Below are 72,089 nucleotides of genomic sequence, written 5' to 3'. Positions count from 1 at the left end.
ACCCAAGGAAGGGGGGAGTGTTTGCTGACAGTCATCATTCATTTGTTTCCCTCTCAACCTTTTTCCCTGACCTCTCAATTCCAATCTTAGGGAATGTACATATAAAGCTTTATACTCACAAAAAACAAAAAAATAAAGAGCAAGAGCAATTAGCAAACGAGTATGCACATTAAAGTCAAAACATTGACTCAGACCTACACATGTCACATCTGGTACAGTGAAACAGAAACCTATGCCATAAAACACCTTTGATCCTCATCACTTGAATGATGGAGGGTAGGTAAGATTAGTACGATAGGAGTGTTTCTGTTTTAGAGTTGAGAGATTAGCGAAGTTCTCTTTTCCCACTGATGTGCCTCCTGGAGGTATTCCTTTTGTTTCCTAGTGTGTACAGGAGCGTATTGCTATTGATAGGATTTGGACCTTCATGGAATCTTTATCTCGACTCACTCTTCAAATCAAGCGCGACCATCAACACAAACAGGTGTTTCTTGTCCATTAGCATTGCCCTTATCTTTTTTGCATCCATGTTTGTCTGCTTTGATTGTGATTGGTAGCATAATATTCAGCGCATTGGCTTAGTATCAAACATTTAATTCAATGCAATCTTTTGTCATAATCACTTGTTTAGGTGTAAAAATCAAGCAGTCCGACTAAGCTAGTTTGACCAAGCTAGGTATTAGAAATCTTCTCTTAATACCATGGGGAATGCCTTCCTAATAAGCAATGGTTACTTAGGTTCTTAATCCGATTTAGGCAGCATTGTATGAAATGTACTAGGGCTTTCTAGTGGGCTTAACACTAGTGACCTTTAGCTTAAGTATTATAAAGGGAGTTTACTAATGTGATGAGCCTGGGGAATGTAACAATGTTATATGACCTCCCAAAGTTACAAAATTAAAATGCTGAAAATGAACAAGCAAAAAATCAAAGTGCCACAATGTAAAATTTTAAGCTGGAAGAGAAATCTCGGCTTGATTTGGTACTTCACTCACATGTATCGCCTATGGTACTAGAGCCCTAGAGGTTCCCAGTGTGGGCGCTTTTCCTTGAAAAGCAAAAAACCCAAGGCATACAAAATAAGCACACACATCAAATTGAATCAATGTGAAAAGACTTTGGGGGGTCAATGAAAAAGTAATCAATCAGGCGATGATTTCATGAGAAATTCCTTTTATGGTAGCTTAACTACAAGGTTTTCTAGATATAGCCTCTAGTCAGCCCTCGAACATGAATACTTGGCTCTCGCGATTAAACAACTTAATTGACCAGAGAAAATTAAGAAGCTTACCCATGGTATTAATATTCGATCTCTAGTGCCTTTCGACCGTCAAATTAGCGACCCCAGACTTGTTTAATTTTTTACCTTTACATCTGTTTATGCATTTGATTACATTGAAATTTAATGTTCATTGCTGAAAAATTGTTTGAAATTCTTTTTCCAATCAATGTGTCTACCTAAAACTGCATATGCTTTTTAAGAGAATGCAATTACTGTGCCAATGTTGTTTGATTTTGCAGTGACTGAAGAAGGCTAAGGACATTCATCTCAAATGCTCTTCCACCTCGACGAACCAGCTTCAACTCAATAGCTTTCGAGGACGGAATCTACATCAGGAAGGGGGGCATGTTAACCCTCACGGCTCACGGACACCCATCACCTACGATGGACGCGTATTATGTATTTGGTAGAGTCAGGTACCGGGCTTGTCGGACCAATAGGAAAAGGGTAAGAGTGATCGTCGATGAGAGGCGCACTTTAACTTGGACATGCTAGGGTTAGTTGGTTAAGCATGGGCGCCCAAGTGTGAATGGGGTGAGCTCCTATAAAAGCCAACTAAACCTAATTTTTACTCATTCTCTCATTTGTGCAATTGAAGAGTGCTCTTGCTCCATCTCCATCTTCTTCTTCTTCACCTCCTTGTGTGTGTGTGTGTGAGAGAGAGAGAGAGAGGGAGAGTGTGTGTGCAATCGAGCATTACGAAGGCACGATGGCGGCGAAGCAGTTGAGCGCGGCACGACTGCAGCTTCTTCTTCATCGCGGCGAGGAATCCACCACGAAGCCGAGCGTAGAGCGGTGAGTGATACACCCTTTGTTCTCTTGAGCTTGCTAGTTTAGGCTTGTTGTGTGCTTGGAGCCGTTTGTGGCTCGCACACGGTGTATTGGCAAGTCCCTTGCTTCGACAGTGCGGCAAGGAGCGCACAGTACTCGAAGAAGATCCTCCGTGGGGGCGCCAAAAGAATGTGAGCGGGATGAAAACACACACAACGCCTCTATAATGACCTGACACACACTCTTGGGATGATACACACACACATTATGGGTCACCACTCGGCTTACACAACCAGTGTGGCCGAGACAGGAAACACACAGACGGAGTGAGAAGAGAGAGATTTCCCACTTGCCCACTCAACACTCACACATACACACTCACACACACACTCTCAATTCAGCTAAAAGGAGGAAATTTTTTGTTGTTTAGACTCAATGAAGCTCAGCCCAACACCAATGGGGCAAATAGTTTACACAGCATTGAGGAAATACACCAGATACAACCACAAAGTTAAGCAGAGGCTTCACTCACCGGAGAAGATTACACAGAAAAATAGCAGAAAATCTGTGAGGAATTTGGCAAAATGGATAGCGCCATTGCGTCCGGAACGCCCAAAAACCCCACCCTACAATGTGATAGTGCTCAAATCCGACCTCGGATGGAGCAGTTTAGGGCCAAAAAATGCTCCAAACCAGCAAAAACACACTTGCGGCTGTTCCTCCTCTCTTCTCCACGTTTTTTCTGGTCTTCTCTCTATTTTTTCAGTTCCCACACTTAGCTTTATTAGTTGGGAACCCTTGGCCTTTTAGATGACCTCAAACGGACCTCGAACAGGCCAAAAACTGACCTCGCAGTGCATAGTTGTCACCTTTTTGCATCATCCGCACACCTGGCACTCAGTTTTTCCTAATAATGCATCCCGCAACCACGTGAAGTGGCCCCAAAAAGTGGTCCGCATGATGACCTTTCTACATAAGTATCACAAGAAAACACCCACGTCGTGTCCATACTTCTCCGCGTGCGAGTATTGACCCCGTTCGACCTCGTGACGCCACTCGATGCCATCTGACGCACCTGCTTACCTCATGTCGTCAGCCCGTGGATAGCTTCCTCGAGAAGTTTTACGTGCTACCAACTCCTTCTTATTGTAGAAAAAACACACTGGTACTGATAATAGTGAAAATCGCTGCACTATGTACACCCTGTCCTACTTGTACACACGTGGGCCCCACGTAACCACCTGGCTATGGAAATTGGGTAATCCTTTATTCGATGCACCATGGAGGTGTATGTACATATGCGCAATCCCTTGCTCAAAAAAACTCGTGACAACGACATCCATTGTGAGCTACCTCCTAAATGAGGTAATGATGACCATGCAATTGAACTTCTTCAAGGAAGTTCACCGCCTAACAAACCTCCTTATAGAGTTTCTCAAGCTCAACACGAGGAGATTATGCGGCAAGTGCATGAGTTAGTTGAGAAGGGCATGGTTAGGCCTAGCTCATCTCCATTTTGCTCACCTGTGCTATTAGTGCAAAAGAAAGACGACACATATCATATGTGTGTCGATTATAGAGCACTAAATATGATCACTATCAAAAATAGGTTTTCCATTCCACGGGTAGAAGACCTATTTGATAAGCTAGAAGGATCGACCTACTTCAGTAGGATTGACCTAAAAAGTAGCTATCATCAAATAAGGATAGTTGATCAAGACATTGTAAAGACCGCATTTCGCACCACATTTGGTCTTTACAAATACATTGTCATGCCTTTTGGCTTGACCAATGCACCGGCCACATTCAACCGCTTGATGGAGAAGTTGTTGAGGCCTCATCGACCCTTCATTGGAGTGTTCTTTGATGATATTATCATCTACTCTAATTCATTAGATGAACACAAGCAACACCTCCAGGTAATATTTCAAGTTTTAAGAGAGAATAAACTTTATGTGAATCGAAAGAAAAGTGAAGTTTTCTTGCAAGAGATCCAGTATTTAGGTCACATTATCTCTCAAGATGGCATCCAAATGGATCCATCAAAGTTAGAGGTAATAAAAGGATGGCCTAAACCAAAGAGTCTTCATGAACTAAGAAGCTCTATAGGTATGTGTGCATACTATAGACGCTTTATAGAAAAGTTCTCACAAATTGCGGGACCATTACATGACCTAACAAAGAAAAGCGTTAGGTATACATGGCCTGCTAAGGAGAACAATGCTTTCGAAAAGCTTATCTCTCAACCTGTGCTTATACTACCGGATCTTTCAAAACCATTTGAGGTCCAATGTGATGCTTGTGGTGATTGCCTTGGAGCTGTTTTGCTTCAAGAAGGGCACGCCATAGGCTACGAAACTCGAAGGCTCGACCCTGTTGAGCAAGCTCTAGGTATATATGAAAAAGAACTCCTTGCAGTTCTACATGCCTTAGACTCATGGAAGCACTATTTATTTGGGACTCCTTTCATTCTGCAAACAGATCACCAAAGTCTTAAGTACTTCATGACGCAGACCAAGCTATCCGACAAACAAATGAGGTGGGCAACTTTCCTTTCGCAATTTCATTTTGATATTGCTCACATTGCTGGCAACCATAATCAAGTAGCAGATGCACTCTCAAGACGGCGGAGTGAATGCGGTTTCCATAGCAACTCACAATGATCTATCTTCAATGATAGATGAGTATGCTATTGATCCCGATTTTAGAGATGTGATTTTAGCCCTTGCATTAGGGAAGAAAGAAGAACCATGTACTTTACAAGATGGTTATCTTCTCTATGGTAATAGACTATGCGTTACTAACTCACTACGTGAGAAAGTAATGTATGAATCTCATGCTACTCCTTATGCAGGGCATAGAGGGATTCAGTCTACCCGAATTGAAACATATTTCTACTGGCCTACCATGAAAGTGAACATACAAGAGTATGTTTCTAAATGTGTGGTATGCCAAAAGAAAAAATTTGATAGAGGGAAGCAACTTGGATTGCTTCAACCCTTGCCAATCCCTAATTCACCATGGGAGAGCATATCCATGGATTTTATCTTTGGATTGCCTAAGTCGATCCATGGAAATACGGGAATATGGATGATAGTAGACAAGTTCAGTAAACAAGCTCATTTTATACCTGTCAAAAATACTATCAAAGCCCATCAAATGGCAACCCTCTTCATTTCACAAATTTTCAAGTACCATGGCTTGACAATGTCCATAGTGTCGGATAGAGATTCTAGAATGACCAGTAATGTTTGGAAGGGTCTCTTTGAGAATTTAGGGACAAGGCTAAACTTCTCTTCGGCCTATCATCCACAAACGGATGGCCAAAGTGAAATAGCTAACCTAACAATTCTCGAGCCACTAAAAGCCTATGTAACGAAAGTAGATCAAAGATCCCAATGGGAAAAGTACTTACCCGTACTGGAGTATGCTTACAATAACACTGTATATACTTCCACAGGACAAGCACCTTTCTAGATAATTGAGGGAAGATCAAAAAGTCCCTTGCTACTTAAGGTACATGGGAAGATCTTCGCTGCAGATGAGTATGGCCGAGACCTACAAGAATATTTTCAAAAGATTAAGGATGCTATCTCTATCTCACAACAAAGGCAAAAGACTGCTGCTGACAAGAGCAGAAGATCCCAAGCCTTTAAAGAAAATGATTAGGTCTTATTAAAATTTCCCAAGGCTCAATTAAGGCACACGACGGGCAAGAATCCTACGGGACACCAAAAGTACTATGCTAAACTAGCAAAAAGGTACTATGGTCCCTTCCAGATTCTTAGGCCAATCAATGAGGTGGCCTATCAACTCAAGTTGGCCAATCATTGGCTCATACACAATGATTTCCATGTGAGCCTATTAAAGCCTTACAAAGGAGAGCCACCTCAAGAACCAACTACTGAAGACCCACCGGAGATCGAGGACCACGAAGAGGTGCTACAGTCCGAGTCCATTCTTCGACATGAATACAAGGTACTAAGAGGCGGTAAGACTTTCCGACAATATCTTATTAAGTTTAAAAATTATCCTTTTGAAGATGCTAGATGGATGCAAGGCATACAATTAAAGGATAACCTAAACCTTGTCAATGCTTACAATGATTCCCACGAGTAAGAAAATGTACAAAATGTTAAAAATGAACAAAGTTTTTGTCTTATAAGACTCTCTTTTTCTTTATTGTGCACAAAAATGAAGTAGTATGCATGCTTAGATCAAGTTTGCAGAGATGACGTCTCCCAAACACCAAGTAGAGCTTGTCACTCTACTATGGAAGATTGATAGAACTAATGTGCAGACATGCTTGTGGCAGCCTCAGGCTCTCAATCGCCAAATGGACTAGTCATCCATTGTGGAATGATGTCGTAGGGTAACATAGGGATCCTCTACCCGCTAAGAAAAGGACTCATGAATATGCTTTATCTTCTCTACCCCATAGTCGAGGACGACTATGATTTCAAGAGAGAGGTAATGTCATAATAATCAATATCTAGTTCTCCTAAATGATTTTCTCATGTTAAACTGATCATTTAATATGGGGAAGTGCCAGGGGAGAAAAAGCTAGAATATTGGTTAAGCTAGCAGACCGGCCACAGTAGGGATCCAAAGGAGGGAAAATAGGGATCCAAAGGGGGGGGGGGGGGGGCATTTGCAAAAGAGCCATGTGCAACAATGGGCTTAAAAGACCCTAAGGTTCATCCCATTAAGACTTTCAAAATGCTAAGGCTCCAAAATTCAAAGGTTGTGTCCAAAGGTCAAGCATGGGGGAATTGGATGCTTTGTGTGTGACTCAAAAGTCTTTATCAATCCCTACATAGGAGGGGGCGAGCCTTGGGAGTAGGGGATGAGAGAGAAACTCACTCACACACACACACACACACACACACACACACACAAGTTCCCTTTACACAAAGGGAATGCTAGATGCCCATAAGGTGTACCCAATTCCTATTGGATGGCCTTGGAGGTGGACCAATGACAATTAGGCTAGAGTAAATCTAGTTTATTTAATTTAAAAACACTTCACAATAGAATCAATGAGAATTAAGCTCTCTAGAAGACTGTTGGACAGTCTCCCAAGGGGTCCAATGAGCATTCAACAGCCCAATGGATTGCCTGATTCCTATTGGCCAGGACGCAAAGGGGTCCAATGAGAGTTTAGTTGAATTATTAAATTACCTAAATCTCTCACAAAAGAGGAAAGGGGGACACATATCAGAAGGCTATCACTTATGCTGCTTAATTGTCATTGGCTAGCCCTGGGGAGGTCCAATGAGACAATAGCATGAGAAAATAGCAAGAGGGGTCGACCAAGAGAGAGAGGGGGCTGATTTTTGCAAGGCAGTATTGAAACACACACTCACACAATCTCATGTGTGAAGTAAAGAAGACTCTCTCTCTTCTCAAGCTTTAATGGAAAGCTTACCACCTACTCCAATCTTGTGAGAAGGAAGGCCTACACCAACAACTCTTGGCATTGTGATGAAAATCCAACCAAGAGCCAAGCTTCAATGCATGCTCATCTTCTCTGGGCCATGCTAATTACTAAGCTAAGCTATGCTAATATGAGTGATTATGTGACAAGATGTACATCTTTCTCGTAAGACTACTCGTTCTTCCTCTCCAATCTACTCTCATACCCCGCTAGCTCTCACCATCGTCAAAGGTGTGTGAGGTCTCGGGTCTGAGACCAGAGACAATTGATGTTGTGTTTGATAAGTGTTTTGCTTAGTGCATGAAGCTTTCATCTTCATTGCACTATCTAGTCTTGAAGGAACACAAAGAATTGTATTGTACAATGTCTCTCTTGATGGGAGAAACCATAATACAAAGCCTTTTGGAGGGGGGACCGGCTCCATGTAAATCCGGTCCTCAACTATTGTCAATAGCTTAATTTCTCTCTTTTTGAAAGTATTGTTCATGATATCTAACTAGGTGTTATGATTTTTGTTGCTCTCTCCACCCAAGCACTCTTGTAATTCTCACTAGTAATCTATTCTAATGAAATGCCCACTATGTTCATGCTAATTTTTGCTACACACAAGTATTTAGGCCATTAAATGTTACATGTGTTTTCATAAATATGCATTGCTTTGGTTTCAAAATTCAGTTTCCTTCGTGGTTGTCAAATTTATTTTTGGCTTACACATTATCTCATATGCAGCTAGCTAGCTATTGTCACCATACATGGTTTCCATGCTAGCATGTTCGCTAGTCAGACATGATTAGGTAAATTATTTTCATCACACATGGATACCAAGTTGAGAGTGCCTACTACCACTTCAATATGGATCACCAAGAAATATGGTAACAACCATTATTTAGGTATATAGCCACCACTTTCAACTTAAAAGCAATCCATACTGGCAGCCACCTCTATGAGCATAGTACCTGTCACTCTCAATTGATAACTTGGTAACTATCTATGATGTTATTCTGGTAGGTATAGTTTTGTCTTGATATAGCAATCACATGTCACCATTAACATAATAGAAACCAAGTTCCACAAGCCAGGCATATCCTCACCAAACTAGCTACCACTCACAACATGTTGGTATGGTAGCTACATTGTAGATTAGATAGCAATATTGTAAACCTCATACCTGTCACTTCCCATTAGGTAGCTACTCCCATTGTGGAGGAAAACCCTACTCAGCATGGAATCTAGCACTCATGATCATGGAATCTATCTCTCCTCCATTCATGCAGATCTGGTAGCTATTGAGGCTACACAAGCTGATCTAGCAGCCACCCAAACCATGAACTACAAGAGATGAAAAAACTACCATCTTTGATAGACACCATCTATGGTAGAAACTAGAGCAAGTAGCTACAAAATTAAACTTCGTGGTACTTGAGCTAAATCTGATACTGATAAGAGATGAACCTATTAGCCTTCAAACTTGAACATGTAAGCTATCATAGTTGAACTTGGTGGCTATCGGAGCTAAATCTAATACTTATAGAAAACTAAACTTGTTAGCTCACCCTTTACCTTCCATTCAGACAATACTTGTTACCTATGGTTGCAGGCTAGCACACTAATATCTAAGCCCAATGATTAAAAATGTTTCTTGAATAATAACAAATTTATTATGCAGGTGGAATTCTTTCTCACCTCAATAGATTCATTTAGAAATTGAAATTCATTAGAGAGCATTGAGAAGTTGAATCCTTATTTTCATGTTCACAAACTTTGAGATTGATACACTTATTGTTGCATCACTCATGTTCAAAATGTGTTTCTTGAGGGAAGTTGTCAACTATGTAAGGCATGCTTGTGAAGGTCGGCACAGGGAAAAGAGTCACAGAAAGGGTGAAAAAAAGTCATCTAACTCAAACTTAGTTAAAGCCAGATTGTGTGAACTTACAATGTGCAGCAAATGTTGTTCCATTCTTGAGGGAAACCATGCTAAAGGGGGCTACTGCCACTTATGCATCTAAGGTACTCGAGTGTTTTGGGAAGTCGAGGATGGTGATGTGGATAGAAGAAATCATTGGGAATATAAGGCTATAGAGACTGCACATTGTTTATATTGACGATAGTCCTTAACAAATGGAAAAGCTCTTAGATGTAGGCAAACCTCATGTTTTTGCAATCCTTGCATGTAGGGTCTTTGGAGGAGGTGTTGAAATTATATGCATGTTCCTAATTGGGAGTATGCTACACTTGAGCCCTCCGATGCTATCAATGGTGATGATGACATTGTCAAATTTTCATATGAAGGACATCATAATGCTTTGAGTGATTCTTTCCATATTGGTTACAATTTTTCTGTTGTCGCTCGTCCTAAAAATGATGAACTTGCCAAGTTCTATGTTCTAAAATGCACAATAAAGAAGAAGAGCACCGACATTGTTGTCCCAGATGTTTGGGGGAATTATTGTCATATTGGCATATATGTTGTGAAGGGTACTTGGTATGCACAAGCAAAAGGAAATCCCTATGATTCAAGCTCTTGTGGTGTGAGAATTAAGCTACCTTGTAATCACACCTTATAAGAGATATTAGATTTCTAATGAAAAGGGTGGGGCATAGTTGAAGATTCTTTCTAGCCCCTAGGGTGTATGAGGCTATTTACAATAGCACTCATTTTGATGTATAACAACTTTGATTCACATCTAAAATCTACCATCATGGAAAAATTATCTCATTCAGCATACATGATTCTTTTGATTATTCATATTTGGTCATTGCTTAGATTATATGTGTTTCTTGTTTCTCAAACATACACAATGTAACACTTTCTAGGGGGCACAAGTTTCAGAAACGTTGTGTACTTCAAAAGTCGACATGTACTTATTACAAGGCACTGTCAAGAAAGCTCCGCATAGATATAGTTTTCATAGTGTCAAAATCAAAAATTGAAGCGGCATAGTTTATTCATAAATCTAGTGTAGCATCACAACTTTGAGAAGTAACGCTGGTCTCGCTGCCTTTTATCAAATCTACTTCCAAGGGTATAGGCTATCAGTTGAACCAAACGATAACCACTCCCTAACCATCTTCTACTTGAAAATACTAGAACTCCTATTGCCATGAGTTTTTTTACTAATATCTGGAAGCAACTACCAGCGAGTAGTAGGAAGACAGAATTCAAATGATGTACTAGAAGCCACCAAATAATATCCTAGAAGCACTAGAATGCTACACAACACTATGCTAGAAAATATCATGTATTAGTGTGAAAGCTACCTCGATGTTGAGCTTGACGCTACCTAGGTATTAAGTGGGAGCTACCTAGGTGGAATGTATCTACCAAGTAATTTATCTCTAGGAAGCTACTAGTTAGTCTGAAAGCTATAAGTATACTACCTATCGGTTATCTAACTAGTGATAGCCGTTTTTTGGCTATCCACATTTTCCATAGTAAGCTACCTCATCCAAGAAAAATAACCTAAGCACTATGTCTATCCTTAATTTTTCATTGTACATAGGCATATGTGTGTTAGGGAACTTTCCCCATATCTCCTTGAAACCCTCAGGTAGCTAACCAATGAGCTAGTTAGACAAAAAAAGAAAATAAAAAAATTTATGATCCATTTGTGTGTAAATTATTTAAAGAGGGCCTAGATATAAAAATATTTTTATTTTGATATTTATTTAAATAGCTATATTTAAGTGTGCATTATTTTTTGCCTAAGTATGCCTATTACATTGGCTCACCGCTTGCATAATTTTTCTTGCCATTGTGCATACCCCCTATTTTATAAATAAATCTATGCATGAAAGCCTCCCTAAAGATTTGCATGAATCCACTCTAAGAAAAATGCACAAAAATATTTTTCACTAAGTCATTCCATTTTTGTTAAATAAGTATTTTTTTCTTGCATTTTCTCTTACTTCAAGTAAATAAAAATGCATTAATAAAAGAAAATGAGGGTCCCCTAACATGATTTCTCTATATTTTTTAAATCTTCTATTTTTTATTTTTTGAATTTTATATTTTAAATGAAGGTGCCTATATTCCATGCAAAGTCTATGCACTAGTTTGTTTTTTTCATCGTGTATATATTTCATATTTGAGAATAATTCTCCTTCATACACATGTTCATGATCACTTGAGTGTCCATGTCATAATCTCATGCATGGGGGGGGATCACTCTTGGATCCTTATAAAAGCTCAACTTGAAGGGGGAGACACTAAAAGAGAAAAGAGAGGTATTTTGGTGGAATTTTTTACTTCCACTTTCATTCTGAATTTGAAGAAGTTGTTACGATGAAAAATTTAACCCACAAGCTCATCAATATGCTCAAATTGTTTCATAAATTTTGGACCTTGTGGTTTTGAGATATGATTTTTTTGGTGGCCCTCATTCTACCCACACCTTCACACAAGGAGTCATCTTAGTCTCTTTCACTCCTTACACACTTCCACATACACACACCCACTCATCCTCTCCAGCCCTCACTCAAACCTAAAAGTTCCATCTCCTCTCTCACCTTCCTTACCATTTTCCTCCCTCCTTACTTCCATAGTTTCAAAACCATGTTTCTACACACATATATGCTCTTATATCTCTCTATAATTACTTGCATCTAACCAATTTCTCTTCATCCTTCCCAAAATCATTTAAAATCACAAAAAAGTCTCAATTTTAGTGTCTATAAATGGAATATTCTCAGCATCAAGTGCCCGATGTTTCTATTTCAACGTGCCTTCGCCAACAACCACAAGATCAAGAAGGACTAGATTTACTAACCGCTTAGTCCATTGGTGTACATAGGTAGAATTTCTCACTCCATGTGATTTCTCATCTTTTCTAAGGACTTACCCATTGTAAATTTTCATATAATGCACCTTGTGTGTGTGTTTTTCTCTCTTATCCCCTACTTACAAGGCTCGCCCCTTCCTATGCAGGAACCTTGAAGACTTTTTGGCACACTCACTAAGCATCCAATTTAACTAAGCTTGACCATTGGACACAACCTTTGAATTTTGGAACCTAGCATGTTGGAAGTCTTAATGGGCTGAACCTTAGGGTCTTTAAAGCCCATTGTTGCACATTGCTCTTTTGCAGATGGCCCCCCTTTGGATCCCTATTTTCCCTCCTTTGGATCCCTACTGTGGCCAATCTGCTAGCTTAACCAATATTCTAGCTTTTTCTCCCCTAGCACTTCCCCATATTAAATGATTAGTTTAACATGAGAAAATCATTTAGGAGAATTAGATATTAGTTATTATGACAGACACTGTAGGCTAAAGTGTTATTCTCTGAATCACAACCAAATCAGCTAGGCAAGTCTAAGCCCCAAGAGAAGAAATTAGCCAAAACCAAACAGTAGGCCAGAGATTAGTAAAAGTACAGTTAAAAATCTAGAGACCAATAGAAGCATAGTCCAAAGACTACCTCCCACGCTAGAGAGTACCCATTATGCCATAAACCCATTTTAAATGTCTAATCCCTAGCTAGAGAAATCAAGTTTCTTATTCTTTATAACGAGCATCATGCGAGTATATTTGTAATGAAAAAATCCTACTTCTAATTGATATGATATGAAATGAGAGCATGTATGGGCAAGTTCAATAGAGCAAAGATTAGATAATTTTAAAGCAGGGGAACTAAACCATAACTAGGCAAGATATACCAAGCTACCACATGTCAGCAATACTTTCAAGATGCAAATGGTGAGCAACCAATCTGGCTAGTGTACTAAAAAAACCTAGATATCTTTTGCGTACGTGATGGAAGTTGGCAACTGTATTCAAGTTCAAAAAGAAAAGTAGACATCATTAGGATATGTGATGTTATTCATCTTCAAAGATTCTTTTCAAGATCTGGAAGTACCTCAGTACCAAGTAATCATATGACAACTAGATTCCCAATTTTTTTTAGAGTTTTCAGCATAAAAACAGCCCAGAATGAGAGCATACCATTCCATCACTAATCAGTCCACTAGCAGGAGTTATAAATGCACATAGTAATATCGACACCGGTTTATCATTACATCTCAACCAAACCAGCCCAACCCAATCTTAAATGCTAGATAGGTGAAGAACACCACGATATCAGATATAAGAAATTTAGATAACTTGTAGACTCGGAGAAGATGACAATTCCTCCACAGTTTTCTCCTTTCCCTTAGGCATTTTGTAGTCTCACCAACTTAAAAGTTTGAACGCATAGGCTGAAAACACGGAACAAAGATGTTAAGTGAGTGTAGTACTCACCTGTTCCAAACCTGTGAGGGTTTTATAGAGGTCGATGCACTGATGTAGCTGATGGGACCCATAATTTGCCAAAATTTCCCTCAATTGAGGTCTCTCATAAATCCCATGTCTCTTGGGATTTCATTAACACTAGGTTGGTAATAGGACACTTTTATGTCCTCGGACACTTTTATGTCCTATTAAGTGACCATTTTCCTTGAATTATGTCAAGAGTTTCAAAATGGATTTTGAGGTGTGATCTATCTAGAAAGTTGTCTCATGAGCTGAAAACAACATGACATTTTTTTGAAATATCTATTCCATCTTTAACCTTGTCCTTGCACAACATTTCACAACCTAAACTGTATAAAAAAACGGGTCCTATTTTTGGCTTTTTTCAACTTTTTGCAACTATACCACTCTAGAATTCATGGTTGTGAGCTCTATAATGCTAGAAAACTATCTTTAGTAGTCCTCAGCATGTCCTGGTGCTTCTAGGGAGAAATAAATGTTAAAGTTGTAAGTTATGACCAAATTACAAAAATTGTCAAATCCTGCTTTTGAGCCAATTTTAGCTCTTCTATGATTTTTTTGGTGGCTTTCGTGATATCCAAATGCAGTTTTGATTTTGTATGTCGCATATTGTAACGTAAAACTAATATTCCTTGAGTTTTGGGGCACGTAATACCCTATTTTTCATAATGCATAACGATGGTTGATTTTTTTAATTATAAAAGAAAACGAAACATTCTAGTATATCAAGTATAGCTTTTTCAATATTACTAGTTTCTTGTGAGAACTATATTCATTTTGTAGGTAGTAACCATATCTAGTCATAAGCATCAAATTTGGCTAGATATTGAATAATTTCTATGAGTCTACAACTCATAATGTTGAACCCAATTTTTTCATGTTTGCTGTATTTAGCACTTCATCTTTGTCCCCAAGATTGCCCTTGGTAAGAGATTTATTATTCTTTTGACATGCTCCATGGCTCCTTATCAACCTAAAGGACAATAGGAAACTAAGAAAACATGCATATATTATTTGTATTGAGTGTGGCTATAGAAACTTTGATGATAGGTTTGCAGAATGGAAAAAAAACAATTTTTTTGTACCTATTTCTTTTGGCAAAACAAAAAATAGTGAGTGAGAAGCAATCATATGTTCTGATCACCAACCACTGAAGTTAAGCAAGGAATTTATCTCAAGTCCTACAAAAATCCCTAATCTTATTTTTATGCAACAAAACGTAAGAAATGACTGTTTTGATGAAAATGTACTGGTCCATCAACTTTGGAGGCTTGGTGTGACCAAAAGATGAGAAATTTTACAAGTTTCTTATTTTTTCCATGTGTAGTAGGCCATGAACTATAACCTCGTGAAAGGATTTTATAAAATGAGTGGATCTACTATGGTTTTGGAGGTTTTTTTCAAAACCCTGAAAGGACACTTTTATGTCCTGTTAGGTTACCAACCTAGTGTTAAAACAAGATCCGGTAGAGCATAGTGTATGTCAAATTGTGAGTGTTGTAGCCACGTACTCCATACTTGTGCAGAGGGTAACGTGCCACAGAGAAGATGTACGTGTAGTTTCGATGTTTGCAGAGGGTCAAGTAATAAAGCTATATAGGTGTTAATAAAGTAAGGCAATGTAATTAGTTAGAAGTTAGGGTTTCTGGACAACAAAAAGAATCAGAACTAGCTTGAATAATTTCTAAAAATAGGCTTCAAAGAATCACCCCTTATTTTACTGCCAGTAGTCAAATTTAGAAAACTAGTAATTTTGTTCCAGCAGCCACTTGAACATATCAGGCTATTTTTACTAAGTCGATGCATGGCTCAAAAAATATTATGAGGTACAGTCTCCAAATCTGGATGGTCATAGACAAAAATTACTGATAGCCGTCTTATAGGTAGGAGGGCTAGTTTGGGTAAGTTTCTAGGAGAAACATATATCAAAGAAAACAAAGGTGAGTTAATGTGTTACGGGATACCAATAAAAGTTGGCAAATAATGTGGGCTTTTAGTACGCGTAGTCACTGGGCAAAGGATGTTATGTGGGTCTATATAAGACAAGTGTATTATACTTCAAAGTGCACTGTAACATACTTGAGAAATTTTGAGGCGTTTAAATCAATAGTTTACAAGTTTCTTCAATAACTTGTCTGAAGTTGTGTCTTATACTTCATCAGCTATGACTTATAGTCAAGATCAGGTATTAGCAATAACCATTGCTCATCTGCAACAGCCAAATGAGTCCATTAGGAGAAACACCATACTCCGTTATGAGTGTCTTCTATTTTCTCTATCAGGAACTTCGATTGCGAAGACGAAATGGTGGACATATCAAAATAGAGTGACACGGGTGACCCTTTGGGATCAATAACACTTCAGGAACAATATCCGTTTGGCGATGGTAAAGGAAGCCATGGGCTTAGGGCCACAATATTATTATGTGGAACATTTAATGAAGTTGGATTTTTTGAGTGGTTATATTTGTTCGCGCAGTTTCTACCACATCATAAGATATTTTTGTATCCCCATTTTGGCCTGCCCCTAAGAGGATATTTTAACCATGCACCCCAAACCAGAGAGTTTAGTGTAATTTTAGCTAACCGTATCTTACCTTTGACTAAGCGTCCAAACATGTATTATTATTGTGACAACTACTTGTGTGATCATGTAATGGATGGGCTAATTGAGATGTAAAGGTGAAGAAAGAGGGTTTTTCTTGAATCTAAGCCATGCTCTTTCTATCCAATTGTGTAGTGAAGCATGAGAAAGGACTCATGCAATTTTGTGTGTGTGTGTGTGTGTGTGTGAGTCTTGATTATAATAAAATATTTTTCTCTTGTAGAGCTTTCTTTGAACCAATAAGATGATGAGCTTCATGATTCCATGGTGTAACCCTCCTTCCCAAGCCCAGAACACCCTAGCGGGGAGAAAGGACTACGGGGTAAGAAGTAGATGAGGGTGAAAAGAAGTATTTCTTAAGCAAAGAAGTAATTCTCTCTTGTTTGCTTACTCAATAGAAATCTCTTAGAGTAATTAGCATCACAAAGAAGGAGAAAAAGAAAAAGACGAGCTCACTTGCTTGAATTTGCATCCATACCCAAGTTCTTGTGCAAGGAAACCCACCAAGTTGTGCTCCCATGTGAGCTCAAAGGGGGGGGGGGAGGTCACTATATAAAACCTATCTATTGCATACGTTCAAGGACTAGTTATAAACCACTTAGATATGAGTCTCTCACCAATAAAAGGGAGACTTTTCTTATTCAAAGTGCAAATTCTTTTTCAAATGTGAGAAAATATGAAAAAAAATCTCTACTATTGAATCCACGTGACATGCATATTTTTATTGAAGTGAACCCCCTGAGCTTGTGAGAGGGAGAGTGAGAACACTTACTTAGCCACTGTTGGGAAATTGAGAATGAAAGAAAAATGAGAGAGAGAGAGATTCCAAAAACCCCAAGAGACCTCCTCTTTTGTCTTCTTGCTCACTTACCAAAGTTCTTAAAGGGAAAGTTAATACATGGTCCAATGAGAAGTAAAAACTTTGAAAGCGATTAGATGCATGAACAAAAACATTTTTTCCCTTGCTATATTGAAAAAAGGACTCTCCCCCTCTTCCTTTTCACTTGGATTTGGTAAGATTACATTCAGACACACCCACTTCTACAAAGCAAGTACAAGCTACATAGGACATGTGGCCTAGCCAAACTTGGTAAAGAGGGACTAGGGTCAACTTAACAAATATGGTGGGGCTGACCTAATGTTAATCTTTTAATTTCTCCTAGCATTAAGTAAAAACCATAGACTCATCCTTGAATTTACTAGCTTGGGTGCAACACCTTTAATTTCTTATAGAATTAGTTAAAAACCATAGATGGATCTTTAAATTTACAGGCTCGGGTGTAGGACCTTTGCACAATCCTTCAGAGAATTTATGAATATGACCCAGGCTAGAGCCTACCTGCTTCTGCTAATTTAGAATATAATAAATTAGGACAAACTCTGGTAAAGATTAAACTCACCCTTGGACTTTTATAACTTCACCTCTTGTGAAAAACCTTAGCACAGTGCTTTGGAGATACCACGAAGCTGGTTCAAAGTTTGCTAATTTTAGGCTTGCTAAATCTAGACTATCCTTGGTGAATTTTAACTTTAACCCAAGGGTTTCCGAAATTCAAACTTGGAGTCTTATGAGTAATTTTAATTACTTTAAAATAACATTGCTAGTTTTTATTTTTAGAAACCTATAATTTCTCTAGGTAACTCCTTTGTCTTCTACCTTTGATCACATCCACTTGGGATATATTCATGATTCCTTGACATGTACTTTTGACCAATATAGCTTAACATCAATTATCCTTTCTCTTTTATAGACTTCTTTCCTTTGATCCCAAGCCTTTGACTGAGCTGGTCTATAAGCAGTTTAGTCAATTCCTCTTGTTCTCTTTTATTTTTCCTAGACTTAAGTGACCAATTTAAGATGGAATATAATTTTAGAAGGTTAGAAATTAATTTTCAAATAGAAATAGGGCTTATGCTAGTGCATGGCCTTCTTGGTAGTCTCATGGTAAAATTAGTTGGGGAGAGAGTAGAGCAACCCCTAGAGATTTTTGGGTGAGAAGAAGAAGAAGAAGCCATGGTCTGCGAGTAACAAGAAAGATAGCCTTCTAATGGAGAGAGGATGAGTTTTGAAATATTTCTAATGGAAGGATTATGTCTCTCCAATCCAGAAAATTAAAAAACCTTTCAAAACATCTTAAGTGTATAAATGAAGGGTCAGTTTAGGAAATGAAAAGACCATGAAGGTGTGAAGTCAAAAGACATTTTGTGTCCATATAAAAGAAGAAATGTTTGAGTGCACATTCATACATTTGCAACTTTCTTTTGATTTGTTTTCCTTTATATTTTTCTTCTCTTTTAGCTCTTTTAGAGTGTCCTTGAACTATATACGTGGTGATTTTTTTGTTTTGAAGCCATTAGGTATACCTTTTATTTATTTTGAAGGGAGAAAGATAACATTGTAATGTATAGTGAGATAGCCACTATCTCTTAGTACCTGATGGATTTTAGAGTCTCTTGGTAGCGGTTCCACATATTGTACCACTAACTCCGTAAAAACAAGAAGTTATCTTCCAAAGAAGATGAGATTCTATCGATTCTAAAATGTTTTTTCTTATTTCTTAATTTATTTTATGTATTTTTTATGTAATGTAGCACTGCTATTGATTAGACATGAGTCTTTTATCTCTCTTAGAAGTTCCTTTAAAAGACCTCCAAAATCTCCAATGTCTTGTAGTTGACCAATGACCACACATGCATAGAAGCTTTTGCCTTGCTATTGTTTATGTACTGCATGCACTCAATTTTGTTCATCACGCAATGTATGCATCCAACAATGTGAGGGTTTTGGGAATCCTTTGCATGCATGTTGTGCATGCATAATGTTTTTTTTCGTTTATGATTATATGCATATATAAACCTATAGAAAATTTGAAAGGTTTTAACACTAGTCTTATAATTGGACACTTAAGTGCCTTGTGAAGATTCTTAAATTGTGCATTTTTCTTAGAGTAGATTGACAGAAATATTTAGGGAGGCTTGCGTACATAATTTTCCCTTTAAAATAGGGGGTATGCACAGTGGTAAGTGAAATTATGCAAGCAGTTAGCCAATGTAACTGGCATACTTAGGTAAAAAATAATGCACACCTATCTATAGCTATTTAAATATACACCAAAATGAAAATATTCCTATATCTTGACCCTCTTTGAGATAAAATACTTACTCACAAACAAGTCATAATACGTTTTTAATTTTTAAGTTTTATTTGTTTTGTTTAACTAGCCCGGTGATTAGCTAGCTGAGGGTTTTTATAGAGATATGGGGGAAGTCCTCTAACACACACGTCTATGTACAATGAAAAAGTGAGGATAGCCATAGTGTTTACGTGAGTTTCGTGGGTAAGGTAGCCAAATAAGGCTATCATTCAGTCCTCCCCCTAAATGATGGTATATTCATGTACCATCATAAGGACTCTTCTTTATTGATAGTAGTGCAATGTTGATCTTATGATTGCTTCCTACAATATGGTTCTTGATTGGTTCTATGTACTCCCCATGGCTAGTACCACAAAGATTATCCAAACAACAAATCTTAGATGAAGATGTAGCATGTTGGTTTTTTTTTTGTAAATCCTTTAGTAGAACGCAACTCAAGTAGGGATTTACTCGATACCCATTTACCTTCTTGGAGTGCTCTTTACCATTCAAGTCCATGAGTTGGTTGAGTTGACAGCCTTCTTGACAACATATATTCCTTGCCATCTGGTGTTTAATTTGACATCAAACCTATTATCAAGTTGATTGGCATACCTTAGTATCAACCCACCTTCTTTGATCCCATTGTCCTTGAACTTTTTATTGAGCCTCTCCTTTGCTTGTGTAGCTTTCCTCTTGTAGCACTCATAGGCTCCTTCTCTGTTCCATTCAATTTCAGCTAAGGTAAGAAGTCAATCCATTCATGCTTCTTGATCACCTTGTGTCCCTTTGCCGTGGAGCCGCATTGTTGGAATGTTGAGCTCAATTGGTTGCAAAGCCTCTTGACCATAGACCAAGTGAAACGGTGTGAACTCTATGGCCTTCCTGTAAGTGGTCTAATACTCCCACAATGCCCCATCCAAGAAGCCATCCCACAACTTCATCATATTTTTTACCATCTTTTTAATGATTTTTGAAACGATACCATTAGCTTTCTCTACCAAATCATTTGATTGGGGGTAGTAAGATGTGTTGTGACAATGTAGAATGTGCAGTTCTTCACAGACTTTTATAAGAAATTCCTTCCTAAATCTTGGAACATTTTCAAAAAAAAATCTCCAAAGGTGTGTCAAATCTACAAAAATATGAGTGTAGACAAACCTACTCACTGTTCTATCATTTACCCTTGCCACACTTTGAGTCTCCTCCCACCTAGTCATGTAATCTATAACCACTAGAATGTAGAGTTTACCATTTCTAATTCTATATAGTGGTCTCGTAGAATCAATGTCCTAGTTTCTGAAGGATTCATTTGAAAGTACTATTGGCCTTGGACTATGTACCAGCCTTTTGTTTACATTTACTTCATAATTCTGAAAGCTTGTACACTAATGTTACACATCAACATGCAAGCTTGGCCGAACATACGGCCTTGCAAGTAAAATTGTCTTCACGATTAACTCTTGGACAAAATGACCACCTCATGGTTCCTCATGCAATCCTTCTAGAATGGTTGATATTTCCTTGATTATTGGTACTCTTCTGCACACTTGATCCTTTCCTCTTTGATGGAGGGCACCTTCTAGGAAGAGATATGAGCTTGCCTTCTTTATGAGCCTCCTCTTCTGAGCCTTTCTAAAGCCATGCGTAGACTCACACTCTAAAGTCATGCTATTTGTTACGATGCTATCACAGAGCTTGCATAAAACTAATCCAATGCTTAGTGAATGCTAAACATTGCCATCACACACACACATTGTCTTAGGATTATGGGACACCTCTCTCCACAATAACCTCTTACAATAAACAAGAGTTAGGCAATGAAAAAACACTAAAAATGATTTTACAACAAGCTTGATTGACACAAGTGTAAGATGCAAATCACTTTGAATCCACCAAAGCACATTACACAAGTGAAGGACAAAGATTTCAAAACTAAATCATGCCTTTGAAGCACCAAACCTCAATTTTATTGACGATGGAAGAGCATGCCCAATAGTGATCTTGAAATAAAGAACTCATGCTCTGTCACTTGCGATGTGTAGTATCAAAGCGTCCCTCATACCAAATGTAGAGTTCACTAAGTGGTTACTACACCTAAGTCTCTCCTCATGCATACCGTGTTGGTGTGCTATATGAGAGGGACCTGATTATAGGTTGGGGACCCCTCATTAAGGTTATTGATAATCCTATTTTACAAGCTACCAAACCAATATTATGATTTCTTTGAATATCAAAATATGATGGGTCTCTCCTGTCTACTTGAGTCATGATTGTGGGCTCAAGAGAGAGCATTATTGATAGTAGATGAATATGAAGCTTAGAGAGCTAAACGTGGGGGGTTTATCTTCCAGAAATACCTATAGCACGTGCATTCAAGAGGTATTTTAAAAATATTTCTACACACACACACACTTCATCGTGAATTGAAAGACCCCTCTTACTATAACTTTTATTTCAATTTTAGATTTTAAACCCCTCTTGTACATGTAATTCTGTAACTCTTTGGTATATAAAAAACCCCTGCGGGTGAACTCACGTGCTACACTTACATATTTTGAGGTGGACCTCAGAGAGAGAGAGAGAGAGAGAGAGAGAGAGAGAGAGAGAGAGAGAGAGAGAGAGAGAGAGAGAGAGAGAGAGAGAGAGAGAGAGAGAGAGAGAGAGAGAGTACTTACTATGTACATGTCTTGAGGTGAGGTGCCTTTTAGGGTTATGTCCATGGATATTGTGTTAGTAAGTTAGTAACTCGAGAGATGACTAAGTTATGCACACACACACACACACACACACACACACACACACATACTCACAGGCTCTCTTTACACAAAGGGAATAAGGGACGGATGTCAGCTCCCTAGGCCAATTGCCCACAAGGTGCACTTAAATCCTATTGGATGGCCATACAGGTGGACCAATGAGAATTAGGCTAGAGTAAATCTAGTTTAACTCATTTAAAAACACTTGATAAAAGAACCAGTAAGAATTAAGCTCTCTAGAAGAATACTGGACAGTCTTCCAAGGGTTCCAATGAGCATTCAGCAGCCCACTGGCTTGCCTGCTTCTTATTGGCCAAAAGACAAAGGGGTCCAATGAGAGTTTAGTTGCATTATTTAATTACCTAAAGCTCTCACAAAAGGGAAAAGGGGGACACATGTCACAGGACTATCACTTATGCTTCTTAAATCCTATTGGCCAAGCTTGGAGAGGTCCAATGAGGTGCCAGCATGAGGATCTAGCAAGAGGGGTCGACCAAGAGAGAGAGGGGGCTTATTTTTCAAATGCATTATTCCACAAACACTCACACTAGCTCATGTGTGAAGCAAGAAGACTCTCTCTCTCCTTCTCAAGATTTAATGGAAAGCTCATCATCATACTCCAAGCTTGTGAGAAGGGATGCCTACACCAACAACTCTTGGCTTTGTGATGCAAATCCAACCAAGATCCAAGCTTCAATGCATGATCATCTCCTCTACCATGCTAATTACTAAGCTATGCTAAGCTTTTATGAGGGATTATGTGAGGAGATATACTTCTTTCTCGTAAGACTACTCCTTCCTCTCAATCTACTCTCATACCCGGCTAGCTCTCACCATTTTCAAAGGTATGTGAGGTCTTGGGTTTGAGACCGTGAGGGAATTGATGTTTTTCTTAATGAGTGTTGGCTAAGTGCCTGAAGCTTCCATCTTCATTTTACTAGCTAGTTATTCAAAGAACACAAAGAATTGTATTGTAAAATGTATCCCTTAATGGGGGAAACCTATAATACAAAGCCTTTTGGAGGAGGGACCGGCTCCATGTACATCTGGTCCTCAACTGTTGTCAATAGCTTAGTTTCTCTCTCTTTTGAAGTATTGTTCATGCCTATCTAACTAGGTGTTATGCTTTTTGTTGCTCTCTCCAACCAAGCACTCTTGTTATGCTCATTAGGAATATATTCTAATGAAATGCTCACTATGTTCATGCTATTTTCCACTAGACACAAGCTACTAGGCCATTAGATGTTACATTGGTATCAGAGCACAAGGTTTCTCTTTTCTTGCTAAAGAAGGGAGGTCCTCAAGCTAGCTATGAATGGTTGGTATTATTAATTGCAATTGAGTGAGTAGAATAGGGATTTTTCAGCCTTGCAGTGCACCTACCTTCGTGCAGATAACGGGGCATCACCGTCAAGAGCTATAGTCTTAATAGTGGAGTTCTATGGGGCTTGGTTATGGCTTAACCACTATTGATCTATTAGGAGCTTGACAAGAGCTGGTGTTGTTTTGTTGTTGAAAGACCCTCTCTTCTATTCCTTGCAATTAATGATATTTGAGCCACGGGTACAGTAGCTTGTGTGCTTTCTTAAAGGGGTTAACACTAGAATGGTAACATGACACTTTTATGTCCTTGGACACTTTTGTGTCCTGTTGAGTGACCATTTTGCTTGAATTATTTGAAGAGTATAAAAAAGAATTTCTAGGTGCTATATATCCACAAAGTTTCCTAATGAGCTGAAAAAAACTTAGCATTTTTGTTTTAGTATCGATCTCACCATTAACCTTACTCTTGCACAACATTTTTGAACCTAAACTATGTGAAAAAGCGGGTCCTGTTTTTGGCCTTTTCTCAATTTTTGGCAACTATACCACTCTAAACTTCATGTTTGTGAGGTATAGATGGCTAGAGGTTAGGCCTTCATAGTTCTCAGCATGTTTTGATGCTTGTAGGGAGAGCTAAGTGTTAAAATTGAAAGTTATGACCAATTTATAAGAATTGCATAATCCTGTTTTTTGGGCAAAATTAGCACTTTCATGATTTTTTTGGTGGCTTTCTTGATATCCAAATTCAATGTTGATTGTGTAAGTGTAATGTATAACATAAAGCTAATCTTCCTTGAGTTTTGGGGGACCTAATATGCTATAAAGCATAGTATATGATGATGGTTGAGTTTTTTGATTGTTGAAGAATACGATACATTTTAGAGTAGCAAGTATAACTTTCTCAATATTGCTAGTTTCTTAGGCCAATTGTATGTATTTTGTAGGTAGTAACCATATCTAATCATAGACTACAAACTTGGCTAGATATTGAGTAGTTTTTATGGGTTTCTAGAGGTCATAATGCTAAACCCAGTTTTTTCATGTTTGCTGTATTTAGCACTTTATCATTGCCCCCAAGGTTCCAATTGTAAGAGATCCATTATCCTTTTGACATGCTCCATGGCTCCTTTTGAATCCAAAGGCCCAAAGGAAACTAAGAAAACATGTATATAGTATCTGTATTGAGCGTGACTATAGAAAGTTTGATGATAGGTCCGCAGAATGGCAAAAATGCAACTTTCTTGTACCTATTTTTTTTTACCAAAAAAAATTAGTGAGGTAAAAGCAACCATATGTTTTGGTCACCAACCCATTGAAGTTAATGGGGCATTTTATCTCATGCCCTACAAAAATCCCCAGTCTTATTTATATGCAATCAACCGTAAGAAATTGTTGTTTTGGGCAAAATGCACTGGTCCATCAACTTTGGAGGCTTGTAGTGACCAAGGGATGAGAAAAATTACAAGTTTCTCATTTTTTCCATATGTAGTAGCTATTGAACTATAAGCTCCCGAAAGAATTTTTCAAAATGAGTGGATCTACTATGGTTTTGGAATTTTTTCCCAAAACCCTGAAAGGACACTTTTATGTCCTGTTAGGTTACCATTCTAGTGTTAAGAGGAGTAGCAACTAGGGCTTGAAGTGTCAAAGTACACCTAAAAATGTTTACACCTAAAAGTTGTTAGAATGGTTGCAATAGTAAAGAGAGTGAGATTTGATATCTTTGATTTTGCTAATGACCAGGCTACTAATGATGCCCCTATGCTTGTTAACTACCTTGTTTCTAGGTTCAACAAGCCATGGGCAATCGATCCGTCCCTCCAAAGTGAAGTACAATGGTAGCTTCGTGCTCATGGGATTCTCCAAGCTCCCCGCCATGATGAGAGAGTACCTAGGAAGCCTCCTTGTTAGACTTCCAAAAGAGGCCTCTCTCCAGTTTGGGAAGAAGAAGAGGATCCATACGAAGGGCTCAAAAATTTTCTTCTTGATGATGCATCTCCTTCTCAAAGGATAACTCAATATCCCCCAACAAAATAACGAGAAAGAAGTGAGTCTCCTGCCACCTTGCTGGAGATGGCTCCATGAAGACGGCGGGCAAAACGCTCTCCATCACCTCCTAAATGGAGAAGACCATTGCACACTTCTCCACACCATAATTGAAAGAGGGATGACAAAAAGCAAGAGAAGAAAAAGGCGAGAAAAAGGTCACCCTCTTCTCCATCTTCTTCATCCTCTTCCTCTTATGAAGAAAGTGATGGTGTAGACAAGGAGGACAAAGGCAAGAAAAAGTCGAGAAAGAGGTCACCCTCTTCTCCATCTCCCTCAAATTATTCATCTTCTCAAGAAAGTGATGGTGCAACTTTTGAAGCATCAAAAAGAAGAGGCCATAGGAAATCCTATGCCCCGTGGAAGAGATCGTCCAAGCTCAAGAAGTTCAAAGAGGGAGGAAAGAGCATCTCTTTCCTTACCTACGAGGGCACCTTTGGTGCTACGGACAAAGTCTTGGCTTTCATCCAACAATTCGATTGGGCATTTGGAGATGAGGGCTTCACGGAGTCCTCTAAGCTACGCCATGTAGCTATGCACTTTCAAAAGTCCACTAGGCAATGGTGGTCTAGCCTACGGGCCAATGGTGAAGCTCCACAAGCATGGAAAGCTTTAATAGCGTCCATCATGAAGCCATTTTTGGCCACCGATGCCAAAGACAAAGTACTCACCAAATGGAAAATCTTGAAGCTCTCTCCCTATGATTCCACTCACAAATATGTAGAGATATTTTGGGACTTACATATCAAAGCCACTGTCAGATGGATTTTGGAGAGCATAAAAAAAATTCTACGGGCTTAACTGAAGAAATGGCGGAGTATGTCAACTCCCAAAGGCCACGCACCATATCTATGGTTATACATCAAACTATGGTGCCTTCTCGAATCAATTTCCAAACAGGGGCTAAGAGAAATCTTAAGCCCACAGAAAACAAGGGTTCCAATGAGCCTAAGGGGAAGGACAATGTCCAAAAGTATCCTAAGGGAAATTCCAATAACAACAAAGCTAAGGACAAGGGAGTTTATAAAGGCAAAAACAAACTCTCTCCTAAAGAGCTTGAGCGTTATCGTAAGGATAACCGTTGTTTCAAGTGCGGCGAGCAAGGGAATGCATACCACGCTTGTCCTTTAAGAACACCCGCCATGAGCCTGCTAGAGCTACCTTGGTCGAAGTCCAAGAAGAGGAAGCTCACCACAAAGGATCTCCTCTATGCCATGCTTGGGGAAAGGTAAGATAACATGATGCTTTTATTCTCTTTGACCCTGGTTCTACTCACAATTTCATATCCATAGAGTTGGCCACCAAGCTAGGCATCCAAGCCTATGAGATGGTAAATGTCCTACTAGAAAATGGTGCTTTCAAGGGGCAAGAATCTTCAGCCACTCCCTTGATCGGGAAATTGAGGCTCCATGTCCAAAGCTATGTGGACAAAGAGGACTTCTTTATCTCTCCTCTCAAGCACGAGGATGTAATCCTAGGGGCACCATGGTTTGATCGCATGGCTGCCAATGTTAAATCCCCTGAAAGGAAAATCTACTTTTAGTACAGGGAAAAATATATGTACATAGATGCTAAGGAAATGGGCAACACCATACCCATTGTACATACGCAAGCTTTCAATAAAGAGCTCTATTTCCATGTACATGATTTTTGTTAAAGATTCTCAAAATGAACCTAATGCTTTAGCAAAAGAAAATATAAACAATCACAAGGAATTAGAGTTATCCATTTTTCTCAAGGGGTTTCAAGATGTTTGTATTGACGACATCCCTTGTGAACTACCTCCTAAACGAGGTAATGATGACCATGCAATTGAACTTATTCTAAGAAGTTCACCGCCTAATAAACCTCCTCATAGAGTTTCTCAAGCTCAACAAGAGGAGATTAAGTGGCAAGTGCATGAGTTAGTTGAAAAGGGCATGGTTAGGCCTAGCTCATCTCCATTTTTCTCATCCGTGCTACTAGTGCAAAAGAAAGATGGCACATATTGTATGTGTGTCGACTATAGAGCACTAAATAGGATCACTATCAAAAATAGATTTCCCATTCCATGGGTAGAAGACCTATTTGATAAGCTACAAGGGTCGACCTACTCTAGTAAGATTGACCTAAAAAGTGGCTACCATCAAATAAGGATAGTTGATCAAGACATTGTAAAGACCGCATTTTGCATGACTATGTTTGGTCTTTACGAGTACATTATCTTGCCTTTTGGCTTGACCAATGCACCAGCCACATTCAACCGCTTGATGGAGAAGCTATTCAAGCCTCACCCCCGGGGGATTCACCATGGAAAACTTATCGCACCACGTAAGTGTAGGGGAGGGGGGTTTTTTGACAAGTTACATAAGCATATAAGTTAGAGACGAGCCCTCAATTATTTATCTCCCAAGCTTAAAAATAAGGGAGGGGGGATAATATTTATGTGTGTGGGGGGGGGGGGAGTGAGAAAAACGAAAAATGAGAGCAAGTTTTTGTCTTTCAAAATCATGGCTTTCCAAAGGAGTCTTCCTTCGAACTTGTGAACCAATAGCTACAAAGATACATGCAAGAACTAACACTGCTTTGTATCCATTGCTTGTTTTGGGATTATAGCTCATTTGTTGAGGGATGAAATCTATAAAAAGTTTGTATAGATGCAAATTTACATTGAGAACCTAACACAATTTTATAACCATGTTTTTTGAGTAATTTAGATGGGTCAAAATTGAATGAGTAGCTAGAGTGCAGGTTGAATGGGCACATAGTTTGAAATTCAAACTAAGACACACTAAGGGTACATCTAGTTATCAATAGAAGTGGTTCCTTAGTACGTTGCCAGTCAATATGCTACATGCTCTTTGACTATCCTCACTTAGTTAGATCATGTGAGACCTAAATTTTATATGTGAGATAGGGGTATGATAGTTTTCTACATTGATTGTCATATAAGCATATAAAGGGTGGTCATATTCCCCAATATGAGTCGTATATAGGGGTTTTATCAAAATTTTCCGCTTGTAGGTGGCGTCCCATTTTGTATATAGAGTGAATCCCCCGGGGCCTCACCGAACCTTTACTAGATTGTTCTTTGATGATATTATCATCTACTCTAATTCACTAGATAAACACAAGAAACACCTTCAAGTAATATTTCAAGTCTTAAAAGAGAATAAACTTGATGTTAATCGAAAGAAAAGTGAGTTTTTCTTACAAGGGATTTAGTATTTAGGTCACATTATCTCTCAAGATGGCATCCAAATGGATCCATCAAAGCTAGAGGTAATAAAAGGATGGCCTCATCCAAGGAACCTACATGAATTAAGAAGCTTTATAGGTATGTGTGCATACTATAGACGCTTCATAGAGAAGTTCTCACTAATAGCAAGACCATTACATGACCTAACAAAGAAAAACGTTAGGTATACATGGTCTTCCAAGGAAGGAGAACAATGCTTTCAAAAAGCTTAAAGAAAAGCTTATCTCTCAACCTGTGCTTACACTGCTAGGTCTCTCAAAGCCATTTGAGGTCCAATGTGATGCTTGTGGTGATTGCCTTGGAGCTGTTTTTCTCCAAGAAGGGCACACCATAGCCTATGAAAGTCGAAGGCTCGACCCTATTGAGCAAGCTCTAGGCATATATGAAAAGGAACTCCTCGCAGTCCTACATGCCTTAGACCTCATGAAAGCACTATTTATTGGGGACTCCTTTCATTCTACGGATGGATCACCAAAGTCTTAAGTACTTCATGACGCTCACCAAGCTCTCCGACAAACAAATGATCTGCAAAAATTTCCTTTCGCAATTTCATTTTCATATTTCTCACATTGATGGCAAGCATAATCAAGTAGCTGATGCACTCTCAAGAGGGCCGAGAGTGAATGTGGTTTCCATAGCAACTCACAATGATCTATCTTCTATGATAGACGAGTATGCTATTGATCCTGATTTTAGAGATGTGATTTCAGCCCTTGCACTAGGGAATAAAGAGGAACCATTTACTTTACAAGATGTTTATCTTCTCTATGGTAATAGACTATGTGTTACTAGCTCACTACGTGAGAAAGTAATGTATGAATCTCATGCTCCTCCTTATGTGGGGCATGGAGGGATTTAGTCTACACTAAAAGGGATTGACACATATTTCTATTGGCCTACCATGAAAGCAAACATACAAGAGTATGTTTCTAAATGTGTGGCATGCCAAAAGACGAAGTTTGATAGAGGGAAGCAACCTGAATTGTTTCAACCTTTTCCAATCCCTAATTCACCATGGGAGAGCATATCCATGGACTTTATCTTTGGATTGCCTAAGTCTATCCATGGGAATACAGGAATATGGACGATAGTAGACAGATTCAGCAAACAAGCTCATTTTATACCTATCAAAAATACTATCAAAGCCCATCAAATGGAAACCCTCTTCATATCATAAATCTTCATGTACCATGCCTTGTCTATATCCATATTGTCAGATAGAGATCCTAGAATGACCACTAATTTTTGGAAGGGTCTCTTTGAGAAATTAGGGACAAGGCTAAATTTGTCTTTGGCCTGTCACCCACAAACGGATGGCCAAAGTGAAATAGTTAACCTAACAATTCTTGATCTGCTAAAAGCCTATGTAACAGAAGTAGAGCAAAGGTCCCAATGGGAGAAGTACTTACCCTTGGTGGAGTATGACTACAATAATACTATACATACCTCCACGAGAAAAGAACCTTTTGAGGTAACTAAGGGAATATCAAAAAGTCCCTTGCTACTTAAGGTACATGGGAAGATCTTCGTTGCAGATGATTATAGCCAAGACCTACAAGAATCTTGCCAAAATATTAAGGATGCTATCTCTATCTCACATCAAAGGCAAAAGGCTACTTATGTGAAGACCAAAAAGTCTTCACATATCCCTAAATAGGAGGGGGCGAGCCCTTTTAGTAGGATATGAGAGAGAAATACACACTCACTCTAGCAGGCTTCCTTTACACAAAGGGAATAGGGGACACATGTCATCTCCCTAGCCCAGTTGCCTCCAAGGTGCATTCAAATCCTGTTGGATGTCCATAGAGGTGGACCACTGAGAATTAGGCTAGAGTACATCTAGTTTAATTCATTTATAAAACCCTTGATAAAATAACCAATAAGAATTAAGCTCTCTAGAAGACTATTGGACAGTCTCCCAAGGGGTCCAATGAGCATTCAACAACCCAATGGCTTGCCTGCTTCCTATTTCCCAGAAGACAAAGGGGTCCAATGAGAGTTTAGTTGCATTATTTAATTACCTAAAGATCTCACAAAAGGGGAAAGAGGGACACATGTCACAAGACTTCCACTTATGCTTCTTAAATCCTATTGGCCAAGCTTGGAGAGGTCCAATGAGATGCCATCATGAGGATTTAGCAAGAGGGGTCGACCAAGAGAGAGAGGGGGCTGATTTTTCAAAGGCATTATTCCACACACAATTACACTAGCTCATGTGTGAAGCAAGAAGACTCTCTCTCTGTTTCTCAAGCTTTAATGGAAAGCTCATCATCATACTCCAAGCTTGTGAGAAGGGAGGCCTACACCAACAACTCTTGGCTTTGTGATGCAAATCCAACCAAGAGCCAAGCTTCAATGCATGCTCATCTCCTCTACCATGTTAATTACTAAGATATGCTAAGCTTTTATGAGTGATTATGTGAGGAGATATACTTCTTTCTCATAAGGCTGCTACTTCTTCCTGTCAATCTTCTCTCATACCCCGCTAGCTCTCACCATCTTCGAAGGTGTGTGAGGTCTTGGGTCTGAGACCATGAGGGAACTAATGTTGTGTTTTATAAGTGTTTTCTTAGTGCTTGAAGCTTCCATCTTCATTGCACTAGCTAGTTATTGAAGGAACACAAAGAATTGTATTGTAAAATGTCTCCCTTGATGGGGAAAACCTATAATACAAAGCCTTTTGGAGGGGGGACCATCGTCTCCATGTAATTCTGGTCCTCAACTGCTATCAATAGCTTAGTTTCTCTCTCTTTGGAAGTATTGTTCATGCCTATCTAACTAGGTGTTATGTTTTTTGTTGCTCTCTCCACCCAAGAACTCTTGTTATGCTCATTAGAAATCTATTCTAGTGAAATGCTCACTATGTTCATGCTATTATCCGCTACACACAAGTCACTAGGCCATTAAATGTTACACTATCAAAACTGTTGAGCCAGCAGAGGATCACACCCACATTTTTGCTCACACTCATCATTATTGTAACCATTGATTGTAATAAATGTCTTTCCGACATTGATTTTGAATTGAGCCATTCATTAAGTAACGGGACTCAATTGAGTTTCCAGCTTGTAAATCCGAAGTAATTTCACTTGCCGATGTAATTAGTTAGAGATGTTCTCACCTCCAAGGCTGAGGTATATAAGCCAAAGTTTTGTAACCTAAAGGGGGATTCAGATTTTAATCAAAGTGAGTTTTTGAGCGCCGTGACTGTGTCTGAGAGAGAGAGAGAGAGAGAGAGAGAGAGAGAGAGAGAGAGAGAGAGAGAGAGAGAGAGAGAGAGAGAGAGAGTCTTATCTACTTGCTACGCGAGCTACGGAGCCGCCATTGGAGAAGCGACACCGCCATTGTGTTAGCAACGGCGAGAGCTACGCACAGATACCAAGAGTGCGCGTTATCGGCTTCTATGTGAGGTAAGTTCCTACGAGCTTCGGTGTGAGTTTTCTTCCAACTCGGGTGTCGGAATGGAGTGTGCAGCATATCTATAGAACCACAACGAGTAGAGCTACACATTGGTACCATCGGGGTCAAGTTTCGATCACCTGTATTTTTTGGCCTGTCTTCATACGCGTTTGCCGCACGGAGTGGTTATAGGTTGATTTTGCAGTTCAAGTCTTTAGGGTGTTGTTCTTACCTAGTGTATAGACTTCCCCTTGAGTTTGAGATCGATTCAATGATTCTAGATCCTGTTTTGTATAGCATTCGTTCGTAGTACGGATTTCAGTCACTTGTGTATTCTAGAACTTAGATTTGATTTCCTTAGTAGTGATTGTCATTAGAAGGTCGAGTAGGTGATTTGACACCCACCTAGTTGTTTCCATGCGCCTGCGGGTCAAGCTCCGTCCTCGTCTGACAAATTCTGTTGTTGGTTGAGTTCTCGCTATTTAGCTTCCGCTAGGGGCGTAACCGCCTTAACATTTGGCGCCGTTGCCGGGGACGAGAGCCCTAAGTAGGTGACCTTAGACTAATCCTACGAGGTGAGTCGTATAAACTACTTTGTATACTTTAGTTAGAAAAGATCTAGGAGTGGTGGACTCCGAAGATCTCGAGAGATACTAGGAAGTGGGGTATTCCTGGGTCTTCCGTGTTGACAGTATTTTTAGTTTAGCTTAGATTTGTTTGTTGTTTTGTTGGTGTTGAGTAGTTGTTGATAGAAGAAGAATTTGCTAGTCCGTGAGTGGCAGTGGATCTCTTTAAAATCACAATTACCAAACTCATTTTATGATTAGGAATAGCTTAGGTAGGACTTCATTTGATCCTGATCTAGAGCTAGTAATCATTGGAGTATTTGCTTGATATGGTTGATTGCATGTTAGATCACTAAACCGTCGAGTTAGTAGCGAAACTTGCAATAAACAAAAGTCAGAGAAATTTTCTGTGTATCTGGGAGTTGCTGAGCACTAGAGAAAGCTTTAGGAAGGATTCTGTGCCAAAAAAACTGGAAATCTGCAACTTTAGACATCATACGCGTATGAAGTCTAAATGACCAACAGAGACCAAAACAAAAATTTTGACTTTACCAGAGTGTTCAAAAGGGGGGTTATACCCTAATTTCAACTTAAAACAAGAGCATTAACACTCAAAGAAACCCAAAAAGACAAGTCGGAGTCCAAGAAACGCAAAGAATAGGAAAGTTTGGATTCAGATCTTGTTTTTACATTCAAACCTGACAAAAACACTTGAAACTCAATTGTAAACATTGGAGAAGGCTTAAAACCAAGAATAGTCAAAATCTGGGACAAAAGACATCATACGCGTATAATGTCTTTTGGCACATCCAATGCTTATTCTTGATATCTGACCTGACAAGATTGTTACAAGCACTGAAGGAAGCATAAATATCAAGTTTTGACCCAAAATGATGAAAAAGACATCATACGCGTATGATGTCTTTGACCTAATTTTGGACATATTTTGATACTTTGCCAACACAGATCCATTGTAATAGCTATCTAGAGGTTATATTTCAAGTTTCATCCCATTTGGATCACAATTGACCCAAAAAACAAGTTAAAAGCGGAAAATTGCCAAGAAAAGCCTAAATTAGCCATAACTTGCTCAAACAGAGTTCAAACTGAATTTTGTGAGTGGACAGAGCATAAGGGGGCTACTGAGAGTGAGTATAACCAAAATTGTCCAAATCTGTGAAAAAAGACATCATACGCGTATAATGTCTTTTTCAGCATAACTGCAACAAAATTCTCACTTGATGAAATAGAAGTTGTCCAACTGACAAGATTAAACAATTGACCAAGTATCAATCAGTTTGGATCAATTCTGACCACAAAAACTTGGGGAAAACAAATTGCTGAGACGGAAAAGTTAAAGCTTAGGGGAATTGATGAATTTGAGATCGGGCAGGAACCTCCAAAATAACCAACCAAAACAAGGGGAACCAGCAAGTGTCATATCAATCGAGGGAAGTGTAAACCAAAGTTGGGTGCAACCATTAGAACCGATCTTTGAAGAAAGTTTCTCTGATACTTCTTCGGAGAGATCTTACGAGATTTTCACTGAACACTTGGAACACTTGAACCTGAACAACAGAAAAAATATGGCAGCAGGATCATCAAACCCTTCCGTCACCATGAAGCTATTGTTCATAAAATACCAGTACGACAATGAGCAAGGTGCCAAGATCTACAAGGATGGAATGGACCGTTATTGTGTAAAGATAGAAGAGAGACCTAGTGAGTTCAAGGACTTAGTGCCTGTGAGCTATAGCGGAGATAGATATCTAGATGACGAGGGTACCATGTACTTGGTAGTCCTAAACCCTAACATTGTGGAAAAGTGGGGATTGATGGGCACCAAAGCCAAAGTAGATGAAGAACTTGAGGAGAAAGCACCAATAATGAACTTCCCTGATGCGAGGTTAAGAAGAGAGAATGAAACTACAAGGATCAACACTGATAACATCTATGTGGGGCTATATAAATATAATAATGGGGAGCAAGATCTCTATTATAGATGTGAAGAACCCTACACCGGAGAGTTGACAGACCAAAAAAGACTTTATGTCTTTACCTACACAGAGGGATCGGAAGTGAAAATTGCCACTTACGACAAGTATGGGAGGCAATACTCAACAATGGGCAAGAAAGAATTAGAAGGATATACATACTTTGGGGGACCACTACATCAGTATTATGTTACTTCTAGCTCACAAAGACCAGCACCAACAAATGGAGTGCAAAACCCAATGACGACAGGAGGACAAAGAACTCAGGCTGCTGACTCTTTTAGTCAACCTCAGTACTCGAAGCCCGGACCAATGGGATCATTACATTCCAGAGAGTCAATGGATACGAATCAAGGTAGTGCAGTTCCAATCCCCACGTATACCACTCCAGGTCGAAGGTTCGAAGCGGAACCATCACATTTACCTCCTAGTAGTAGATTCAGGGCGGGGGAACCGACAAGGGTAACCCATGAAGTCCATGATGCTAGAGAAAGCTTTAGCCGGGACACAGGAGCAATGAGATTGGTAGCACACCATAGACGTATGAGACCATCTCAAGTAGTGAAGTGTATGCCAAAGAAGTATAGTGGTTCAGGAGATCCGTATGCACATGTGTCACTCTTTAAGCAAGTCTTAAGAGCTGAGCAGATAACAGATTTCCATACACAATACGAGGGATTTGGTCTTACTCTAGAAGGTACGGCATTGACATGGTTTCAACCACTGAACATAGGGGGATTCCATGACATTGACCATTTGCTAAGAGAGTTTGCTGAGGAATTCTCAAAACGAGGGATTAAGCACAATACGGTCTCACAAATATATGCTTTTAAACAGAGAGAACACGAAAAAGTGAAGGAAGCTTCACTTCGCTTCAAACAATACATTGAGAGATGTCCAGTACATGAACGACCACAAGATGACAGACTATCTGTTCTCTTTATTGAGGGATTGAGAAACGACACTCTCAAGAAGGACTTGCACTTGAAAGCTTGTACAAGTTTCGAGCAAGTAACGAGAGAAGCATTGTACTTAGTGGATAACTGTACGGTTTATGGAGAGGTGTCAGCGGATACAGATTTTGCATCCAGTAGCTCTTCCTCCGTAGCGAGCGAGACTACCACTAAAAAGAATGTTCAAACAACAACCATGCCAAATGTAGAGCAAATGATAGAAGATGCTCTAAAAAGGATGGCACCATACCAAAAACCATTGCCAAAAACACTAAAATGGTGTGCTATTGAACAAAAATGGACAAACCACCCAACAGAGGAGTGCTATTACAACAAAGGGTATGTAAGGGAGCGTCAGTATGCACCTCCTGCTCAATTAGCACCACCTCAGGTACATCCAGTACCTCGATACCCAACGGGAAATGTACCAGGACCTATGGGGATAGAAAGACCACAACCGGTATTGGGGCAACAACCACCTTTACCAGGAGCAAGACCAGTGGGCATTAGATATGCACCAACCTTAGAGAATCAGGAAGAACAAGCCCTAGTTCCTGTTCAAGCCTATTATGAAGAATCTGGTGCACACATGTCTCCAACTGTGTATTACCCACCAGAAGAACCCAAAGAACCAGAACCATGGGGCATGATTGGGAATGTTGGAACACCAATAGCTACAAGTGCTTCTGATGAAGAGAGATACAATTTGGACGCAAGAACATTGATGTTCATAGCTCATGGAGGGTTAACAGGACAAAGACCATCCTATCCACAAAGGACGAATCACATGGGACCAAGACCAACTCTAGGACCCTGTTACAAGTGTGGAGGTGACCATCTAATGAATGTTTGTCCACATACAGAAATCATTAGAATTAATGCTTATTGCACTGAGTGTGGGGTTACTCACTTCATAGAGGATTGTTCAAAGAATCCAAACAAAGTGCAAAAGACGACATTGAATATGCTAGAAACTATTCCTACCAGCAGTGGGTCTGAAAATGAAACTCTGATACCAACGCAAGTTGTTACTAGAGCTCAAGCTAAGAAAACCACTAGAGAACCTGAGAATGGAAAGTTAGCGACCGAAGTGGTTAGTCAAGGACCGCGGAGTCAGAGAAACACATGGAAAGCTAGAAAAGCACGCATGAAGTTGAGAAAAGAACGTGAAGACGCTATTCTAGCTGAGGAACTAAAGCAAACTAAAGATAGATTAGAAAAACTTGAGAGTCAAAATGGGAAACGAGAGATGAGTCCGGAAAGAAAGAAACAACGAGCTTAAGCTCAGGGGGATCAGTGCTAGTCGACAAAGTACACGAACCATTGGAGCACTGATGAGAGCTTACGAAGCTAGGTTAAAGAACAACCAAACACAAGAACAGAGGTGGATGACATACCCAAACGCGGAATTGGAAAAGCAGAGACTTGAAATGTGCCAGAGAATGATCGAGACTGCACAAGCCTTATTAGAACCACCAAGAGAAACAATGAATTGTCGAACGGAAAACACAATTCAGCAAGAGACTATCGTTTCACGGGTAGCTGAAAAGACTCCCAGTGCACAAAAGCCTGAAAATACACACAAGGATGACCGCATAGTATTGAACACAACTGATCAGGAGATAGAGAGTTTTCATCCAGTCATACAGAGGTCTTACGGAAGAGATGAGGATTACAATGAATTTTGGAAACAAGTGAGAGAGGCAAACTTTGCAAACGAGCTAAGTTGCCAAGCTAATCAGACAAATTGGGAAAAGGACATCACGACCCCTCCCATAGTGGAATTTGAGGCAGGATCTCAAGTGGACTTGGATCTGCAATCTTACTGGGGAGATGGGGGCTCTGTTAGAACAATGGAGAGCAAACCTCATTCACTGAATACTTTACCTTCATACTGAGGCGGTCCGGGGCGGGCAACAAGAAGAGCAACCTCTAGACACTCTTCAAGGATCCCGTGCTGCTCAATGGGGCTGGGGCACAACACAACACAACCCAAAACAACAAACCCCCAGCCAAATCCCAACTACACAAGGGGCACCACCTAGTTTAAGAGCGAACTAGGACGCAAAAGAGGAGAATCGTTAGAGCAACCCACAAACAAGCAAGGAATTTACACTACCCCTAACACCAATGGAACACTCTCACACACTAAACACGAGAGAGAGAGAGAGAGAGAGAGAGAGAGAGAGCGATGAGAGAGAGATGGTGCTCGGGCTACTTTGAAGTGTATCGTTAATGATCAAGCAAACATAAATATATATATGTAAGAAAGGGAGAGAGGGGGGAAGGGGGTGCTTGTTGCACTAATGCCTTCTTACAAATATGTCATGACAAATCAAAGTGAGATTAGTATTTGTTCAACATAGCTTGCGTAAATTTCACCACAACACATCACAAGAAAAGCCACCCCAATCACTGTCTTAAGGCCAGGGGAGTCCTCTCCACCCTGTCGCCCTCTTACAGTATGTGGGATTTATGGCTAGATTGATGACAACACCAGAGACAAGCTATCAAGAACTTAACAAAAAACACCAAGACACTTACGCATCATTGTTGTCCATTACTTCACGTTGGAAAGGAGACAAGTATCCAAGCTTAGTCTAAATCCACCCTCCTTGATTCAGCAAATGTTGGGCTTACACTAGTAGGAGAAATGATAGATTTCCTACTCTCAATTGAATGATCACTCTCTCTCTTACAATGGCATAGAGTTCCCTTGCTAATCCCCTATTACAACACATGCACATGCATAAGACAATGAGCTTCCACTCAAGAGCTCCTTCTAGAGAGGTTGAGCTTGGCTTCTCAAGCTATAGCATAGTGCTCTTGCTTATGGCTCCCCCTTTTGTGCTAGCTACACCCTCCTTTTATAGAAATTTTGATGGCTAGGGTTACTCCTCTAACCATGGTTGGGTTAGATTTTCAGCAATTTATCTAATTTATTTTGCTTGGAATTATCAAGAAGTTGGTGGGGAAAGAGAGAGGAGAGAAATGGAGGTGATAGGACTTTTCATAGTGGGTTAGTGTTAGTAGAGTTAGTATTAATTTACAAATGGAATTGGATATTTACAATGGGAGTATCCATGTAGGATACAAATAAGGAAGAAAAACTCTTAAGAGGTAAGAAAAGGTGGATTTCTTACAAGGTTGATGCTCCAAGTGTCTTGAGTAGGGCCAATTTTGACGCTTGTTGACGGTCCACTAGCTTTGACGGTACATTTTTTCTCCACTCTTGACCTTCCTTGAGAGACAAGGTAATTGAAGCTGAGTAATCAACCACCATGATGCTGTCTTTAAGAGAAGAGGCTGAATTTTGTGGTTTTTTTGATAGATATGGGTAATTTGGAGGAGGAAAAATGAGACTAGGTGGTCAATTTTGGAATGGAATTGTGTGTGGGAGGTATGAGTTCACCATGGTTTCTCTTATTCTTCAAGGTTGAGGAGAAGGTGAGTAGGGTGCAGAGAGGAGTGGTGAGAGAGGTGGGGATGATGAGTGGAGAAGTGTGTGTGAAAGAGGAAAATGATAAAGTGGAAGAGAGAGTGTGGCTGCATAGCATGGGAAAACTGGGGTCCACTAATAAAATCATAGCTCACAGCTCGTAGCTCAAAAAAATATGAAAAAATTTGAGGCAAAAGTTCAGCCCACGAGCTACAACTTTTGTTTGTATCACCTTTTTAAATTCGGAGAGCAAGTGAACTTTAAAAATTCAGCAAAACCGACCGTTTTTTTCCACTGTACAAGGTCCTTGTGGGGTCCTTCTTTGGATGATTCTTTTGAATACCTCCAAGAGTGAGCCCTCCATAGTGCATGTATGATGCCACCTACCCTTGACCTTATTTGGTAGGTCTATAATTGAAGATATTGTTGAGATCATGATATAAGTGAATAGTACAACTAAGAAAATCAAATATTGAGGGGTCTAAAAAATATGTACATGTCAAATATAAATAATATAGGTGGAAAAATATAAAGGGGTCAAAATAAATCTCTCTCATTATAAGTTTACCATAAAAAGATGAATATTTTTGGTGGTCTAATTTATGAGAGTAATAGAGAATATATGTAGGAAGGAAAAAATCACAATAGTGAAAAAAATATACACATAAATAGAACTAGTTTTTTTGGATTTTTGTTGGGATGGAGTTACACCAAAAATAAGAGAAGCTTACATGAAAATATTTCTATATGGAATAAAGAGTATGAAAAATGGTAAGAAAAATTGTGGTAATGGTGAGGTAATGTACAGAGCATAAATATCACACACCTAGGTAGAAATATTAAAATAAATACCAAAATAATTATGAAAAAATCTTTTATTTAGGCCCTATATACAAAGAAATATTTACATACGCATGGGCCATAATATACTTATATTTTTTATTTTTTATTTTTTATTTTTGGCTCAACTAGCCCAATGGCTAGCTAATTGAGGGTTTTTTTAAGAAGATATGGGAAAAGTCCCGTGACTCACGCACGCCTATGTACAGTGAAATGGTAGGGATAGCCACAGTGTTTGGGTGATTTTGGTAGGGTGAGGTAACTCACTGTGGCAATTACAAAGAGCCGAAAAACGGCTATCAATACTTAGGAGAGTATGAAGCAAAATCCGAGATTAGAGCACTTCCCTCACGAAGAATCTCATCAGAAAAAATCATGGACTCGCAAGGATTGATAGAGATCTTGTCAACACTAGTGACATGCACTATCACTCTAGCTGAGCTTTTGAGGCTAAGACCACATATGTGGACCACTGTAGGAAAATGCTTGGAGAAATTCGGGATAAAAGACCCAACATTGAGACTGAAAGAGGGTATACAAGAGCTGAGCAAACCACAAAATAATGCTAAGCCTGTACCCTTAAACAAGGTCGGAGAGTATTGCGAAGGTGAAGAGGGGAATACAACCTTACCAGTTGAATTCCAAGGAGTTAACACGATGGCAATACTAGAGAGCGGAGCTGGGGTAGCCATTGCTACAAAAGAAATCTAGAAAAAATGGGGGAAACTAGCAATAAGGAAGACTAGGTTGAAACTCCAATTAGCAGATGGACACATGGAGAAACCTGTGGGGTTATTAGAGAAAGTTGTAGTGACTTCTTGCGGCATTGAATACGAACATACTTTTGCTATTGTCGATTTTGGCAAGGAGAATAACTATGATATCATACTGGGAAGACCATTCATGAGACAGTTGAAAATGGTCCAGGATTGGGGCTACGATCACATATACCTGAGAAATATGGAAACCACTACACGTGTGAACCTAAAAGACCATAGCTACAAAGATGTGAACCGAACACCGGTAGAGGAGTTTGATTCAGCTACTTTGGCGGGATCCGAATTTCCAGCTTGGTTAGGTAAACCCAAGGAGTTATGGATGTGTGGAGCTTCGAAATGTGGAAGTCTGAAACGAGAAGAATATGTATTAGAAAGGGCTATCGAAGACGAAGCTTATATAGGAGAACCCTTTCTAGAGGACACGCTTGAACCATTAGAATGGACACACATTCTAGCAACCCTAGATGTTTGTGCAATTCCGGATGGTCCCACAACGAAATTTTGCGACAAGGACGGGTACGATGTGGTTCCGTACTTCATGTTGAGAACTATACTCGAAAAAGAAACTGAAAAAAACGATACACTGGAAAAGGAAGATGAAGAGGAGGTGTTTCACGACATTCCCTATCATCCTGAGTGGGGAAATGAAGCAGACAACGAGTCAACGGACAATTCAAGCGGAAACGAAGAAACTATAACGGATGTCCGATTTAATGATTTTCCGAACCAAACTAAACAACGCTAGAAACGCTATAGAGCAAAGAAAAACACAAAGGGGGTTAGAACCAATCCGATGCCTAGAATAAGAGGAAAAAATCAATTCCTAATGCTAGTAAAGGCGGAAGATTGTGTTAAGGACAAGATTTCTTGAAGAATGAGAGGTAATGATCAAAAGAGCTTACGAAAAGACAAAAGAGGCTCAAGAAATCAAGTTCAATGGAATGAAACGAAAACGGAAACAGAAAAAACAGAAAAGAACAAACGCAACAGAGAACACACGGAGTCCAAGTTAGAACGTAGAAACAAGTACAGAGAGCTCAAGAAAACTCTGAAAGAAGTTTGGACAACAGAATTTGAGAGTGGAGAGGACGAAAACGCCAAAACCAAGGAAAACATGGATGTTCCCTCTCACTATAGGAAATTCACAATAGAGGATAGGAAGGTGGTATTAACCCAACCTATTCGAGAGAGAAAGGAGAACCAATCTTATGACGGACCGGAGGATGCAAAAAAAGTAGATTTAGCAGCTCCAGGTGAGACACCTAGACCGGTGTACATAGCCACAGATTTGTCTCCAGGTGAGGAAGAGAGACTTTTGAGTCTTCTCAGAGAGTACAGGGATGTGTTTGCATGGTCTTATAAGGACTTAAAGGGAGTTGACCCATCAATATGCCAACACACAATCCCACTGAAACAAAACGCAAAGCCTAGCAGACAGAGACCATACACATATAATGATACGTTTGCTAAGCGAATCAAAGAAAAGATAGATAAGCTAATGGAAGCTGAATTCATATATGAGAATGAACACACCGATTGGGTATCTCCAATTGTGGTAGTACCCAAGAAGAACGGAAAACTCCGAGTGTGTGTCAACTTAAAGAAAGTGAATGCTGCAACAATCAGGGACAATTATCCCCTGCCGATAACAGATCATGTTCTAGAGCGTGTATCAGGGAAAACAACATACTCTTTTCTTGATGGTTTTTCAGGATATAACCAGCTAGCCATAGCACTGGAAGATCAACATAAAACAACTTTTGCAACGGAGTGGGGAATTTATGCTTATCGGGTTATGCCTTTTGGTCTAACCAATGCTCCCGCAACCTTCCAGAGGCTGATGACGCATGCTTTCAAAGAATACTTAAGGTTGTTTCTAGAAATATACATGGATGACTTATGTGTACATTCTCTACTGAGAGATGAGCATCTAGAACACCTAAGAAAAGTATTTGAGAAATTTAGGACATATCGCGTTTGTCTCAATCCTGAGAAATGTGTGTTTATGGTCCGACAGGGCAGAATTCTGGGACATATTGTCTCACAAAACGGAATATTCACGGATTTAGAGAAGATAAAAGTTATAGTGGATATGCCTAGACCAACCAATGCGAAACAAGTACAGAGCTTTATGGGACATTGCGGATATTATAGACGATTCATTTACATGTACGCTATAATAGGCCAACCACTTTACAGGCTAATAGTAAACTTTGAATGGACAGAGGAGTGTGAGGAATCGTTCAAGAAATTGAAAGAGGCACTCATTACTGCTCCAGTCTTGAAATCACCAGATTGGGAGAAGATATTCCATGTGCACATAGATGCTTCGGCATATGCAATAGGATGCATTCTGGCTCAGCCAGAAGATGGAAACATGGATTTTCCTATCTGTTACGCCAGTCGACAGCTCAACAATGCAGAGAAGAATTACACCACAACAGAGCGAGAGGGATTAGAAATGATATATGCTGTGAAGAAATTTCGGCATTATCTTCTAGACAACAAGTTTGTGTTTTTTACGGATCACCAAGCTTTGCTCTACCTAGTGGATAAACCATGCAATACCGGGAGAATAGTGAGATGGTTCATTATCTTACTGGAATTCGACTTCACGGTAGTAGTAAAGAAAGGAAAAACACATCTTAGAGCTGATCATCTTTCGCGATTGACGAATGGAGAAGACCCTATAGGAGTAGATGACGACATGCCAGACGCGTACTTGTTCAACATAGAAATGATACCGAAGTAGTCTCAAAATGTCATTAACCTATTAACCTATGGAGGAGAGTTTGATAGAAGAGAATACAACCAGAAACATATTGCTATTCAGCAATACAAGAATCTTCAATTGGTTGCAGGAAGGTTGTATCAATTGGGAAATGATCATGTTTTACGACTATGCATCAATCCTGAGGAATATAATATATATCTGCGCGAAGCACATGTTCAGGAATGTGCATTTCATTGTTCAAGAAGGAACACATATAGGAATTTGTTGCAATTGGGAGTCTATTGGCCAGGAATGAAAGAAAGCGTACATGAATATGTCACTGTATGTATTATATGTTCATCGAAACCGCCAGCAGAGTATTCGACATTATATCAGATAACGATCGCTCCGGAATGGAGTCAGTATATTGTTGAATATCTCACAAATAGAACTTTCCCAGAAGGAACGTCAAAAGCTCGTCAGAAATCTGTAGAGACAGAAGCTAGAGATTACGCTTTAATAGGAGATCAACTCTATAAGAGAGGTAAAGACAACCAGCTTAGGATTTGCACATCAGAGTCTGAGTATGTGATAATCCTAGAGCAAGCTCATGGAGGAGTAGGTGGAGGCCATTTCTCAGGTGATAAGACAACAAAACTTGTCTTAGCCGCAGGAATATGGTGGCCAACATTACATATGGACGCTGAGGAATACGTTAGACGGTGCGATGACTGTCAGCGGACCAAAGTACCACTTAAAAGAGATGATATGCCGCTTAGACCAATGATGGGGGCAAGAGCTTTTGCAAAATGGGGGATTGATTATGTCGGACCCATTTCACCTCCTGCATATAAGACTCATGCACAATACATCATTGTGGCTACAGACTATCTAACAAAGTGGGTCGAAGCAAAGGCAACTCAAAAAGCAGATGCCAGGACCACGACACAATTTCTATATGAATACGTCTTTGTACGATATGGATTGCCAATAGAAATTGTGAGTGATCGAGGCACACATTTTATAAATGAAGTGATAGAGATCCTTCTAGATGAATTCAGGGTAATCCATAGGAAATCAGCCCCGTATCATCCACAAGCAAACGGACAAGCTGAAGCAACAAACAAAACCATATGCACGATCCTTACGAAGATTGTATCTGAGTCGAGAACTGAGTGGGACCAGAAGTTGCATTCAACATTATGGGCATATAGGGTAGCATATAAAACATCAATAGGAACGACCCCATATAACATGGTTTTTGGGCTAAATGCTATCTTACCAATAGAATTCTTGATTTCAACCTTAAGGGTGGCTAAGGATTTAGAGTGGACAGGGCACGAGCTTTCTGATAGAATAGATGACCTGGAAAAGCTAGATGAGCTTCGCCTAAAAGCAGTAGCTTCTATCTACGCTCAAAAAAGGCGACAAAAAGAATTTTTTGATAAGCATGTGCGGACTAAAGAGTTTAAGGTTGGGGACTATGTCCTAGTTTACACTCTGAAACAGCATGCTAAGAAGCTTAAAAAGCGAGGGATGGGACCTCTGGTGATTGAAGATCTATCACCAAGTGGAGCCGTCAAGCTTGCTACATTAGACGGAGAAGAAATGCCCAATTGGATTAGTGGATGCAGAGTGAAAATGTATCTTTTGCCGCTAACCCAAGACATGCTTCTCAAAATACATCAAGAAAGGCTGCGTGTCCAGAAAAAGAAAAAGATTGTGGAGGAAGCGCAAGCCGAGGCGAAGGAAAGAATGGAGAAAAGAAGACTACTACGTCAGAAACAGCACAATACGAATAAACGCAGTCAGTATAACAGAAATGGATAATGACAAAGAAGAACCCATCATTGAATGCAAAGTAGGAACCAACCAAATCAAAGCCAGAGCACTATTGGATTCAGGAGCTCAAACTAACCTACTTTCACTCAGTTTGTATAGACAATTGACAAATGACACTAAATTACAAACTGCCAAGCAAGAGTTAAAGAGTTACTCTGAGAATCCAATCAAAACTGTCGGATGCACAGTTTTACATATACAGATTAACCAGTATGTGTATCCTCATATGTTTTACGTGGTTGAAGACCAAGCTACACAACATCCATTATTGCTAGGACAACCATGGCAGAAGCAATACAATGCAATGATTGACTGGAATTCTAAATCAGTGCTTATCAAATACGAAGGTGATAGTCAATCAGTTAAGTTCACCAAAGGATCAGAGCCAACTCCAAAGGAAGAATCCACGAACAAGGGCAAACAACAACCAGAGAAAAAGAAGAAGCAATGGCAACCAAAAGTTTCTACACAACTGGATTGCTCTTCGACGAGGAACTCTCCACATTGGATAAGGAAGACAAGCAATAATATAACAGCTCAACCTTGGAAAAAAAAGGAATCAAAGTTGATATGGAGACCAAAAAAGGAGGTGCCAGAGAACACAAAGGTGGAAAACAGAGTCTTCAATACCAGACAACAGAGTGATTCCAGACAATCAAGGACAGTGAAACAGATCTGGATTCCAAAGAAGTTCATGACGGCACAAAGCTATAGCAAGCAAATTTGGATCCCAAAGATTTGTAAACAGGAACTCCCTTCAGTACAATCAACGGACACTCCTAGGTATTTCAAGGTGAGGAAATCAACACAAAGAACAAAGCAGGTTTGGGTCGCAAAGAGTTTGTGGCAAGCACAAGCAAAGCGGAAGCAGATTTGGATTGTGAAAAAGAACAACAAGGTAAAGAAGAATCCATCTACTGATTCTACCACCGAAGTGCCAAAACCAACCCAAAACCCGACCACCAATCCTTCAATCAGACAAAGAGCAGCTTTATTGGAAAGACTGTTGTATCGTCGCTCTACAATTGCATTTGGAACTTATGACCAAAACAACTACAATGCTTCGCCCACAGACACTTCATAGTCGTCCGGGAGGACTCAGACTAGGAGGGGGGGAGGTATACAGGTATACAAGAGTTACAAAGCAGCTACAAGCGCCAAAAACAAAGAAAAACAAAAATTATATTACAAGGGCAGTGTCTTACATGATTTTGTAATTTTTATGTTTGATTGCGGATATTGATAATATTTATGCCCTTATATACCTTTTTTTGCAACAAGAAGAGATCAAATGATGAATTTGGGTCTCTAGACGTGTAAATATCACTAAATAAGAGTGTTTTTGGAGCTAAAAAGTGGTAATCCAAGTCCAGAAATCACAAATAAGTGTATATTCATATACACAGAGTTACCAGCTATTTATTGTGTATGTTTGGAATTTTTTGGCTTCAATTTTCTATTTTCCTTTATTTTTTATGATTTTCTTGATAAAAGTAAAAGAAAAATAAAAAGAGCAGGTGAAATGAGATCGGAAAAAAAGAAAAGAATAGACGGTGATGGTCCTAATGACAAGGGCAACCCATGGTAAAAATTGGGTACAATTCTGAAAAAGTTGCGGAAAGCCCGAAATGACAGAATTTTGGCAAAGTGGACAGATTTCTCAGAAACAGGTCAAACGGAGTCCAAATTGAGAAATTTCAAATCCTAAAGTGCATTTCACGACGAGATAGGAGCACATGTCAAATTTGGTAACAAGTGATCCGGGAAGTCCGAAGTTAAGTATTTTTCACATCACTTTCAAGCTCATTTCCACTATTACCTTCTTGGAGAGAGCAAAGAGCACACAGGAGCATCCGACCTTCTATCGCCTTCTACAACTGCTACGAGAGCTCAGAGGACACCAGACATGAGAGGTAGACTCGTTGCCATAAGCTTTTGGTGCTTATTGTTAACTTTTGTCGCGAAAACTGACCAAAACCAAGAAACAAGAGCAGACGGGGAATGGGGAAGAACGCTAGGTAGGGGCACAACCGCCTAACCAAACCTTGCAAGAACTTAGAGGTGGGTTACCCTAACATAGAAGATGGGTTTCTAACACTCAAAGCTCGAGAAAGAACGACTTGAAAAACCCTAGGTCAACAGAGCCTGCAAGAGGCAAACAGGAAAAAGTTGTCGAAACGACACAAAACTTCTCAGGAAGCTTAACAACATCGAGGGCAATTCAACCCTGGAGTATCTCCAGGTTTGGATCACCAAAAGTAGGTCGGAACAACCGATTCGGCTGCGGACACACAAGGCGTCATTTTGGCATAACGGCTAAAATTGACGACCAAATGACATGAAACTTCACAAGCAGCTTCAAATATACATGGATGACTTATGTTTGCAAGCAAAACCCAAAAGAAAGCTGATTCACTTACCGATGGTGAAAAAGACGCTTTCGGGCAACCAAATGGAGAAAGATGGAGAACGGGGAGCCAAAGTCAAGTTCAACCATATAGGTGGCTTCACAACATATCCAATGAGCTGGAAATGCAACTCTCGAGAAGAAAAGTTGAAGAAATTCAACTCCAAGGCAAAAAGACGACTTCAGAGACTGAAATGCCTATAAGGGGGCTTTTTAGCTAAACTAATGACTTTTTAAGTTGAAAACTAGTTAGCAGGGCTTAGGGCACTAGCACAAAGCATTCTTTGCACAAAAAGACCAACATTTCAAGAAAAGACATCATACGCGTATGATGTCTCACAGCATGAATTTCACATCCATTTCAACATTTGAGTGCATAGCCTCATTCCACATGTTAATCACATCCTATGAACCAGGTATCATGAGAATTGGAGTTAGAAAACCCAAGGAAAACCAAAAAGACGCAAAGTAGGCCATAAAATTGATTTTTGGTCCTAATTTTGTCAAAATAACTCCAAACTCAATGAAACTTTGTAGGATTGTTGATTAACACATCTACAAGCTATCTGGAACCAAAAAGCACCATTTTGACACAAAAGACATCATACGCGTATGATGTCTATTTGCACTTACAGAGCCAAAACTGCTCATTTGACATCATACATCCATTATATATATCTAATACATGCTACATATGAAGTTTGGAACCATTTGGTCAAGTGGATCACCCCATTAGCCCAAGTGAGGGAAAATCCTTCATCCAAAGCCTATTTTGGCCCAAATCCAACATACTCAAGTCCAAACCAAGATTTGAGTAGATATAGTCCTTCACTAGTACATGGGGAGTCCACAGAACCAATCCCATGAAAAATTGATGAAAAAGACATCATACGCGTATGATGTCTCCAGAGCCATTTTTAGCCCAAAATCTATCCAAAATTCATAAATCCACTGAATACGCCTATCTAAAGCCAAATCCAAGCTTATAGAGAAATTTGGTCCAAAAATACACTAAAAGACATCATACGCGTATGATGTCTCACTATGTGATTTTGGCACCTCAGGGATTCAACCACCAAACAGAAGTGATCTACATGCCATTTGAAGGTGAACCACCAAGTTTTATCCAATTTGGATCATAAAATCTAATTCCCTTTCAAAATTTTGCCAAGAGCCTGAACTGGACTAAATTGGCCAAAACTTGACCAAATGGGATCCAAACTCAAATCCAAGCATATGATACTCATGTATACACTATCAACTACAAGCACAACCAATATGACGTCATTTTGACACAAAAGACATCATACGCGTATGATGTCTCCAGCATGATTTTGAGCCCATTTTGCATATTTTTTCACCTACCTTGCATCCTTAGGCCCTGAATAGCTCATGTTTCAATTTTCAAGTCATTTGGATAGTTAAAAGCTTCATTTCGGCTTTCAGTACTAAAAAGACGCTAACTTCTGAAATCGGAGTTACAGGATCCATGGATTCCACCAAGTCATCAGCAGCAAAGAGAAAAAGACCGACAATCAAAGATGCTCTTGCAGAAGCAGAACCCTTTGACATTCCAGCAGAAACCCTCAAGCCAACCAAAACTTGGGTGGAGGAAGCAGTACTGGAACAAGAGGGAATAAAGATCTACCAAGGGACTTTCAGAGATCCTCAAGGGCAAGCGGTGGATATACCGATGATCCCACAAGAATTGGTGGATTATAGCAGGTCAGAGAACATCAGCAGGTACCTGGAAAGGGCAGACTTGCACAGATTCTTCACCTCGAGACCATCAGGTGTAGATACAAGAAGAGTGTATGAGTTGGCAACCTCCATTAAGAAGGATGGGAAAGCCACATTGATAGCAATAGATGGAGAGAAAGTAGAGGTACAGATCACTCCACAGCTCATTGCAGATGCATTGAAGCTGCACAACAAAGGGAGCTCTGTCAGGGAAAGAAGGGAGGCTATAGAGGTTTATGGGTCCAAGAAACAGAATGCAACTTATGGAGATATGGCAGACCAAAGAGCGGCAACCCTTTGCCAACTGTACAACCAGTTTTTCCATATTTGTAGTAAAAGACCGCAAAAGTATATGACACCACCCCATGCCATTGCAACTACCATCACATGGGCATTGAAGAGCAATATGCCAAAGGAGGTGAATTACACTCAACACATCCACGAGCAAGTAATTGCCATGCATAACGAGAAGCCAAAGTATATAGGAAGAGCTGAAGTTCTGACAAGAATAGCTTATGAAGCTATTGGAGCCAGAGATCAATGGCCAAAGGTTCCCTCCCAGAATGAGTGGCTTAGAGAAGCCGATGAGGAGGAAGAACAGCCTGAAGTATCCAAGAGGGCGTCTACAAGAGCACGTAGGAAACTAGAAATAGTTTCAGAACCTGAAAAGAATGTGGATGAGCCGCTTATGAAGAAAGCAAAGAAGAAGGTTGCTCCCAAGCAAACCAAAAGTCAGAAAGCGGCAAGAATGGAAAGACTGGTGGAGCAGTTTAGAGCGGAAAGAGCTCTAAAGGGGGACTTTGAAGAAAAGTGGGTTCCAGACCCCACTAAAGTCGGATCTAGCTCAGCCAGGCCACATGTTGATCAATATGATCAATATATTAGAGCTTATGAGGAGTCAGAGGCTATACTGGAGCAGCAACCTGTCGAGGCATACACTGAAGAGGAAGTACATCTTTTAAAAGCTGAGCTGAAAAAGGACGACAAGGGGAAGAAGAAAGTAGATGAGTCTACTGAACCTCAAGAGAAAGACGGGCAAGAAAACAAAGGGAAAGCCAAGATGACTGAGGACAATCAGCCCTCCTTTACTGATATACCAAGCCCGAAGAAGACGGAAATCATTGTGGAAGAGACCACAGTAGAGATGGACACGGCTGGTATGGAAAAGCCCGAGGCCGGGACCAAGGAAAAGGAGATAGATCCAATTCAGCAAAAGGAAAACGATTATGAGGATCTGGTAGCGATAGGGTACACTGAAGAAGAGGCCCTTGAGGCGGTTTATGGGATCACCCTACAAAAACAAGATGATCGGAGAGGGACAGAGGAAAATACAAAGAGTACAAAAGAAAGTGATGAAAAACTGGACGAGCAGAACGTACTAGAAGAGCCGAAGCCAGTGGAGGTGGTGGCGAAAAAAGCTTTAGAGTTGACAGATGAAGATGAAAAAGACATGCACATGGTGCATGAACTGCTCAACAAGATCAAAGAAAGATCCAAGGCAAAGGAAGTGGAGATTGAGACAGCCAAACAAAGGGAAGCCAAGTTGCAGAGGAAATTAGAGGATGGTATGACTGAATCTAAAAGTCATAAAGCATCACTCTACGACGCGAAAAACGAGAGAGACGGATTGATACTCCAGCTAGCCGAGGCTTCAAGAGAAGTAACAAGTGCACAGGAAGCAAGGGAGCGGATGGAAGACGACTTGGAGGCGGCTAAAGATGAGCTCATTGAGCTAAGGGAAAGAGTCGAGCTCCAAGAAAGAAAAATCACTAGACTCAAGACTACCCCTAGAACTAGCAGAGCAGGAACCGAACAAGAGGGAGCTCTTGTACCAGCTCTGGAAGACCAGGTCCGAAGCTTAGAAAGAGAGCTAAGATTAGAGCAAGTGCAAAGGTTGCACATTGCGGAGGGATCATTGGCAGCAGAGGAGAGGCTCACTTTAGAAAATCAAACACTAAAAACAGAGAATGAGACCCTCCGCAAACAGCTCCAAGATCTACAAGAGCAACAAAGAAGAGAGACAGAGACACCACAAGAAGAATCAGGTAGAGCAGCCATAGAGCTACCAGAAACTGGAGAGGCAACCACAATTGAAGATCCAGCCCCAGTTCACGAGGTGGCCTCGACTTCAGGAATCTCTGGAGAAGAAGAACAAAGGCTCCATGACCAAATAGCAAAGTCAACAGAGGAGAGTGCCAAGGCGGAAATGGAATGGGAGAGAAGACTCCTAATCTCCATTAGACTTCAGGGATTAGACACAAAAGTGCTCCATGAAGAGTGGATGCAACCCAGCCTGCCTTTCCCTTTGATGAAGTTTGAAGTGATAAAAACGAAAAAGAGAATAGAGGAGGAGCAATATGTCGCTCTTTACGAAGGTGACATCACAAAAGAGGAACAATCAAAGAAGATTGTAGATTCGCAGCCTAGATGGAGGAAAGGTTGGCTGAACAAATACCCAGCCTACCTCATCTACTTGGTGGAGGCACCAAAGGAGATTCGGGAGAATGCAACCTTCTGCCCGGTGCCAAGAGTCAGAAGCTGGAAAGAGCATGGCAGGATTGCAGAAAAGAAGCCAAATTGGCTTAATTATCCCAGGATGCCAGGACCAAAGGCAGGAGAGAGAATAGGTAAAGCCTACATGGTGAAAACCCTAACGGGCACCATCAAGCTCTTTACTGGCTCTCCTGACCTTTCGTGTCAGATGCTCAAGAAAATTTGCAGGACTCTCTTAGCTTGTATTGAAGTGTTCGCGCCAGATAAAGCCACGACCTCGAGTCTACTATCGACGGCCGACACAGTGACTGATATGATGTATGATCTTTCATTGCAGCCTTCTCCAAAAGTGTTGCACCTCCTATACCAGAGGATTATGTTTTTGCCTAGCTTCCACATGCAAACATTCGAAGAAGCTTTCTACACCGGCTTTTTCACCCACGAGAGTAAAATATTCGGCCCAACCTTGACCATCGGCAACCTACGATACGAATCACATTTGCAGATGCTCAAGACGACAGGACTTTATTGACCAAGCATAAAAGTCATGTCAGGGACGACATGAACGCGGAGGGGGGGAGTGTTGAGCCAGCAGAGGATCACACCCACATTTTTGCTCACACTCATCATTATTGTAACCATTGATTGTAATAAATGTCTTTCCGACATTGATTTTGAATTGAGCCATTCATTAAGTAACGGGACTCAATTGAGTTTCCAACTTGTAAATCCGAAGTAATTTCACTTGCCGATGTAATTAATTAGAGATGTTCTCACCTCCAAGGCTGAGGTATATAAGCCAAAGTTTTGTAACCTAAAGGGGGATTCAGTTTTTAATCAAAGTGATTTTTTGAGTGCCGTGACTGTGTCTGAGAGAGAGAGAGAGTCTTATCTACTTGCTACGCGAGCTACGGAGCCGCCATTGGAGAAGCGACACCACCATTGTGTTAGCAACGGCGAGAGCTACGCACAGATACCAAGAGTGCGCGCTATCGGCTTCTATGTGTGGTAAGTTCCTATGAGCTTCGGTGTGAGTTTTCTTCCAACTCGTGTGTCGGAATGGAGTGTGCAACATATCTATAGAACCACAACGAGTAGAGCTACACATTGGTACCATCGGGGTCAAGTTTCGATCACCTGTATTTTTCGGCCTGTCTTCATACGCGTTTGCCGCACGGAGTGGTTATAGGTTGATTTTGCAGTTCAAGTCTTTAGGGTGTTGTTCTTACCTAGTGTATAGACTTCCCCTTGAGTTTGAGATCGATTCAATGATTCTAGATCCTGTTTCGTATAGCATTCGTTCGTAGTACGGATTTCAGTCACTTGTGTATTCTAGAACTTAGATTTGATTTCCTTAGTAGTGATTGTCATTAGAAGGTCGAGTAGGTGATTTGACACCCACCTAGTTGTTTCTATGCGCCTGTGGGTCAAGCTCCATCCTCGTCTGACAAATTCTGTTGTTGGTTGAGTTCTCGCTATTTAGCTTCCGCTAGCGGCGTAACCGCCTTAACAAAAACATACTTTATAATTCTTCTGCTTTTTTTATTTCCATACCAAGAAGAATAATCTGTTGCTTCTTTTTAATATCTGGTAACAGATGATGGAATTCGTGTTGATATAAAATAGGAATATATTACTGGCTTTGTGAAAAAATATGCCGGCCAAGAGAGTCAACTGTAAACGATGATGTCATTTGAAATGATTAGATCTGTTCTTAACTCAAGTAGGGGTAAATTTCAAAAAAATCCAAACATATGGGTCGGGACTCCTCTAGTCGTTCTACTGGTTACGAGAGTCCTGTACCTTATTGTGTTGTTCGGATAGGTTATGGCTTTGCTTTCTCTAAAATGCTACAGAGGCCTTTAGGCTCTCTGATTGAAATAAAATCTGGGTCTAACTTTGTTCATGTTTCCTCTATCACTTCAGGAGGTGTTTTGAAATAGAATAGCTGTTAAAAACGGATACATACTATAGGGTGTATGTCTCGAGCTAGCTTGTGTTTGCTCCTATGGGGTAAAAATATCCCCAATCTGGTTAAAGAATGATTTTGAAATATTTAAACATAGTTTTGATTGAGATAACCTCTTTAAACTCTTTAAATCTATGATAGGCAGTGGAATGTTTTGAAAATTTGGAACAATCTTGATAAATGGTAGCATTTATTATGGGAATCTCACTCTCTGCAAAAGATTTGCTAAAAAACAAGGACTATCTTATAGTAAGAACTCGGCTTGAAAAACTCTTATTCTTTTTCATAAAAACAAAATACACGTTGAGAACTATCATTTTTTTTCATTGTGACATGGATAACAACTGGGATGCCCATGCATCACCTGTACACAGTAACAATTGCTAACCGAGCATTTTCTTGTTTACCATGGGTGTAGCTGAGGGATACCTTCTTTGATCAAAACATATTGTTCTATGTAGTTGTGGACATGAGGTTTATCTTTTACCTTGAAGCAACATCACTCCAGACTTAGGGATTACTTTCTCCCATGCTATACTTTGTTTTCATCACTACCTTGTACAAAATTTATTCTCAACAGCAAATAAATTATTGTACAAATCCATTGTATTTGTCTAGAACTATTGGTCTGTGAACAGGTAGTGTTCGTTTTTGTTTATGTATCTATTTTTAACTACTACACACACACAATAAACAAAAAAGAGAGATGGACTTGTCTTTCTCTCTCAGACCTTAGTTCTAGTTCTTAGCACCTATTATAATATAATTTATTATATTCTAATAGGTAGGGGTGCTGTCACTCAGTCACATTGGTCCCCTTTGACCTAATTGGTGAAAGGTCGCTAGCACTACCATATTATTCTAACTTTTCTTGTACTCTCTTTCTAACGTCCTTTTTTCCTTGTCATTTCACTATTTTATAAATTCCTGTCCAACCACCAGGATACTCGAAAACTCACAGCAAGAATGAAGGTATGCTCTGACCCAGTAAAAAGAGCTCTGATCTTGGAGAAATTACGACTTGCTAGAGAATTAGAAAGTTTCTTTCCTAATATCTCACTTAGAATTAGGCCCTATCTTCATAGGGCTGTAAAACTCAAATAGAAGTTAATCTAACTTTTGTTATTGGAATATTTGCAGATTATCTCCCTTTCCCAAGGTCTTACTCTTCCTATGGAACCCCTCTCCTTTGTTTCTCTAGTTGTGTTGAAATGTATCCAAGATAGAGAAGCTTCAAAATTTATTTTTGATGCCTCAAACGATTATAATGTGTCTCTTGTCCAGCTTATTTCCTTTGACCAATGGGTGAAATTTATTGTTCTCCTCGTTAAGAATAAAACTAAGGGCATCAACCTGCTATTGGAATTTACTTCTAATTTGGTTAGCCTTTCCAAAGCCCATAATCAGGATTTAGCTTCCTTCTCTTCTAAAGGCTCTGAGTTATCCAATCTTCTCAGAAAATTTTGCGGACTAAGTGCCAACTTTGTTACTACTCCCTCTACTCCAATAGTTTCTCCTCCTAACAGCCTCTTTTGTAGAGATATTGCAGCATTCAAAGCTGTAAAAGAATTTCAAAAGGACCTTTGTTCATTTAGTGAGGCTTCCCTTTTAGGTATGGTGCCAAATTGTCTCTAGGGTATTTCCTCTTTTACCATCACAACAGATTGAAGTAGAATCCTTGGGTGTAGAGCACAGAGTTTGGTTGTTCCCGAATAAAGGGTTTCTTGCTCCCATTTCTATGGAAACTTGGGTCTTCCTTGCCAACCTGGCACCTACCACTATTGAAGAGTGCAAGCTTAAGGTTCCTAAAGGGATACAGCTCCTAGATAAAGAAGATCTTATCAAAGCTCCTTTCAATATGAATTTCCTTGAGGACAAAAAATGCGGATCTAATACAAGCTTATATGTAAGAACCAAAGGTGTGGTGACCTTTAGTAAAAATAATGATGATTACTACACTGAAATGGTGTGGAATGTGTTCAGACCTTACATTAAGTGTGCATGCAGATTTCTATATCATAAAGCTGCTTGTGAGTCTAGCATCATTTAGTTTGACCATGCTATTTGGTATGCCCTCAACAATATTCCAAGTATCTTGCCTGACAAAGCAAAAGAGTTTCATCTTTTCGTCTTTTGCTCTTGGCTTGGTGGACAAGATAGGGATCTAGTCTTACCTCAAATCACTTTTATTCATTATAGATCTATTATGTGTGACACCCTCCAAGAGCTGGGTTCTGAAGGTTGTGGCACTCTGTTAACCACTTATGGAAGTTATAAAGGAATCAAAGGTATGGTTGGGCAAATCAAGCCTAATATTGATGATGATGATACTCAAGTATCCAAACGCCCCAGCACACTTGTCTCCCCATCGATTTCTTACACCTCTTTCTTGACTCCCTCTTCAAATTATTATGTATTTGGTAGAGGGAGGGCTAGAAGTTATACAAGAGGCCGTGGTAGAAACCTACCAATCCAAAATCTTTTGGATATGTGATGTGCAAGTACGAAGGAACGCCTTTGGCAAATTTTACCTACCTCCGAGGAAAGAAGCATGTAATAGAATATTTACACACTACTTGTTTACTAGCAAGATTTTGGAAATTTTTACTCCCCAATCTATTTTTAAAGAATGCTTTAGACATGTTTTTCGACCAAATTTGTTGCTAAAAGATGTCATGTTTGGATGGAAATACTTGTCGTCTACAAAAAATCTTATTCATTCTAATGATTTCCTCCACAATGAAGAGGTTCATGTCTGTGTCTTTCGCCTATATCCTAAGTTTTGTAAGTTTTTTACTAACTTAGGCTTACATGTTTGTACTTCTAACTTAGAAATCATATCTGATAAGCTTGTAAGGAGCCTCTTAAGTAAAGGCTTGAATCATATTCCTCCTTTTCCACTAAATCCTCAGCTTGCCTTCATGGCTCTACTTGAATGCCTAGCCGACTTGGCCTTAAAACTCCAACTGGAGGTTAATGTTCACTTTCTTCTTACTTGTACACTTAAAGATTTTTTTAGGAAAAAGATCAGTCTTATGCCACATGAGTGGCTAAGTATTGAGACTACCTGGCTGACTCCCAGTATTAAGACTTCCATCTGTGATATTAAGGAAAATTGGTTCATTGTAGGCCTAGATAAAGCGTCTAACACGGCTTCCTTTATCTGTAAAAAACTTGCTTTTGATTCTGCCTTGTCCAGACTCAATGGTGTTGATTTTTTTAAACTTGATACTTCTCCTCTTAAAACTTCTACACTTCTAACTGATGAATTATCACAACTTTGTTATTGTCCTAACTCTTTGAAAATACCTATACTCTTTCCAACTTATAAAAATCATAAACATAAATTTAGATGGATCTCTGATGCATCTAATAGCCTATTTTCCTGTATTACAAATGACATCACCTTTTGCTTAAACTTTATTCTACTAGAAATTGAAGCAATTTGCATCATCAAGCGTAATGATTTAAGACGATTTGGGAATTTAGATTGCTGCCCTTTTTGGATTGTAAAGTATGCAGTAGAGGTTTCTATTAACCTCTTAGAAAACATTTACTCTATCTTTACGGCTGACATAACACAATGTTATGAGAATATTCCTATAACAAGATCTATTGGTATTTTTAATACCTTATCTAATCTTATAAATAGAGCATTCTCCCACAGAGCGACACTTGGATATACATGTATCTGAACAAAAAAGAATACAGGTTGGGTTAAAAAATCTAAAATGTCTACATCTGTTGTCTTTAGAGAAGATGAACTATATAGATATATCTTTTGGCTCCTTAATAATTGTTGTCTCCAAATAGGGATTACTTGCTACCAACAAATTTTAGGGATCCCAATTATGGGATGTTCTTGCTCTCCTATGATGTGTAACCTTTACCTTTGTCACTTCAAATACCAATGTCTCTTAAAAATGGTAAGTGAACCTTCCAGAGATTCGTTACTCGCACAATTTTTTCATACGTTTAGGTTTATGGATTACCTGTGTAGCCTTAACAATCCCATGTTCAAAGAAACGCTTAGAGATATATATCCTCCATGTCTTATTATTGAACCTACTTTCTCTGATAGAATAATGAGGCTTGATAAATGGGTCGCCTCTAGGACTCACTTCCTGAATATCGAGATTACTCTAACACCCCCATTCTTGCGTAGTTTTCATACTCGTTTCTTCTGGAAAAGAGATAATCTTAAGCTCGTATCTTTTGAATTTACAAAAAGAAAAAGCAATAGACCCTTTAAAAATTCTTTACACACCTGTCTAGGAATGCTATTTCTAATAATGTATGCCTCTTCAGACAATTTTTCAGTGTATGAACTTAATCAACACTCTTATTACCAAGTTTATCAATAATAGGTTTCTTAGAAGAATAGGTTACCAAGTTTATCAATAATAGGTTTCTTAGAAAAGACTTAGCTGCATGTATCTGCAATTCATTAAAACTTCGCTGGTCCGACATTAAGTTTGACTTGCAGAACTTGATTAGTCTCATTAAGCCAAAATGAGATACCCTTCAGAAATTAATTTATCACTTCTTGAAGGAAACCCTTCTTCCTTCCTAAAAATAGAAAATAAAAAATCTCTCTTTTTGAGGTAGTAGACCCATAATCTATGGGTCTACTACCTCTTAGAATATGGTGCCTCGGAATGGGTGGGCGCGCACACACACACACACAAAATTACATGAGTCCTTTCTCATGCTTCACTACACAATTGGATAGAAAGAGCATGGCTTAGATTCAATAAAAACCCTTTGTCTTCACCTTTACATCTCAATTAGACCATCCATTACATGATCACACAAGCAGCTATCACAATAATAACACATGTTTGGACGCTCAACTAAAGGTAAGATACGGTTGGCTAAAATTACACGAAACTCCTTGGTTTGGTGTGAGTGATTAAAATATCCTCTTAGGCGCAGGCCAAAATGGGGATACGAAAATATCTTACAATGTGGTAGAAACAGCACGAGTAAATATAACCACTCAAAAAATCCACACTTCATTAAATGTTCCACATAATAATATTGTGGCCCTAAGCCCAAGTCTTCCTTTACCATTGCTAGATGGATATTGTTCCTGAAGTTTTCACGACCCCAAAGGGTCACCCGTGTCACTCTATTTTGATATGTCCACCATTTTGTCTACGCAACCGAAGTTCCTAATAGAGGGAATAGAAGACACTCATAATGGAGTATGGTGTTTCTCTTGAGGGACTCATTTGATTGCTGCAGATGAACAATGGTTATTGCTAATACTTGATCTTGACTATAAGTCATAGCTGATGAAGTATAAGACACAACTTAAGATAAGTTATTGAAGAAACTTGTAAACTATAGATTTAAACTCCTAAAAATTGCTCAAGTTTGTTACAGTTCACTATGAAGTATAATAGGCTTGTCTTATATAGACCCACATAGCACCCTCTACCCGATGACTATCCGTACTAAAAGCCCACATTACTTGCCAGCTCTTACTAGTATTCTGTAACACATTAACTATCATGGATGCTTGAGAGTCGTCGTTGCCTGCATCATCGCCTACATCATCGCTAGAAGAATCTAGAAGGATCTAGAAGATTCTAGAAACATGGAGAAGATTTCGGAAGAATCTAGAAGTTTCTGGAAAGCTCTAGAAATTTGCAAAAGGATCTAGAAGGTTCTAGAAGAACTAGAAGGATCAAGAAGTTTCTAGAAGCTTGGAGAAGATTCCGAAAGAATCTAGAAGTTTTTGGAAAGCTCTAGAAAGTTGAAGAAGGATCCAGAAGAATCTTCCAAAATCTTCTCCATGTTTTTAGAAACTTCTAGAATCTTCTAGATCCTTCTAGATTCTTCTAGCGATGATGTAGGCGATTATGCACGCAATGAATGACTCTCAAGCATCCATGACATTACCCCCTCCTTTAGCGACGAGTTCCACGAGGAGCTATGGTGTTCCTTGAGTTGGGATTCCATGGATGTTGTTGATGGAACACCACAGATCCTCGTAGAAATCGTTGCTAAAGGAGGGGGTAATGTCATGGATGCTTGAGAGTCAACCGTGCCTGCATCATCGCTAGAAGAATCTAGAAGGATCTAGAAGATTCTAGAAGTTTCTAGAAACATGGAGAAGATTCCGGAAGAATCTAGAAGTTTCCGAAAAGCTCTAGAAAGTTGAAGAAGGATCTAGAATATTCTAGAAGAACTAGAAGGATCAAGAAGTTTCTAGAAGCTTGGAGAAGATTCCGGAAGAATCTAGAAGTTTCTGGAAAGCTCTAAAAAGTTGAAGAAGGATCCAAAAGGTTCTAGAAGGATACAAAAGGTTAGAAGAATCTAGAAGGATCTAGAAGGATCAAGAAGTTTCTAGAAGCTTGGAGAAGATTTCGGAAGAATTTAGAAGTTTTCGGAAAGCTCTAGAAAGTTGGAGAAGGATCCAGAAGGTTCTAGAAGAACTAACAGGATCAAGAAGATTCTAGAAGATACTAACCTCCTCAAGAAGAACCTAGAAGGTCCTAACCCCCTCAAGTAACCTCCTCAAGCACTAGTATAAAGAGGGGTCTTGGGCCACAAGCCCCTCAGTCTTGCCAACACCAGTTGTGAGGTTCCTATGAGGAAATCCCTCTTCTAGTTCTTATGTTCAAGTCTTTTCCTTGAAATCAAGGCATGTCTTGTAGTCAAGTCATGTAATCCAAGTCTTGTATCTAGGTCTCTTAATAAAGTATTAAGTCTTGTAATCAATATTAATCTTATTATCAAATCCAAGTTCTTGTACATTGTGAGCGCCTCCTCTTGCTCTCTTTCTATACGAGCTCATAACATTAACTCACCTTTTTTTTCTCAACATATGTTTCTCCTAAAAACTTACCCAACCAGCCATCCTACCTATAATAGTCTCCCTTGAAATGTGGCTACTATGAGTATTTTTTGTCTGCAACCATCCATATTTGGAGACTAACCTCATAAGATTTTTTGAGCCATGCATCGACTTAGGAAAAATAGACTAATATGTTCAATTAGTGGCTATTGGTACAAAATTACTAGTTTTCTAAATTTCACTTACTGGCAGTAAAATAAGGGGTGATTCTTTGAAGCCTCTTTTTAGAAATTATTCAAGCTAGTGCTTATTCTTTTTTCTGTCCAGAAACCCTAACTTCTAACTAATTATATTGCCTTACTTTATTAACACCTATATAGCTTTATTACTTGACCCTCTACAAACATTAAAACTGCACGTTGTCGATAAATTTGTTGTCTTGCCAGGAAAGCACCCGGCTTATGGCTGTGAGAGTTTGTGAGAGAACTCAAAAAAAACTATATGAAGGAGTTAAACCATAGATTCCATGAAGACTAGGGTTTGGAAAGAAGTGAAATCAAAGAAGACCCACTCTTTCTCTCTTGCACTCACACACACAAAGAAAGAACACAAAAGAGAATGTCAAAACAACACAAAGATGAAAACATCAAGGCTATGGTCATATCGTATCATGGGTAATATGAAAGGTTTAATAGATGAGTTAATGGCATTAAATCTTGGCTGACCAAATAGACTACGAATTGTTCTTTGGAATTGTAGTTTTGTGCTTACCATAATATATATATTTTGTCTAGTGATTGGGATTAATTGTGTGTACAAATCCTCTTGGTTCATAGCAATATAACTATGCTTACGTCAAAAGAAAAGTTATAGTCTATGAGAGGTAGTATAATGGGATCCATTAATAGAAGTATTTTATTGATCCTTTCTCGGCCAAAGAGAAACACTATACGTTGTTGAAAGTGTATTTTACGGCTAATCCATACGTTAATTCTAATAGATTATACAGAGTGAAAGCGATAAAAATTATCATCATGTGGATTATTCATCTAGGATAACTCTAGTATGTGCAAAATGTAGATATGAGAGAAGAGAAGGGAAGAGAAGAGAAGAGAGTTTCCCTCCCAAGCCCTATTCTTTCTCATAAGCAATAAGGATACTGCGGGGAGAGATGTACCTGTAGCAAGGAGAACCTAAAATTTGTAGAGAGGATGAATTACTAAGAGTGAGAGAGATAGGTTTGGTTAAGGAAGAAGAGGTCCCTTTTACAGGTGAAGGGAAGCCCCAAGGGTTTACACAAGAAGAGAAGAGCCAGTGTGAACAGAAACTGGAAAAGTTGGAAATGAGCTATCCCTGCATGATGTGGGCAAACTAGGGTCCAATATTTTCATCATATCTTCTCAACCGTGGCTCCAAATAAAAAAGTAAAAATATGAGCAAAAACTTCAGCTCATTAGCTACGACTTTTGTTGTAAAAAATTTTTCCAATTCATATTGGAACCTCGTGTTAAAAAATCATCAAAATAGGGTCCATTTCTGGTAGCAAAAGTCTTCATGTGGTCCCCTTAGCCTATACTTTCATTTGGATTCCAAAGGACACCTCATGTCATATGAAAGCATGACATTGATCCTTGACAAATTTTTGTAATCATGCTTGAAATAATGCATTAAAATAAGTGTATCTTTGAAATCATGCCACCTAGTGTCCCACTAGGATTTGATTCCCTCCTAGTAGCTATTTAAAAAGAAATATAAGAAAAATATATAGAATATATATATATTGGAGTTTACCCTAGATATAGGATCTAGCTATGGTGTGAGATGATAATGAGATAGTAGAAATAAAGAATCAATGTTTTTTTGCCCCAAGTTAAAGAGGCGGAGCTATTGACGCTTTTCCCATAGTATTTTCTGATGGTAAAGTAAGAATAGGTTACCCTTGAGATAAATAATAGGATCAGATAGAAAGCATATTATTATACTTAAATATGCATATGTACATTATAGGAAATATAACTATGTATCTAAAAAGTTACAAGATAACCCTCGAAGCATGTGTTCCTACTATGTGCGTGTCACAGTATGACATCCACCCCCTCTAAACCTGCACATCCTCCGGTATGTGCCACATTGTCTCTTTGTAAGGTTAGCCCTCTTGTACATCTTCCTTGATTTCTTCTACACTGGATAATTCCAAAGCTTCATCTTCACTTTGATCTTCACCTGTGTTTTACTCTTCTTCCTCATCAACATCTTTTGGATCATTGTCTCCTCTTCTCTTAAACATTTTGATCCTTTCTCCTGCAATGGGAATACTTTTGTATCATCTAGTTTGCTGTAAGTAGCATTTTCATGCACATGCTTTACAACATACGAACCAAACCATATTTTTGAAAACTTACGCATGATTGTGTACTGGTTATCAAGGCTACTATCATATACTAAAACCCAGTCACCTTTATCAATTGCTTTGCTCCTGAGCCGATGTTGCTTATCAAAGTAGTCCTTGTTTTTCAACCTTGCATTTTTGAGTCATTCTTTTGCAGCCTCAATGTCTCCAGGTCTTCTCTCAAGTTTCCTTATGCACAATGCAAGGAGACCTTCCCTGCTAAGCCCCTCTTGCCAAGGTAGTACATTCCATGTGGTAATTGTATCTTCAATCGGCATCACTGGCTTTTGACCATACATTAGCTCCACAGGCATGTAGCCAGTTACCGAGCTATGTGTTGTACGATCAGCCCATAAAGCATATGGTAACAGTTTTGGCCATTCACCAACTCTTCCTTCGCAAGCCTTAGCCAAATCTTTGATGATAGGAGGATGCCCTCTTTCACTCTTTCCATTGCCTTCAGGGTTGTAAGCTGTAGTAAGAGAAAGTTTGACTCCTAATCTGGAAAAGAACTCCCTTGCTTCTTCAACATCCAGTTCACCTCTGTCTGCAGTGATCTTTTCCACACAACCATAACGGAAAATCACCTCATCAAGAAGTAATTTGCACACAGCTTCCGTGGTTTTAGCTCTTAATGCTCTTCCTTCAACCTGATTAGTTAGGTCCTCTCGTGCAAAAACCAAGTACCTCATCTGCCAAAGTCCTAAAGGCATTGTGACTAGATCCACAACCCATTTATAGTGCATGGCTAGTGGATATGTAGGGTTCAATCCATCACGATGTCGTACATTTGAATACATTTGAAAAGTTACACATGACTCTACAAATTGAGATACATCTTTATACATACCCTTCCACCAGTATTTTTCTTTCAACTTGGAGAAGGTTGCCCACACGTCCATGTGTCCAACCCATAGACTCTCATGAAACTCTTGCATGAGCTTTACTTGAGTCTCTTTTTTACATATAACCCGTTGTGGTGTAGCACCCTTTTGTTTAGGATGCTTCCACAAGTAACCATCCCTCAAAAAGTACCCATATGCTTTCCTGCATATCCTCCTGAATACTTGTTCAGACTAATCATCTTGTTTTGCTAGCCTGTACTCAAATAGCTTCCAATAAGACGCCAATCACCTTCATAAAGCTCTTTCAAGAAGGATTCAAGTAGATTAGTCATACAGACATTGTTACCTTTGACATGAGAGATAGAATAGAACTTTGTGCCTACATCATCTCCCTCATCAATCATTTGTGACTCATCTTCATACCTTGCCCTTGATAGCATATCTGCCACTGTATTGTCTTTACCTGCAATGTGCTTAAACTCAGGATTTAAGGACTTAAAGTAGGCAATCCACCGCAACATAGCAATGTCTGGTGTTGAGCAGCTTGTAATCATCCCAAGAAGTGGTAGACAATCTGTTTCTACAAACACACATGCACTAATTAGGTATTCTTTCCCATTTTTCAAGGCTGTAACCATACCCCATAGCTCTCTCTTTATTTGTGGATAGTTTCTTTGGCGAGCACTTAGTATCTTTGCTCCAAATCTTACCACATACCTATGTCCTTCTTCGTCATCTTGCCCTATTGCCCATCCAATCCATGTAGGACTAGTTTCTACTGTCACAATTACTGGCCTTTGACACTCATAGTCTACCTTTCTCAAAGTTGGTGCTGACTAGAGCAACTACGTAGCTTTTTCATGAATTTTACATGTGCTTCTGTCCATTTAAACTTTTGATTCTTTCTAAGAAACTGATAAAGAGTATCATCTACATGTGCATAATATGGAATCCAAATAACATAGAAGACACATGCTCCCAGAAACCTTCTAACCTCAATGATGCTAGTGCATGTTTCTTTCATTCTTTGGATGGCATCTACCTTTGCTGGACAAGGTTTCCTACCATATGGCCCGCACATGTGCCCCACAATGAGTACTTCATTGACACCAAACATAGAATTTTTCCCTGACAATGTAAGATTCACTTCTTCCAACCTAGACAAAATTTTATCACAATCATTTATGTGATTTTTACCACAAACTTGCGACATCCCTTGAGATCCAAAGCTTCATATTTGTCACTTTCTTCACATCCTTTGATAGGCAAATCATCAATGAAAGGCATTGTGATTTGAGGAATAAAGTCACGTAAGACCTTATTCATTCCATTCATCATATTTGCAACCGAGTTGGTTGCTCCCTGTGGCAAGGTACACATCCTTACCAAACCCAAAGGTGTCCTCATGGTTGTCAAGTCTCTGCTTTCGATTGCAAGCTGAAATTGATCATACCCTGAGTAGAGATCCCCCATTGAGTAGATTTCCCTCCCTGCAAATGCCTCTGCAAACTCATCCACAATTGGACCTGTATCTACATTTCTAATTGTCACCTTGTTCACTAGTTGCATATCTTGGATGAAGCGTAGAGAACCATTCTTTTTTGGAACTGTGAACCACCTGTTTGAGTATGGAGCACAAGAAGGCTCCAAGATTCCCATTTTAATTTTCTCATTCAGTAGCTCTACTAAATTTGGCAAATGAGCCTTTGGAACTGGAATAGGCCGCAGATTCCAAGGCACATGAGGTATTGTGAAAATTACCATAGGAGCTACAACAGAAGGATCAACACATCCTATCTCATGTGGCTCAAATGCAAAAGCCTTACCATGCTTTGAAAGCATTTCTTTGAAGCACTTTGTCTCCTCCTGTGTTAGAACTCCTCGCGACCAATCTGCAACTCTTGGAACGACTCCTTTGTGAAGGTATGCCCAATCTTTTTAGGATTCCTCAAAATTGGTTGTAAAGAAGCCTGCTCAATCTTTTCCTTGTTGTTGGGTGGTAAGGGTGAAGCTACTGGTTTCACCTTCTTTGCTACACTCTTGTATGTAGTTTCAACATGGACTTTTGGACCAGCTGTTTGGTTTTCTTTAAAGGTTTCTATTACTTGATACATTTCCATAGAGCAAACTTCCACAACTTCATTTTCAAGTTGCAAACTAGACCCCATTATAGCATCAAGCTCACCCATAGTATCTACAAAAGAAACTTGTTCACACAAACCCAAAACATTTTCAGTAGGCTCTAGCAACCCACTCTTTTTCATGCCTATTTGTACATTATGCATATATTGCCTCTCACATCTCTTCAAATCTTCAAGTTTTGTAAAACATATTGATCCATTCGTTGTTACCAAGGAGCCTGTTGAGAAAGTTTCACCTATTTTTGGATCAGGTGAGACCTTTTTCTTTCTGTACCACTGCAATCCCGCTTTACAATGGTACTCGGCCAAAACCCATCATTTCCTTGGTAATGAAACTCTTTGCTCACCTTTGGTAGAGAATGTTCTCTGAGGTTGTCATGATTTCTTTCATGGTTTACACAAACTGTGAGGAATTGGACAGCATGTTTACCATATTTGCTGCGTATCCTAACATATGTTGAACCATCATCCATTACCTTTCTTTCCATTCGAACTCCCACAATGTAGGGTTGTCCAAGGATGAGATGAAATGAAGATGTATCATGTACAAAGAAGTTTTGGTCAATCTTTACATCACCTATTGTCACCTTCACACCTCGACATGCTGCATGCAATTCACTTGATGAATTGTTTGCCACTTTTACCATCCATCCATGATCTGTGTCCATCGGCCATTTGCACTTGTTGTAGAGACTCTTTGACATTATGTTTATTTCTGAACCATGGTCAATCAAGGCAACAAATGGCTCTTCAGGATGTCAGGACAAGGGTCCTATACCCAAAGAACTAGGATAGTTGTGGACTATGGCCAAGGGTAGGGCTAGGCAATGTGGACAGGGGATCCGTCTAGGGCAAGGGGCTAGGAGCCCGCCTTAGCTCATAAAGATCATTGAGATAATGAAATTTCCATAAAGATAATATCCTTTTGATAACCCTTAGCCTTTTCCACCTTTCACATGCACTAGATAATACAATATCAACTCCATTACAAAATGAATGTGAAGAAAAGATGAAATTTGTACTAAAACTTGATGAAGCACAAATCCAAAAAAGACAAAATATGGAAAGAGTCTCTATTTCTTTAATGAATAGATCTTTGAAATACATCATGGGTAGGGTGACATCTCCATATTAAAAAACTCATTCTGAAATGGAACTATAGTGGATTGGTTTGGCTCAAGTTCCTCATGAGACACTAAAATGGCTCTTATCACAAAGCCACATCCCCTCTCTGATAGAAAGCCAGAATGCAGGTGAACAACTACAGATAGATGGCATGGATGTTTACACAGTGGAATGGCACCTGAATACCAATCTTAAAGCATTGAAGAGCATGTTTGGTCTATGCGGTGGTCCAAACACAAATTACCCTTCTCTGTATTGCATAGAAAGAATGGGAACAAGTGGATGGATTTTGGAACGTGAGATTGGTAGACCACCATCTAGGAATCATGTGAATGTTTTTGACTATCCCTCCTCTCAGATGATTTGGGATCCCATTCTTGCAATCGACTTAAAAAATGTACATATATGTACATTACATGTGGAGATCAAAATTTTGGATAAGTTGCTTTGATTGCATCTGGATTATGCGTACGCTATCAAACCCACCAAACTTGGAGATCAGTATATCAAAAAATCTGAATCTTTACTCTCTTAGATGGGTTTCCATGGTGATCAAGTGCATCTCAAAAAAGATCCAAAGCTTTCTCATGGGACATGTGATGTCTTGCAAGATGTTTCAATGGGAGGATCAAAAGCTATAAGATTTTTGAGCAACCATGACAGCAAATAAGTAAATTCCATGTGAAACTACTGGAAAGATCTCTGCGTAATTACTACAAATGTCAAAAGAAGACCAGATATGACAAACAATCGAATGGAAGTATGGAAGAAGCTAGATGATTTCTTGATGGTGCTAAGACAACAAGTAAACACAAAAACTTATGCAAATGACTTCACAAAGACAATCAAGATTTTAATAAATAGTATCAGAGACGCGTGGGCAGTGAAAGATATCACTTATTATTTGGTGAGTGCTAAATAAATATTTGATATCCCAAAAAGTTAAATATTTGTTTGAATAATGCTAACATTTTTGAATACTTCTAGCATTTTTGTCGTCATACAACATATTCTCTACCTGCATGGACCATATTTTGCAAGACAAGGACCTTTGGCTACTTGGAACACACAGGGAATGGAGAAGTCTCATTATCAAGCAAGGACTTCATTTTTCAGATGTACAAGAAAGGGAGGGTGATCTAGTAGAAGCCATGCATTAAAAGAGTTATTAAACTGGTTTTATTGGAGGCAATCACAAAGGATTACAGCAGACAACCATAGAAACACAACTGTAGAGACACAAGATGGAGACTTATCATCCACAATAACCTCTTTTGAGTAGATTTCATCACTGCTACAATATGTTTGTACCTCAGTTACTATTGATCAAAAGTTACAAAATATGTTTCACCAAAAAAGTTGTCGATTTCTCTTATCAATTTTTGATTCTTTTAACATCACTAGGTATGTCACCCCTATATTTGAGAAATATTTTTCTTTTGTAATCCCCAATGAGTTTGACATTTGTCTCCTTAGTTGCAGCTACATAACTAGAGTAGCAAAGGAAGTATCCTGCTCTTGAGGCATTGAAGCCTGTAGCATACCCAAATATTCTAAGTGCGGCGGATCTTTCTAGAAGAAAAACTCTGGTAGCATTGAATGGAAGAAGGGTGGACTGCATGATATTTGACAGCAACTTTAGAGTAAAAATTTCCAACTCAGGGTCTTCTGAATATTTTGTGTGGAAGGCACAGAAAGTAGCCTTGTCCAATGTTGGCAAATAGTGCATAATTAAGTGAGTCATCCTTTCTAATCTCCTCAACTACTTTCCGTCTGGAGGCACCTACTCTCCCAAGCTAATTTTCATCATCAAGAATTCCTATCTACAAAAGAAAACCAATAGTTTTCCATTTGCCAACAAGTCTTAGTTTTGTTAAAAAGTGACCTAATTTGAGTGGGATATACCTTTTGCAATTCATCCTCCTTGAGGACTCTTTCTTGTAGAAGATTACATGAGCCAGCTCATTCACCTATGTTAGCATCCTCATCCCTCTCCTTTAACTTAAAATCCCTGCCAAAATTCTCTACACCAAGCTCAACTAGTCTGTCCTCAAAATCCTCATCTTTGAGGGTTGGTTTTTCTTCCTCTACTATTTGCAAGCACAAAGCTAGTGCATCAGGAGCAGGAAGGAAAGCCTGGTAAGAGGTTTGCAAATCAAGGGCCAAAAACTCCCCCTTTGACTCTCCTTCTATTTCAATAAAGTCTTTTGCCACCTCTGAACTTCTGATATAGCTGCTAGAAAGTAGTCCTCTCTAACGTTTAGTAGGCTCTGGATATGATGGATATGAATAAAATCTTTATCATTGATGTGGTAGAAGGGAAGGTTTGGCATAGTGAGAGAGGTCTCAAAACTTCAACCTCCTCTGTGGGCTCATCAATTATAGTCCTAGCCCTGAACTGAGCAACATCAAGATTGGCACTTTCCTCTTCCTCAACTTTTAAATCAAATTTGTCTTCTAATATTTCAATTGTCTCAAGTTTTGAGACTATGGAAGCATTGCCAGTTGCTTGCTCTTTGTATGTATCTTAATCTTCTACTTGGTCTTTCCCCTGCCCTTCAAATTTGAGCCACAAGAAAAGGATAAAAGAAAGTGCCTTTGGGACAATATTACAAGGCTTGATATGCATATGAAAATACAAAGGAGTCAAAGAAGGAGAAGAAGAATTTTTCTTGAGAGTTCCCAGTTTCCTTGTGACCTTTCCCTTGTCAACTAAGCTATCTATGAAATCTGTGGCATGCAAATATTCTTTGTCCTCTTGTACATATGACTTGCCTTGGGTTCTTCCTTCAAACTCCAGGAAATCCTATGGTAAATAGTCCTTAAGCCTCTCTACCACATCTGTAAGTTCAAACTGAGGATTAAATATATCAATTGATTCATTGTATACACCAATGTCACCCCCATTTTCAACAATTGCACTAAGAAGCAACTCACTGGGACTTTCATCAACTAACTCCACTCTGCCAATGTGTTTTCCAGAAGACATTCCTAAGGGTATAAGAGGTATGAGTGAAAATGGATATAATTTTATAAGATTGGAGGCAATATATTTATGAATTCACTACGAGGCCTGCATGGGAAATGAAACATAGTCTTTTTTGAGTAACCATATTTTTTCATGTGTTTAAGCCATTTGTTGAATTTATTCTTTATGCTTGCAGTGCTGCCAAGCATATCCACACTCACTTGACTACAAGTTACGATGATGACAAGCTAAAAGATCTGAAGTTTTTCAATCAAAATATTCCTATCCAACTAGACACAACAACTTGTGGATGGAGAGTCATTGTTAATGCATGGAGGTTTCTAGAGACAAAATTTAGGATGACCTTACTCACTGTAAGTGTGCATAGATATCTATATTTGACTATTATGCTTATGTATTTTCTCATGCTCATAAATTTTTTTAATGTGGCTGTAGTTACATGAATCTCTAGAGTCTTGGGTTAGATGGTTCAAGGAGAAGTCTATTTCCTTGCTTTTGGAGAAAGCAATATTTCAAAATGAGCTTGACTCACCTCTACCACCCAAAAAGTGCAAGGGACCTATCAAGTTGAAGAAAAACAAAGGAAGAGGGGCCAGAAAAGAGTCCTACAAAGGATGAAGAGTATGAGGAGGTAATGAGCCCTACTGCCAAGGATGATGAGTAAGAGAAGAGCCCTACCAAGGAGGAGGAGGTAATGAGCCCTGCCAAGGATGAAGAGCAAGAGAAGAACCCTACAAAGGAGGAGGTTCTTGAGAAGAGCCCCACAAAGAAGAAGAGCCCTACAAAGAGGGTGTCAAAGGGCTCCCCTTTCCATTCATCACTTAGATTTAGATTTCAGAAGCCTCGCTTGGTGCAGAAAAAAAAGGCAGGTGTTAAGATGCAATCCCCTCTCCAATTTCCATTTATTTCTCCAAAGAAAGTAGAAAAACATGCTAAGCCAAAATCACCACCAAGAGAAGTCGTAGTTGCTTCAGAGGAGCCAAAAACTAAGAAACAAAGATCTTCTCAAGATCCCAAATCCACTACAAAGAAAAAAGTGACTTTTTCTGCCTGAGTCACTATTGTACACATGTTTGATCATTTTGTCCATATGAAAGTCCCTACTTGGGATGAATCTTTTGTATACAGTTACTTATACAGACCACTCGGTTGTACATTTTGTCGATTTGTACTTTCAACTCAATACAACAAAAAGAACTTGTCTACATTTCTCAAATTAAAGCTTGTTGATTTGTACTCTCAATTCAAGACATCCAAAAACTTGATAACACTTTTCAAGATAAAGCTTACATCAACAGTGGGGTAAAATCAGTCAATCTTAAGGCTTTATCCTAGGTCCGGGCCTATCAATGGCTCAAAAGTCACTCTTTTTGGGGGAATGCATGTAAGACAACCTATTGTAGGCTCCAACCTTGTGCTCACAACAATGCCATCTACTTTGAATCGAAACTCAGGAGAGGTTTCATCTAAAAATTCTAGAGATTCCCTCACATCTCGTAATCTCCAATTTGATGTTACTATAAGCTTTTTGGACTCAGTAAATGGATGTACATTGACCTCTAACTCAAACTCTTGTCTTCAGAATCTAAAGGGACCCAACTACCTAGCTTGATTCTCCATCTTCTATAGTCATAGCCCAAGACTAATGACTGACAAGAAAGCTAGTATGAGATAGACATGGAATTTGGTCTTACTCTACACCTGATTGTGTCCCCAATGTGAAAATTTTCTTTGTTATCCCAACACTCTCCAAGAACATTGTTCAGATCTGTTGCAACTAGTCTTCGATTAAGCCACATTGTCCTTGTTCTTTACAA

Source organism: Adiantum capillus-veneris, chromosome 26 (genome assembly GCF_014529385.1).
Source record: "Adiantum capillus-veneris isolate H3 chromosome 26, ASM1452938v2, whole genome shotgun sequence".
NCBI classification, from domain to species: Eukaryota; Viridiplantae; Streptophyta; class Polypodiopsida; order Polypodiales; family Pteridaceae; genus Adiantum; species Adiantum capillus-veneris.
The sequence above is the reverse complement of the archived record's forward strand: the minus strand, read 5'-3'. Positions refer to the sequence as shown.